Consider the following 72,089-nt stretch of genomic DNA (forward strand, 5'->3'; position numbering starts at 1 on the left):
CATACACATGCACATGCCTTTACAAAAATTGATGTTTTTGATTGGTCAGGAAAAGATTAAAATCCTCATTCATGTTATCAAAACTTTTAATTTCAATATATAATTTAAAGGCTTTTATTTATGTAGAGATCTATAACTAACATCTTTAAACTCACAATTATCAATTAACAATAAAATAGGAAACCTTTATTTAAAAAATATTTATTACTTATTTGATGACAGTTGTCATTACTAGGATCTCAGCATATTCTAAATTATTCTAAATTGCCCTATATGATTTAAAATGAGATTTTTCAATAGGGTTTTGTTTATGTGTTTTATAAAGCAAAGGCTTACATAAATTGGCAAAGGGATCTGAATTAAAATGGTGACTCTAAGTTGACCTACTGCTTTGAAAATAGAGGCATTAAGTTCATTGTATCTGATGATATTCCCTCTGCTCTTTCTCTTAGATACAGGCACCAGCAACTGTAATATCATCCATTAAGCTTCATGACAGAATATAATACTTTATACGGCTTATTCAAACCTGAATGGAACAGGTATTTATAAAAAAAAATAAATATTTTTTACAACAGCCTTGGTTAGGATTTCTTTTTTCATTTCAAAGCATTTGGACTTGTAGCAATCATTGAACAACCTATGTTAACACTGTTGCAAAAGCACTTTAGTGACAATCTACACAATGAATGGAAGTTAAGAATCATGGTTTCTATTTTAAATTGAAAGTCTTCAATTTTTTATTTTCTACTTCTATTCAAATCAAGCAACTTGTCAGCTCTGCTTAAAGATTTGGGGAAGAAAGATTTGGGGTTTACAGGGAAGCAAACCTCTACATGTCTATCACTCATATTTGATACAGAAAGTAGAAAAGAACAGGTCTTACATGAAGTCATGTATATATATATCATTGCAAGACATAAGGGAGTTGACACACTTATACTTAATGCACAGAGAGATACACAGCTTCTATTTCCTCTCTATCCAAACATAATAGAGATCACAGAGGTCTGACTCCATCTTATTTCATTATCTGTGATACCAATAACTGCAACCCAACTGCAGTGCCTAGTGTTAGGAAGTGCTCAACAATAATAGCTCCTCTCTTTTCCTGTCCCCTCTTATAATATCTTCATTTTTTATCCAAGATATTGGGATCTTTGTCTGAGCTATCATTTGTTTCCTGCATTCTGAATGCGGAAGTTAAATTAGAAATGTTTGAACCAAAAACAACAATACTATCTAATATGTCTCAACTTCATTCTCTTGCATAAGAGCTCCTCGAAAATCATTCTAAGGCATTCATGACATGAGAGTTGGCTGGAAATACTGAATTCCTATGACTGGTATCCTTGTTCCTCTATAGTCCCTAAGACAATGGCAGAGTAAGGTGTTTGAGTACCTAAGAGAGTGTTTCCAAATTAGTGTGGTGAAGCTACAGATACATTGTGATCATGGCCCATCAGAGTCTGCAGCCCTGTGGATGACAGCCAATTAAATGTCAGCAAGCAGAACTGAGCAAATTTGGTACTGGTCATAAAACATTGTTATGACAACTGATAGGCACAAAAACACTTTGAGGGTTTGGTAAATTAGCGTTTTGGTCATATAAATTCTGCCAAATATTATCAAGGCTATCCTGTGTTCTAGTTAACAAGATAACAAGATGCATAAAAGTTTTTTCTGTTGAAAAGGCTATAACCTAAGCCAATCCTAGTAAAACTGAAGCCCCCAATAACACAACTTCCTATTGAAGAATTCAGGCTGATTTGGACCCTAAAGTGCCCCTTTCCAGGGTTTAGCATGAGAAATACCAGAAGACCTGGTAGCATTCATAGACTTATTCCACTTTTTTTGTTTTTAAATTTAGAAGGCAATACTTAAAAATTGTTAGAATAGATTTGATAATTAGTCAATTGTCTCACTATTAGACCTGCACAAATTCCTAAATAGTGATCAGTTCTTTGCCTCTTAGAGTAATTGAGGAAATATATGGTGAAACAGTTTTTTTTTTAAAGAACAAATGTGAAGTTTGAAAATAATTTTGTTCTATTGAAAATATGGATTCAAATATAGCTTTATATAAGAAGTGTGTCAGGTAAGGTCAGGAAGAGGCTGCACTGAGCAGAAAGGAGAAGGGACTTTTGAGAAAGACACAGACCTTTCTTCAGCAAAGGTGGGTGGCGCCATATGATGACTTACCCTTTTTCTGAAAAGACTTGACTTTTCTTTGTAAAAACCGGATAGAATGGAGAATCTACAGACTGGGGACCTTGCAGCATTTTTCAGTTACACAAAGCATCACAGGAGGTACCTAAGTATGATTGGTTTGGTCAGCAATTCAATTAATCCTTTGCCTAATTGAACTGACTTGTGTTTCTCATTCATATGGCTGTTTTTGAAAAGACTATCATTTTCTATTTATTCTCTTATCTGAAATCATCAATTATTTGAATAAAACATCTTACATTGTTATAAATGTGCAAAAAATATTTCCCCTTCCCATCCTTATAGTTCTGCTTTTGCATACTCAGTTGGATGTTGAAGTTGTATCACATAGAAAGTCAGAACTAAAATTGTCTAGTTTTACCATTAACTCAACTGAACAAATATTTCAAATATTTTTAAAGTCTTTTTTTTTTTTAAATATTAAGAATAAGCATGGCTATCCTGGGACCCAAGAAAGAAGTTGCATATCTCTTTCTAAGGTCTGTCATAAGACAAATTTGTTCAGGTCAGTGCCCTGAAATGAAAGAATGGTCCCTGAATCTGGAGAGCTGAATTCTCATCTTGGTTCTCCAATTAATTGGCCTGTGATTTTTATTTTTATTTGTTTTACTTTGTTGGTACTGAGGATGGCCTCAGTAACCAGGGGGCCTCTACAAATAAGCTACATTCCTAGACCTTTTTATTTATTTATTTATTTTTATTTTGAGATAGAGTCTTGCTAAATTGCCCAGGCTATCCTTGAACTTGTACTCTTCCTGTCTCAGCTTCCCATGTAGTTGGATTATAGACATGCAACACTATGCCCCGTTTGGCCTGTGAGTTTTAGACAAGTAAATTATCTTCGGGTATTAATTTTCTTACCAAAATTATTGAAAATAATATGATTTTTAAGATTTCGTTTAGTATGCATAAGTACTGGTATATTATGATGAGAATTTTATTTTGATCAAAAAATAGTTAATTTTCCCCCAAACTTGCAATTGTTATCATTGGGTCCACATTGAGAGCTTTGCTGTTTTGATCAGGGAGGAAAACTCCAGGGCAATTTTTTCTTTTCCTTCCTTTTTCATTATGTTTTCTTAACTTTATTTCTACTTTGAAGTTTTTTAGAGTACATTTTTAACATACTTCATCCCACTGGTTAAATCTAAAATAGCATTTTATTATTTCATATAAAATTAATATTTTTTTTTCAATACACTGTTTCTGCTTTGTTTTAACTCTTCTCACTTTGCCCCCAAATTAGAGTATCTTCAGCAACCAAATATATTTTGGTTACTACTATTTTTCTTTGCTTTTTAAAAATTAATATCCACACAAATCCAGGAAGTTACTGGTATGACCAGTTATTTAAAAGTGCAGTTTTAAAAGCACAAAATGAGCTGAAACAATTTCTACGCTCAGAATTAAATATTTTTATAAAGACCCCTTCTTTTTTACTATGACTCAGACTGAGAATAAAACAGTATGCAATAATCTAGATCAAAACCCAGCTATTAGGTGGGGTCATCAATAGTTGATCAGTACTGTTTTAAATTACTAGGTAAAAATGCATGTATAGAAATTTCAACAGAATTGTAACCCTATGTGCATCTGATATTTTTTCTAGCCATAAGAACTCATGCAGTTTGTGTTTGATGAAAAAAATGACAAATAAAGGACCAGGTTGTCTGTGGGTTTAAAGACAGTCATTGTGAATATCATTGTGCTCCCCCGTGTCTGTTATCATTTCTGGTTACCTGTGAGATTACACCAGGGAAACCTGCAGAATGAGTTCCCGCACAGGGCAGGAAGTAGGCAATACCAAAGGCCACCCTGGGCTGAAGGACTCCAGTCCACCAGGACTCCAGTCTACCCAAATGGTGGACTGTTTCCCTGAGTTATCTTTTGGTACTCTAAATATTGTGATTTTAAAAAATCTTCCATTCCATTGAAACTTTAAACTACCACTGAAAAATAGAGTCACTGAGTTCACTGTTACTTTCACAGTTATCTAATGGGTTGACTAGGCAAAACCTCAGTTCCTCTTCATTCTTCATAGTACTTTTCAAATTTCCACTTTTGATGTGGTTTGGTTGGGTCACAAGTAGCTACTTTAAGCATCTTCTGTGGAAAATTTCCTTCCAAGCACAACAACTGATGATAGTTTTCAAAAACAATGTGATTTACCTGGAAAGAAAGAAGATCTGGGAATGAGCCACAGACTGAACTTGACAATAAAGATATATACATATATATATATGTAAATCCTAACATGTCTCCAAAAAGATGAGCAACTACATTTTTGATTTCTAAGGATTTCTCCTAAACTAAATAACATAAACATGGGTTTAGAAGTATTAGTTTGTTTTGTGTCTCAAACTAAGTTTCGTTTTCTCCAAGCTGTGAGATTATTAATTTGGGGGTAGCAAAAGATGAATTTTCTAATGATATGGCTGATAACTATAGGATTTAAAGCATAAAAAAATTCAGATGTCACTGGGCACAGTGGTGCACCCCTGTAATCCCAGTGGCTCAGGAAGCTGAGGCAGGAAAACAGTGAGTTCAAAGCCAGCCTGAGCAAAAGCAAGGCACTAAGCAACTCAGTGAGACCCTGTCTCTAAATAAAATACAGAAATAGGGCTGGAGATGTAGCTCAGTGGTCGAGTGCCCCTGAGTTCAATCCCCGGTACCCACCCTCCCAATCCAGATGTCATTTAATGTATTTGACAGATGATGAATACCTCATTGGTGTTGGTAATTAAAAAAACAAACAAACACATGCCATGACAGAGAATGAGTTTATTCATTTCTTAATTAAATTCATGTTTAAAACATATATATTCTAAATTATATATATATTATATATATATATTATAATATATATGTATAAAATCTGTATTACAGAATGCCAGAAATGATGTATTTTATTTATGATCTCCTAACCATAAATAAAATACATAGTGCCTGATGTCTAGAATCCACTGCAGTATTTTAAAAGTAGGAAGCTTGAAAATGCCCAAGGTTTGTAAAACAGTTGGCCTTGAAGAAAATCATTATAGATTGTTTACAGCATTCATCCAGTAACTAAGTCACTTGCTCCCAGCCTAAAGTCACTCAATAGAAACCAGTGGTGGAAAAGCACTCCATGCCCAAGTCTTCCACTTATGACACTAATTCTTTTAGGATGGTTGAAATCCAGAGCATTTGAGGAGGGCTGACCTGGGAATTACCTTTTAAATGTAGATTCAGACATATCTAATTTTAATAATCCATTGTTGTCTGGAGTCAAACTCACTCTACACTTCCTTCCTCCATTAGGAGGTGCTGGAATCTTTGAGAGGTGGGGCCCAGTGGAGCTCCATAAATCATTCTGGGCATGTCCCCCAAGAGGACTATGGGATCCTGCCTCTTCCTGCTTCTTTTTTTTTTTTTTTTTCCTCCACCACACACTCCTGCTACTGTGTGTAGCCCTGCAACTGGGCCAAAGCAACAACAGGGTTGACTGATCATGGACTATCATCTCCAAAAATGTGAGAAACAAACCTTTCTCTTTATACTTTGATTATCTAAGCAATTTTGCTATACTGGTGGACAGCTGGCTAACACAGGTGGACAGCTGGCTAACTTAGGAGGTATAATATGAAAACTACCAAAAAAAAAAAACCTGAAAAAAGAGGAAAGACCATGACCAGATATTGATCTCCATGAACATCTAGTAACATCAAAAGAGACACAAGACAGCAAGCAGCTATGTAGAATGTCACAAAGTCACAGGTACAAACAAGTTTGGGAGGCAGTTTTCTAGGTATTTTTGTTTGTTTGTTTGTACCAGGAATTGAACCCTGGGGGGATTTTACCACTGTGCTACATTCCCCAACCTTTTTTAAAAAATATATATATTTATTTTGAGACAGTGTCTCACTAAGTTGGTTAGAGTCTCGCTAAATTGCAGAGGCTGGCTTTGAACTTGTGATCCTCTGGCCTCAGTCTCCTGAGTCACTGGGATTATGAGCTTTCTAGTTTTGGGTATCTAGATTAAATTATCTTCTTTACCAAATCAACTATTTAGGAAACCTTACCACTAAGTACGTTCTTACAGATATCTATTCCAACATTGAATTCTGGAGATGAAATATGTATTGTGCTTCTTATTGTCTTACTCTTTCTTTCTCTTTCTCTACCTTCCTTATTTTCTTCCTCTCTCCTTTACCACAGGGTTAAAGAAGGAGAAGGTAAAGTATAATTTATTCAATAGATATTTATGGATTTCTTAAACTGTATGCAAGACAAAATTAGCAGCTTATACACTAGCAATTCCTAATTTCCTGAAAAAATTGATAATAATTATCATTAAAGAGAAAAAAAATGTTCAGAAGGAATTGATATATAGTAGAGAACACTTTGGGGGCAGCTCTGGGAAGAATAATAGTTTTCATGTAACCAACGCATACAGTGGATTTGGTGACTATCTGCAAGTGAAATGGTAGAAAATTTGAGAAGGCAATGCTGAGATTATTCCTGCTATTTCAAGATCCTACATGACTTTGTATCCTGTTAAAATACAATTGGGAAAAACTGAGCAGACTCTGGGAATGAATACAGTAGAACAGGCACATTTTGATACATATTGACAATTAGACCTCTTGAAAAATATTCCCTGATCCAGTAGCATCTATCTGCTAATTTCTATGGTGTAAAGACTGTCTTTATGGCTATTTTCAAGCTATCAGTGTGATATCACTGAGCACAGAGATGGTAAAAGATGCACACAATGGGCTTCTATGTCAGGGTGAGAGCTGGTTCCAGCACTCCTCAGGGGGCCCAGGTCTCTGGGAACCACAGGGACTGAGAAAACATCTCCTTGTATGGAAAGAGGGCAGGACAAGTAACTAGAATCATTCTGAACAGCAGGGTATACAGTAAGCACATAGCTTCTTGCTTTTTCCTTATACTCTCCCTGTATGCTTTTCTGACAACCAATTTTTGGGTTACAGCCCTTGCTTTGGCATTGTTGACTGAATGAAGCAATAGAAAGATGTAGCAATATAACCAAGAACCCAGTGACTTTTATTTAAAAATTATTCATTTAAAATAAATTTTGAAAAAGAAAAAAAAAAAAGACAATAATTTACAAAAAATATCTATTTCTTTTCTCTGAGTAGAATGGAGATTAATATCTGCCTCCATAGACACAAACACATTTAAAGCTTCCAAATGAGTTTACTGACAATGAGGGTTTTATGTCCCATTGATTGAAAGTTAAATTTCTGGCAAAGAAGAGGTACATATATTTTGCTTACCAGTTCTGGATGAAAGACGGAGGTGGATTTATGCAGCCATTTTAGCCCTTTGTTTTTGTTATCACAGGGGTGCAGCATCAGGGATCCCTCATCAGGGATGGGGGCCAAACACCATCCTTTATGTTTAATTAGTCTTAACCAGGTGTAATTAAATTGTTGAAGCTGGAGAGTAAATGAATATAGAGAAGGTCACTTCAGGCAGCAAACATAGGTAGTGGTTTTGTCAAACATTTTTGTTAGTAATAGCTAAGAATATAGGTAATCTGATCTGATGATTTACATTCAAATCCCAGTGCTACCACTTTCAATTCTGATAGCATGGGCACATTATTTACTCAGTCTAATCTCATTTTTGTAACTTTTTAACTTGGATAGCAAATGCATCTATGCCAGAGGGTTAGAGTAATGACCATTGAGTTTCTAGCATACAATAAGTCTGCAATAAATGTTAATTATAACTTAAAAACTGATGAGTACAATTAGTACCTATCCACATATGAATGTTGTTTCAGGTGTTGTGAATCCCAGACAACGCTAGGGCTTGAAGAATGATTAAGTTTCCAAGCCATAGGTAGTTTGAGGGAGATCCTAGTCACAGCCTTCAGTTTCTTTGGTGGAAATTATTATGCTTTCTTGATTCAGACTATCTAGACAATTGGACTTCTAGAGGCTTCATTCTGCTGTAGGAAAGGTTTAGATCTTTCTCAGCTGATAGTACAAGGAAACATCAGGTTGCTGTTATGTTAGCATGCCCCAGTTCATAGAAACTGCTTTCGGAGAAATTTAGTTTTGGAGAGTTGACATTGTGTAAAATAAATACTGATTCAGGCAATGGAACCATGTTTTCAGTCCTCAAAAACATTTTCTACAGTTGTTTAAAATCTAATATTATCTGATTGGTCATTTTGCTCTAAGGCTGTGGCTCTGTGGGAAATTTACTATTTGAACTAATCCAAAAATATTTGGAAAAAAAAATAAAACTTCTGGTAAAATCTATCTAATTGCTTTTACCTAATAAATCATTTTCAGTGTAACCGAGATTTAATTCAGATTATCAGGTTAAATTAAAGCCAATGTGTTGAATCTTATGACTCAATTTGTATTCCCTAGACAAACATTAGCATCATCTGGAGTTAGTTGGAAATGATGGATCTCAGCCCCACCATGGACCCACTGAATCCAGATCTGCATGCATAAACTTCCCTCATAATTTATGTGGACATTAAAATTGGGAAGAGTATGGAAAAACCACATCACCAAAGGAGGTTATATGAATACTAAGATAAGTATATTACCTAAAAAAGGAACATCTTAACTGGTTTAGAAGTTAAAACTAAGGAGACTTTTTAGGTAAGGTAAGGATAGGGTTAAATACCCCCATCTGAGGAATTTATTCCTTTTGAGCTCTTTTGATGACTTCTATAGTCATGGCTTGGTATTAAGCTTTATTCTTTCTGATAAATTATAACTTGCTCTATGTTCCTGTCCCTTTTATTAGTTTAGCAAACCATAAGAGGGAGAAGCTAAAAATGAACAACCAGATGAAAAGGAAGTTGGGGTTTATGGGAGGTGACATAATTAATACTTTGATCTTCTAGTTTGCCTTGTAGAGACTCAATGTTTTCAAGAACAGAAGCTGGTAGTGGTAGAACACTTGTATAGAATGCACAGGGCCTGGTTTCAATTCCCAGTAACCACAAAAGAACAGATATTGGGTTTTCAAATGAAATAATGGTTACTCAAGCACAATAAATACAATAAGCACCTACAATGATGAGTCTTGAAGAAGTCATTATTCAATATTCTTATATGATGTAGACTAATTGTGGTTTTTTTTTTGTTTTACAATTTATGATATTGTTTTTCTTCCTCTAATTTTTAATAAGCAAAATTTATTTCTTTCGACTGATTCTTTTTGACACCTTCCATTTCCCTCTGACTTCTCTTTCCTAATTAAGAAACACTTCTCTTGGTTTTGTATCTACAAATTATAAGTGAATTAGAGCAGCAGAGATACGTTTTCTTCTATTAACAGCTTTGAATTAAGAGGTAGAGATGGGATGTACTTGAAAATGTAAGCAATGTCTCAAAGTCAAAGTAAAGAAGCAAGATTTAGTAAACCAAGACTATCACTGCAAAATATTTTTTTTTTCAGCAAAGAGTGATTTGCAAATTGGGGGGCTGATTTCTACTCATGAATCTGTTCCTGTGAGTCCTATTTGGCATCCAAACCAGATAACTACTCCCACAGAAGGTAGAACTGTGAGGGAACATATGTTGGAGAGGGAGGTGTGATCTCTCAGATCACCTCCAACACGGCAGGAGCCATCCCTGTTCTATTTCCCCTGGTCCTGCTCCCTCTCCTAAGCATTCTGCTCTGAGTTTGTGGGAGTTTGGCTGCAGGGTTTCCATCATGGATTGTAGATTGTGTGAAATCCATGATAAAATGCTGGAATGATTACTTAAAATTATGTACTCTATTTTCTTTATTATTTTATCCTCATATGCTTTGTAATCTAAAAAATATCTTTTGCTCTTATTATTGTTGAAAAATTAACAGAGCACTAGCATTAGTTACTGTATATTTCCTGTGTGTTACCTAATTCCAGTCTCACCCCCAGAAGCAAGGACTGTTTTCCCAAAGGTTAAAGAACATGTGCAGGTGAACCCATTCTTGCAAGGGAAGGACCCAGGAGCCAGTCCGTGGACTTTAGTACCCACTCCTTCACTTCCTCAGTCACTGACTTTGCATTTAGGGGTGGACTATCTTATAAAGGCCTTAGGATTATAGAGAAATTTAGAGACTGGTTATGGATTTCTATTGGTTGAAGTTACATTTCTCAAGTTTGCAATGAGTATGTCAAACATGGTACCTATCCGCTATCATGAGATAGAAACCCCCAGCTAGGCATACCTGGCTGCTCCCATCACAGTCTTCCAGGATGGCTGTGGTGTTTTCAATGGAAACACATTTACCCAAGGCCAGGTTAATAAGCTAGGAAGGAAAATATAAAATATGAATTAAGGAAAAATATTTCAAAGTAGAACACAGCACTCAGACATGTTTAGAAAACACGGAATATAAAACTATAATAAGGTTAAAAGATAGTTAAATTAATAGCTTAGTATTACTTAGCACTATATGATTTTATTGGTGGCTAGCTCTAACAGAGACATAATGTAATCTTGCTTCAATCTGTCAATTTAGGCCCGCAATTCAGTCACAGAGCCAGCAAACAGAAGCTTTTAATTAACCCTTTCTTGGAATGACAAATGACAAATGAAGAAAAGGTGGCACAGAAAATAGTTATTTTCTTGTCTCGAGTTTATCTGATGCATATATTAAAAGTCAATGCACATACTTGCAATTTAATCAAATCAAGAGTCGTGGGCTATGTTCCTTGGCTGACCCTCCAAGCTATCTGGCTGCTTAGGCACTGAATCATAGATAAATTGAGTCCTTCAAAGAACAGCAGATTCCAGCTGATTCCCTGTCAGAATCTGTCTAATGACTCAAGCAAGCTACAATTCATTATAGGAAAAGTCACGAAAGCTAATATAGAGCCAAGCATAAAGGCACTTTCTGGCAGGCCCCCAGGTTTTTAATGGATTTGCAGGGTCAAATATGGAGGTAGCTTTCTATCAGTCACCATTTAATGCAGAAAAATGTTGATTCCCTTACCCTCTTTGACATCCTGGGCAGAGCTAACGAGAAGGTAGGTTAATAATGCAATTTAGGCCTTTCAGATTTCTGGAAGAGCAGCATAGAGCTGAATCTATATTATATGAAACAGGAAAGCCTCCTGAGCTGGGAGGTGGTAAGGGCTTTGTTGCTGATGACACTGTTTTTGCACCCTCCTGTTTTATGGAGCTCCAACTCTGCTGCTTCATTGAAGCAGGTGGCATAGCTCATCCGATTGCCAGACTTCCTAACTAGGGGCCCCCCGGGGATTGGTCCCACTTTTGCATGCATAGATTAGCTTGCAGAAAAGAGTCAGCCTCAGGAAATGAAGAATAAAATAGAAGCAGGAGGGAACTGCAAACTTGGTGTGTCAGGAACATGCCCCCTCATAAAGTAATGAGAATAACTTGGGCATGCAGAAGCCCAGATTGGAATGAGGTCTTCCAGAGAAAGTTGGAAAACGAAGGACCCTCAATGAGAATGGTGTAGGAGGAAAAACAATTTCCCCATTGGTACTGAAATCTAAGTTCTCCCTGGAAATCTGAAACCATACACTGACCTTTGTTTTGTTTTGTTAGAGAATTTGTACCATTTTCATTGAATAGAAAGGAAAACCTTACATACTTTCAAGGCATAGAAACAAACAATAAGAAATAGTAACAGGTTGGTAACTTCTGAGGTGTCTGGCAAATAAAAATACAAATCAACTCCAGAGGATGAGTCTCCATCAAATATCCTCAAGGAAAGCTCTATCCGCAATTTAAAATGACCAGAATGGGGATAGAAAGTCCACCATTAGCAAATGAGAGCAGCCACAGCACACAGAAAGATCCAACTTCTGGAGGATGGTCAGTAGACGTATGTGAACGAAGAATAATCCTGGAGTTTAAAGAGGGCCAATCATGCCCAGGATCTGGGCAGAGATGTAAGAGCCTATATTTGTGGATCAGGAAGCAAATATTCCACATTCCAACAGTTTTGGGAATCTGGTTTCAGCACAGCTGAACCTTCTCCAGAACTTTTCAGAACCTTCTAGGTGTTGGTGCTCAGCTTGCTGCTCAGAATGTAATGAGTGCTCCTCAGATTTACTGGACCGGGGAGCCTGTTCCAGCCCAGCTGTCACTTCTGGGAATGCTGTTTGAGAACCCTGGCTTAACTGAGTCCTTTGTGTTTATTTCATACAATTCCTTCCTTCAGGCACAGAAAGGCAATGGAGGGAAAGGGAAATCTGCTCTGTGCCTTATGTCTTGCTTCTTTTCTTTATCTGAATTTCTCTTTCTTTCCCTTCTAATCAGAAATTCCTGGGGAAACGAATTTTCTTCTTAGAGAAATGGCCTATGAAGTGCTAAGGAATGGTTATTCTTCACTTCCTTATGAAACGTTTAATGTTTTGGTTTTTTTTTAATTTTAAAGTAGTTTATCCAAAATCAGGTCGTGCATAGATTTTAAACTTTCCGTGTAGAATAATTTTATTTTCTAGTTCAGGAGGTAGGAATTCCCCAGTTTATTACAGAATTGTTAAACTTTAGGCTATAGGCAGTTTGCTACAATGTAATCCTGTGGAAAAAAACATAATGCTGGTGAGGTTCTTGTGTTAGTTTCAGATATTTTTAGTTCAAAAAGAAATTATTTGTTTTTATTTTTTAAAAAATCCAAAAGAAATTTCACTGGATTTAAATTCCCAAGTGTGTAGGTTAAAAGACAGGAAAACACGGAGTAAGTAACAAAAACATGTGGTGAAGTTGACTTTTTTTTTTTTTTAAGTTTTTAAGATTGTTTATCCCAAATAAAGGTCAAGTTGATCTTATTTTGAATTTCCCGGAAAAAGGTCCTAATTTTTTTGTGGATTATGATAATACTCCCTCCTGGTTTCTTCAGAAGGTAGCAAATGTTATCTTTACTAAAATTTATCTAAGAAAAACAACAAACAAATAAGGAAATAGCAGGAAAACTCTGTTAAAATATTTTTTAGAGTATTGCAGCATTTTATGGAGTACATTTATCAGCAGAGGCAATTATTTAGGGGAGATTTTCAAAAATTTGGTAGGAATGCTTTTAAAAGTTAGTGTCACAGCTGAGCCAAAAGGTAGTTTTATAGCCCCCTCTGGTGGCTAAAGTTGAGTAATGATATTGCAGAGATTCTGTTAGGAAAAGAAAAATTCTCTATGGTGAGAATTCTAATTTTTTTCCTGTTTTAGGTATTAAATTTAAAATATAAATTTTATTGAATGTATATATTTGACATGTTATATTTTTTAGTTACCTAGGGTAAAATATCAGGTTGAGACACCTGAGGTAGCTGCTATTCTATTTTGACCTGAAAAAAGGAGACTTTAGAGTATGATATGTTATATATAAACTGGTCATATATATTTATTTATTAGTTGAATTTATAAATCAGAATGAATTTGCAAACTAGTTTCTGTCTTTAACATTCTTCCCGAAGTTTCCTAAAATGGTTAATGAAATGTCTTAAGTTCTTGTTATCAGATTTGCCAGGTGGGGAGAGTGGTTGGTTTGTAATAATCTTCTTTCTGGCAAGAAATGGAAAAACATGGCCTGAAAGAGTGGGCTTACTCATGATTTAGTTTGAGAACTTCTTGAATGGAAAAAAAAGACACTCTGAAAGAACACTAAAAAATGCTGGATGTATTTATAAGTAAATAAGAAATAAAACAAAAGTGATCACAAATAAACCTGACACAGGAAGAGCTCTATCTAGGCGGCAGTTTGACCAACCATCTTTATGCCCATTCTGTTAGATGGCCCTGTGTCCTACCATTCCCAGAACAGGTTTGGAATGGTCCTCCCAGGGTCTCCTCCTACTTGACCCTCTTAGTGTTGCACTCTGTTCAACCTATATGATTTTCTTTCCTTTTTGTACCTCTCCTTATGTCCTGAAATTTTGTTATTTTCTGACAAATCCCTTTTTGAAACTTAAAAAAAAATCCCAATGAAATTTTATCTCTTTGTTTAACTCTGCTCAACAAATTCCTGTTATGTTTTTGGAGAGATAGAAATAGAGAAATAGGGATAGAGAGGAAGATAGGGAGGGAAGAAAAGGAAATCCTAACTCTCCCTGCAAGGACCTGTGTGATCTAATCTCTCTGCACCTTCTTCTGGTACCATTCCCTCCTTCACACCCTGACAACAACAGTCTTTTTTCCAGTTCTCAAGTGCCCTCAGTTTTCACCTGCCTTAGAGTTTTGCATGAGCGGCACCCTCTTCCTAGCCCTCTTTTTTAGATCTTGGCTGATGCTTTGTGTTTCAGGCCTTGGTTTCAAAGTCTTTTCCTCAGAAATGATTTCTTGGCCACAGTAACTTAGAATTCATCACCTATACCCTAAATGAGAGTTATGTTTTGTGTTGAACTTACTGTTTATTATCTTTTTTTCCTATTCAACATTTCAACTTTAAGGGTTTTATTTGAGGTAGGGAGTACTGGGAATAGAATTCAGGGCACTCACCCACTGATCCACATCCCCAGCCCTGTTTTGTATTTTATTTAGAGACAGGGTCTCACTGAGTTGCTTAGCACCTCTCTTTTGCTGAGGCTGGCTTTGAACTCGAGATCCTCCTGCCTCAGCCTCCAGAGCCACTGGGATTAGAGGTGTGTGCCACTGCGCCTGGCTCAACTTTAATTTTTAAAGGAAGAAATGGAGTCTACTTTGTTTATTATCCAGTTCTAAAATGCTGCCTGGTCTCCTGACACACAACAGAAATCTGTTGAATCAATCATTGCACATGGCTTCCTTCCTCAAGTTCAGCCACGTTTAATTCTCGGCTATGCCTTGTCTTATGGCAATTCATAGTGTGTGTTTATGTATAGTGTAACACGATAAATCATTTTTTCCTACGCATTTTTGAAGCATTTTTGTACCACTTTTGCAGAGTTAAGAATTTAAATTGTCATGTGAACTTACCACACCACTAGCTCTCACAATGGGAGCCTTTAAATCTGGAAAGACATTCTCCAAGTACCATTTGAAACTTTTACATTTCAGTTTCTTTCGAAGCTCCCTCTGCTGGGTGAGGTTGCCCACCTCAAGCTCTTGGTCTATGAGGTGATCCCCGTGGCCATAGAACAACTCCTTGTACTCATCAAGCCAGACCTCAGCCACCCGCACCAAGTTCCGCTCCACGGTCTTCATGCGGTCTTTGGGGAAGGAATATGGATTGTCATTTCTGAAGATGTGGCCCACACGGGAGCAGGGAATGATCTCAATTTCTCCACCACACATCCACACCTGGAACAATTTAAAGATAGGCTTCAATTATGAAGAGATTGTTTAAAATCATGGGCAATTAATGACAAGGAGCCACCTGGAGGTTTTGTTTCTCCCAGCTTGAAGTCAAGAAAACACTCTGGTGTTTTCTGAAACTCAGCAGGGTTTATTTAGTTTTATATATTGTGATGTGGACCATTTGATGATTACTAAGATAAAATTTTTTCTTAACCTGCAATGTAAACTTCTTTTCCTAAAAAAAAAAAAAAAAATGCTTCACAGAATGCCAATGTATAAAACATGTACAATATGACTATAAATATCAAATGTATAAAATGTGAGCTCCTGTTTTGGTCGAATCATGGAGATGTAAATGGATGTCCATTTGTTCACCTTCCCCTTGTTTTTTTTTTAAATTTTTATCTTTTCTCTACATTTTTTATTGGTGCATTATAGTTGTACATAATGGTGTGATTGTTGTTACCTATTCGTATGTGCACCCAACACAACAATAGAATTTGGTCAACATCCCTCCCCAATATTCCCCACCCCTCCACCCACCCTCTAGTCCATTTCCCCTATTGTACTGATCTCTCTTTGCTTTTCATGCCATCACCCCCACCTTTCTCTTCCTTTTTCATCTCTAGCTTTAACATACTCTCCTTCTCTTATCCTATGGAGATCCTGGGTCACAATTCAACACTATTCTTGATCAGGAGCTCCAAAGTCCCACCCCTTTTGCAATAAATCACCAACCCAACAGAAAAGCAGCTGCATTTTCGACACTTTACAATTGCTGTTGTAAGGCTTTCTTGGGTGTTAATTTTGCAACAGTGATTGATTTTTTCCAAATTCAATCTGAGATATGAGAAAATTAATCCAACGATCCTGAAATTTCTGTGAAATTTCCTCCTAGTGTGTTGCATATTTAATCATATTAATAAAATGAAAACATGTAAAATGATAAGCTCTTAATTGTAAAGAAAATTTAATTAACAAATTTGATAATAAACTTTAATAAATAAATTTGATAATACCTTAAATGAGAGCTCCATATTTTCTCCACCCCAAACATCAAGTCCCGGGTCATAGGTTCCAAGTTCAAAAAAGTAATTTTTATCAATAGAAAATAATCCACCTGCCATGACAGGGCACCTATAAAAATGAAAAGATTGCTTTTCAGAGTTGGTCCTCTGTATGTTTGCATTAGAGTTAGAAGCATTTCTAAGCAGCCACCAAGTATAGGGAGATCTCAGGATGGAGTTACAAATAGTGCTTGGGAGATGAGTTCTCTGATTCATGGTGCAAGGCTTGATTAGTTCAGCAAAGATGTAGCCTGGAAGTAGGATTCTTCTTTGTTATTTAAACTGTGACATAAACTCTCCAGGGATATAATTTTTAACATTTACTTAGGGTTAAACTAGTACCAGGCACTATTGTATTATCTGTGTATTAACTTAAAATTCCCCCAAATCCTGCAAGTTTATACCATTATTAAGAAACCACAATGCAGAGAAGGTAAGAAACTTTCCCAAGGATGAGAGACAAGTATGATGTACATCTCAGGTGCACACTTAGGCAGTATGGCTGCATGCTGTGCTCTGTGACTGCACGGTACTGCCTCTCAACCATGTGTGAAGCTGATTGACAGCTTGTTCTGTGGCAAGCACTGCTTAATGAAGTTTATATATACACACATATGTATATAATCAGATTAATTTTCAAAATGATATAAGCAGTAGGCACTTCTATTAATCTTCACATAGAAACAAGGAAACAGATTCAAAGTGGTTAAGTGAGCTAAAAAAAGTTCATACCACTAGTAAGTGGTAGAGATGAAATTCAAACCCAAACAGTCAGACTCCAGAGCCCTCAGTCAGACTCCAGAGCCTTGGGGGACAGAAATGATATTTTAGTCAGCAGGTAGACAAGGCAGTTACCACATCCCATGGTGGTTGCCACTGAGCAAGCTGAAAGTGAGAGAAGACACAGGAAGCCTTCATTTGGCTTCAGGCCTAAGCTCTGTTTTCAATCCAGCTTCTTAGTAATAAAGTCCGAATTTTAATTCATACTGGGCTTCTGAGTCTATTTCTTAATTTATTAACAGAATTTGGCAACTGTTTCATGGAGGAAGTAGGATTAGACTATGAAAAAATCTTACTATAGCTATTATAGTGATATCTCTATGACTATTATTTATTTTTTTTAAATTTTTACTCACACTTACTTTAATATTATGTGTGTTATGCAGCATATTCCATGAGTTTGTGTTTCTCACATTGTAATCCAAGGAAACAGGAATAGTATCAAATAGACTTCTCTAGGCTTATGGCTGGGATAGGGTACAGTTAAACATGTAAAAAGGAGTTTTAATACTCGAAAACTAATTTCTCAGGAAAATCTGTTTGCTTTGGTAATGTATTGTACAGACCTGAAGTTCTTGAGTTTTTATAGAAAAAATAGATTACAGTTATTTTGTAAAATTTTTTTACATACCTTATCAAAAAGACATATGTCTGCTTCTTGGTCTTAAATTTCACACACTTACCGTATTATATCAGTTTCTTTGATTTTATTTTTTGCAACAACATCTGGAGGAATTGTTTTCCAACCGAAGTTCATGGGCCATACAAAGATACCTCTTTGAAAGTTGTCCACCGTCATATAACTAATCCAGGAAAACAAAAACAAAACCAAAAATGTGTGACCTGAGATTAGATGCAGCCTATAATTCATCAACTTGGCTCCAAGACTTATTCAGGTATGAAACAGGTGCTTCTGCAGGTCATTTTAGATCTTTATCTTTTAGTAACAATTCAAGAAAATTTACAATTTGTACTGATGATAAATTAACCAGATTGCTTGCATTTAAATTTTATTTTACTTTTAATAATGCCCTAGTCATTTTGGAAGGAGAAACAACAACTTATATACACATATATGTTTCCTGCAAAAGGAAGGATTAAACTTGAGGAAAATATTTTGGAGTTCAGCTGAATTTAAAGGGGGAATCTATTAAATAATGAGTAATAGGATTTATTGGTATTTAGGGTATTATGATATAAGGTTTATAAATGAGGTGTCCCCCCAAATGACTCATGTGTAAGACAATGCAAGAAGGTTTAGAGGCAAAATGTTCAGTTATGAGAGATTTAAACCAATTGGTGCTTTACCCTGATAGGGATTACCTGAGTGGTAACTGAAGGTGGGTAGGGTGTGACTAGAGGAGGTAGGTCATTGGGGATGTGCCTTTGGGATATATATTTTGTATCTGTTAAGTGCAAACTCTCTTTCTCTGTCTCCTCCTCCTCCTCCTCCTCCTCTTCTTCTTCTTCTTCTTCTTTCTCTCTCTCTCTCTCTCTCTCTCCCTCTCCCTCTCCCTCTCCCTCTCTCTCCCTCTCCCTCTCCCTCTCCCTCTCCCTCTCCCTCTCCCTCTCCCTCTCCCTCTCCTTCCTGATTGTCATTTCCAGAGCTGCTTCTCTCTGCCACACTCTTCTGCCATGGAGTTGTGTCTCATCTCTAGACTTGAGGAATGGAGCTCACCAACTATGAACTGAGACCTCTGAAACTACGAGCTCCCAAATACAGTTTTCCTCCGAAAAATTATTCTTGTTTTGTCTTTTAGTCACAGCAGCAAAAAAAAAAAAAAAAAAGGTAACTAAAACAGGGTTAACTTAAACTTGTTAGATTTACCAGAGATTATTGGATTGACTGGTTCTGATCCTAAGATACTATCATATATTCTCATTTATTTGAATAGATAAACTGTGTATTTCTTAGATTTTCAAAAATGCATATTTAAGACCAGAACTTTCTACTGCTGTGGGCAAAGATGCACTTGGACATATATATGGCAAAATTACCTCATATCCTTGTCATTGATGACTTCAATTACTGGACAGGCCACTTTCTTTCTACTTAAATAAACCCTTTCCAGAAGAGGTTCCAACCAGCCAACATTACATTCCACATGAGAATCTAGGAACGTCAACACATCACCTAGAGAGTAAAAATACAAAATTTAATACATATATATATATATATATATATATATTTAATACATATATATATACATACATATATATATATAATACATATATATATATGTATTATATATATAATACATATATATATATATATATATAAATTTAATACATATATATATATATATATATATATATTCATATATATAAAATTTGAAAATATGATCTACTAAGTGCATATAGGTCAGAGGTGCTGAGGACTTTTCCAGAAATGTAGATGTGAGATGTAGTCTTTTATTCTCCCTGAATGCCTTGTCCCTGTAATTTCTTTTCATAACGATATGAAAGAACTTTGCTCATAAGAGTTTTGTGGGCCAAGCATTATCTGCCTTTGGAAAAAAATCAAAAGCCACTTAAAATGAGCAGCAAGTCTCCAAAGAGAACACTCAGCATTAAGGATGGCTGCTAAAGTACCTTCTACGAAAGTTAGGTACCATTACTTCTTGGGGTGGTGGTTGTTAGAGTTTGCTTTTCAGAAGACGAGAAAGATTTTGACATGATAGGTTTGGCCATAGGAATGATGGAGAAAAATCACCCCACATAATAGAGGTGAAAAGAAACTAAAGTGGAGGATCCAGCAAGACTGGGAAGTACTTTTAAATGAATTGCTGGAAAGGGGAGCAGGGAGTAGGGAGTTGTTGTTTAAGGGTATGGAGTTTTGCTTTTGCACCATGAAAAGGGTTCATGTTCATGCAGATGAGTGAGTATACATAAACTACTGAACTGTACACTGAAAAATGGTTAAGATGATATATTTTATATCATGTATATTTTATCACAAGTAAAAAAAAAGAGTTTTAAGAGAAAAAAAAGAAAGAAAAAACTTGAAAGATGAAAGTATTTGTAAGAATTCTTTATTTTCCTACAGTTGGTTGTATGAAGTGATACTCTCCCTCCAACAATATCTGAGTAGCATGTACAATGCTTTAAATGATTTTATGTAAGTTTGCTATATGCATGTGTGTGAATGTAGGGTCGACCAGAATATGAGGCCCCAATCTCTTATGTAATCTCCCAGGCCCAATCACAGGTAAATAATGAAAGCTTTACCTGGCAGGCATTGGGAGGGCAACTTGCCCTCCCATCAAGACATGGCACCCAGCCAATGCACTGCAGTCTCTAACTGGAATTGGGCTTCCCTACCTCCTGCTGGACTTGCTCTTATGTGTATTTGTTCTTGCATCCAGAGGTCTTTCTCATGCCAAAGCCCCTATGAAGAGTGCCTTATGGGAGGTGGATTGGGTCTTGAATACATTTTTCTCTACTCTTACTCAGATTTCTGTGCTCCCGGGTTTCTTGCCATTCCTATCTCTCACCATGGCCCCAAAAGCTTTAGAACAGGAGGAGCATTTTGTTTTGGGCTCTGCTCTGATCCAACATCCAACACCAACGCTAGAGCAAAAATGCAGGATTGCAGAGACCAACTCTTTCTCCTGTTTAGCATTTAACTGATACTGTTGTAGTAAATGATTGAAGCTTGACTGTTCTTTTCATTTTGGCTTATTATTTTCATGGACCACTCTAATGATCAGCTGCTGAGCTAACATTGATTACCATCTATAAGTGCTTATTGTCTGTCAGACTCTGTTCTAAGCATATGGGTTTGATTTTTATTCCCATTTAAAAGAAAAAGAAAAAGAAATTGAGGAACCAAGGACTTAGGTAACTTTTCCAAGGTTGCCTAGCCAATTAATGCTAATGTGATATTAGAAAATTGGTAGCTCATTTCATAGCTTGTGTTCCTTAAAAAACAAACAAACAAGTAAACAAAGCCAGAAAGAGGCAGAACTTTGAATGAATATGGGAAGGCTTAATGAATAAAGTAAGAATAGTTACTAATGGTAGATTATTATTATTATCTACAAACTATCAATCAATGACATTCAGTAACATATTGTGATGGTTTAGATATAAAATGTCCCCCAAAACTCATTTGTAAGACAATACAAAAACATTTACAGGTTAGATGATCGAGTTGTAAGAGCTTCAATTCAAATAGTGCATTAATCCACTATAGGGATTAAATGGATGGTAACTGTAGGTAGTTAGAATGTGGCAGGAGGAGACAGGTCACTGGGTTGTGCCTTTGGAGTTTATATTTTTCCCCTAGTGAACAGAGCTCTCTCTCTGCTTCCGTGCCCTGAGTGCTTTTCTTCTTCACACTATTCTGTCATAAAGTTTTGTCTTACCTCAAACTCAGAGCAACAGAATCAGTCATCTAAAGACTTAAACCTCTGAAACCATGAGCACCAAACAAACTTTTCCTCTTTTAAAATTGTTCTTATCAGGTCTTTTGGTCGCAGCAAGAAAAAAAAATCTGACCAAACACATATTAATCACTTGGTCACCAGTGGATTTTTGCATGAAGGTAAAGTGATCAATTTTATCCCACTATTACAGGCAGAAGCCTCCCTGATATCTGCCTGCTCCTGAATATGGCAGTTACATTTCCCAATCATGCTCTATGAGTCTTGTTTTAGGGCATTTCAGCTTATTTGATAATGGAAGATTATTGCTCCTGCTCTGGTCTGAATGTATTTCAACTCCCAAATTCATATGTTAAAATCAACTTTAATGCCAAGTTCTGGCATTTAAGGGCGGGGGGCTTAGAAAGTCATGATGGGACCCTCTGGAATGGGATTTTATAAGTGCCCTTATAAAAGTTGTCCATGGGAGTTAGTCTCCTTTGCCTTTCCAGCATGTGAGGACACAGCAACTTTGAAGCAGAGAATGAGACTCTCTAGACACTGAATCTGTTGGCAACTTGATCCTGGACTTTTCAGCTTCTGGACCTAAAAGGAATAAATGTGTGCTGCTTACAAAATTACACTGTTTAAGGTATTCTGCTATTCCAGTCAGAATACATCCCCTAACCATGTCCTCTTGTACAGCCTTCTCCCCTGTGGGGAAAGGCTCACAGTGTTTTCTACATGCACAGGGCACTCATGCACAGCTTGTGAAGACCCACTTGGCTAATGGTGTAGAATCTGACAACCATAGTCTCCTTTCTCTCTACCCCTATTCATGATCAGTTCAGAACCAGAGTTTAAAGAACATCGCTAGTACACCATCTGTCCCCATCCCCATCACAGGCTTACAGGGTCAAAGGAGCTTAGATTGACTTTTTTAGTGCCCAGGGGCAGCAGGATGGGTCCCAAAATCTTCATTCACTTCCCACCTGGCCCAGCTCATCACAAAGATTCTCATTTACCTGTTACTAGAATCTGAGGGAAGCACAAAATAGTCTGGAATTTTATATTCTTTTATTTGGGGAAAGAGGAGAATCCTCCTATCAGGAATGCCTTTGCTCCACTTTCAGACATTTCATTTTAAAATAACATCTCAGGTTTGTGTTAGATAAGAAAATAAAGAGCTCTCTGTGCAGGATGTTTAATTGTGGTGGATAGTGGGTGTGGACATTGTGCACAGTGTTACTGATCCTAAAGGACATAAAACCAAAGTTTTTAATTGCTTTTATCTCCATTTCTGCTCTTCCCAACCACACTGGATAAATCACTTAATTTCTTTGAGCTTTCATTATGGGGATGTTTTCTAGGATCTACCAAACACCCAAATTCTTAATAACTGTCTAGTATTCTCCTTTTTTTTTCAATGAATGTTCAAACTCAGGCTTAGAATAACTCTTCTAATCTTGATTATAACCTGGCAGGATTTTCTGTTTCCTAAGACTAGGTCTGAGTAATGCTAAATTGTTTGCAGAAGAGTTTCATTGTAACTTAAAAAGGAATTTTCCTTTTCCTATCTAAAGTTGCTCAATGTGCCAAACAGTTTTGGCTCCTTGTTGAGCACAGACCCCACTACTCTCCCTAAACTTATATTTAGTCGACCAGCATGGCAAGTTGCTGCCAGCACTAATTAGTGCTAGAGTGTTATGTTTAGGGTTTCTTAAGAGATACTGGCTTGGCTTACCATTTCATTTTACATAATGACCTAAAAGTGATACTAAGAAACCACCTGTTTAACCTGTATCAGAAACAGGTTTGCAGAAGGAGGTCCACTGGTACCTTTCTGGAAATCATGGAGTTGCCAGGAGTTACATGTCACTTGTGCAGTCACTGAAAGTTAGTAACCGTCATTGGAATGTTCACAGCAATGTCAAGAATTTTGCTAAATGAATTGTCATGAAGGAAATGAGAATCCAATCTTTACTTTGACTCTCACTGATAAGCTCCCCAATTGCACTCCTTCACATGGTGAAAGATTCTTAGAGATCATTGCCTCTGGCAGGCCAGTCACATTTTGAAATCCTGCTTGGGCCTTTGACCTCCTCATTTGCCTCATGCTAGTGATTGGACCTATTTTTTTTTTTTTTTTTTTGCCTGAGTTAGACTCAAATAAAGAGCCCAACAGACCTTGAAGCCTGAAGGTATAGTGAAGCCTGAATACATTATAAGAGAGATTACTGTTAGTTCACTGATTATTTCCCAGATGACTCTTTCAGACTTTCAGAGGGACAGATAATACCCTTATGCCAAAACAGGCTGCTTGCCTTCTGTTTCAGGCAGCATCCCCTTGGATTTCTGATTTCAGCCTTCCTGTTGCTTCCCTTGTCTTTGAATCTTAACAGGTAAATTTAAAAAAAAATTGTTTAATTGTAGATTGTCACAATGTCTTTTATGTGGTGCTGAGATTCAAACCCAGGGCCTCATGCATTTGAGGCAAGTGCTCTACCTCTGAGCTACAACCCCAGCCCTTAACAGGTAAATTTTTAGGGAAGAACAGCTATCAAGGCCTTTCAGATTCTTGACTCTTCCTATGTAGGAATGCCTTTGCTCCACTTTCACACATTTCATTTTAAAATAAAACTCAGTTCATATTTTCTCTCTGTTTGGCTAAGGTATTCCAGAGAGTATTTCTGCCTGGTATCCTAGCTGATCTCTGGTTTGCATGGATTCTTCAGGCCCTGAGCAGTCTCTGGGTCATCTCTGGGTCATCTCTGGGTCATCTCTACCTATGAGGGCTGGGAAGCACTCGGGGAGCTTGAGAGGTCTCCATAGACCAGCCAGCCCTGTTGAAGCCTGTCCCTAAATCACATCTTCAGCTAAAGCTGGAACAGGATCCAGAAGCACCTTGAGTCCCCATAGGGGTCAGCATACCTCAGGGAGGTTGGATGCGTTCTCAGGCGAGGCTGTTACTAGCCCCATCACCCCTCACCTTTCCGCTTTTGTCCAAACTTTTAAGCATTTCCCTCCACTAATGCTGCTCAAAGTGGGGGTCACAGACCCTGCTATCTACAGGAGATGGGAACAGAAATTGAGAACAAATGGTCTGCAACTTTAAGCAATGTGACAGGGGAATTTATTAATTTACTGTTATACATATATAAAATATATGTATCTATATATATCTATATCTATATCTATATATATCAACATTTATGTATATAATTTAGTATCCACTGGAACTGGTTTCAGAATCCTCTGCAGATACCAAAATTCTCAGGTGCTCAACTTGCTTATATAAAATGACATAGCATTTGCATAAAATGTACACAAATCCTTGTACTTTTAAGATTATCTCTAGATTACTTATGATACCTAACACAATACAAATTAATAAATAGCTGCTATTATTGTATTATTTAGGAATAATGACAAGAAAAATGTCTGTACATGTTCTGTTCATATGAATTTTTTTTAAAAAAGTTTTTGACCCATAGTTATTTGAATCCATGCACACAAAACCCATAAGTATGGAGGAATGGCTATATATGTATGTGTGTGTATATATATGTATATATAGGTGTATATTTATATATGTTTATATTTCCAAACATGTTGTATGTATGAAAAATGGTCTGTATACATCTATTTTTTTTCTTTTAAAGTAATTTATTTTTACTATAATTTACAAAGAGATATTTTGAGATATTTTGGTATCTTTCAACTAGGTTGTGGCAAAGCAATTAAGATATATCTTAGCTGTTTTATTTTCTTTACAGACAGAGATTAGTGACCCCTTAGTGAATCATTAAATCAATTTAGTATGATTGTCCAGAATCTAAAAAACCAAATAATATTAAAAAGAAAATGTTAGAATCCATTGCCTATGTCATTTGATGAAACATCTACCATAGATACACATGTAATTGTATCTATACAACACAAATCATTGTCAAAATAGTTTGAAAATTACTGCACTGAAATTGAGCTAATGCTTTCAATGAATGTATGAGAAACAAACTTATATTTTTACATTTGAGTTTGCTAAACTCAATGAAATTATTTTATGCATTATAATTATAACCAACTATAATTTCTTTTCATCAGGCTCATCTCATCTGGAGAGTGCCTCTCATTGTTTGACATTTTGGACTATTCTGGAGGTCATCATTAGCGTACTTTGTGCTCCATGTAGGTAGAGAAAAATCCTCTGTATCAGCAGCACATTTTTGGCCCTATGTTTACCAACTTTTTCCATATGGATGTCTAATCTTCATTTTAAACCTTCATGGACAAAATCAGAATCCAACTACATTCACCAAGTTGTTCAAGGATTTTTTGATTCCTCCCTTTCTCACTCTTTTCACTTTTTTTTCCCAATGGTAAGTCCTACAGGCTCAATGTCTGTAATACATTATGATCTTTCCACAATCACAATGTATTATGAATCTGACTGCTTCCTCCAGCTTCCAAGGGACCTTTATGGTTCTATACAAGTGAAAGAGCATTCTAACTGATCTATTTCTTTTCTCATCTCTCTACTATCCATTCTGTACCTGGTGGCCTGAGTGAGCTTTTAAAATAAAATCAGAAAATTAAACCCTTATATTTAATATCCTTCATGGTTTCATTTAATTTTGAAACTAATGTCTATACTCCTTAACTGATGCACAAAAGTTTGCTTTTGCCTTGCAGTCCTGCTTAATCTTTTACCACTCTCTCCCAGTCAGCTCCTGTCAGGCCTAGAGGACTTCTCTCTTTTCCTTGAATATACTGAGCTTATTTCTGCATTAGTACATTTGTACTTATTGTTCTATTATCCTGGGAATGTTCTTCAGCTTCAAAGCTATATACTAAAAGTATTTCTTTACTATTTTTTTTACCATTCATAGATAATTACATTCTGAAAGAAATTAAACATGGAATCCCATTTAATTTTTCCAAATGTAGGCTCTCCTTAAGAATCTTAGTTGTCACTGCAATGCCAATTTTGGTGTGATGTATTTGTTGCTTGCTTAAATTTTCTACTGAAATGGGAAGAAGTTTGTTAGTAAATAAATGGGAGAAGAGGAGCTCTAAATTTAGGATCTAGTTGCAAGGAAGTAAAACTCCAGAAGGAGATCATTGACCATGAGAACACTCTTGACTTCAAGTTGGAGGAGTTTAGCAGAAGGCCCCAAGTGGTGGCTAGATGCTGGGAGGCAGCAGAGAGTGGTAAATAAGAGCTCCAACTCTGGAGCCAGGGTGTTTGGTGCCCACACTGGCTTTACCATGATGAGCTGAGAGAACTTGGGTCAGTTGTAACTCTGCCATACCTCCATTCCCATCTTTAAAGAGAGGAAATGATTGTGCCTCCCTTCCAGTTATTGGAAGGGTCAAATCAGTTAATATAGTAAGTATTTTTAGAATGGTACCTGGAATAGAAGATCAACTGTTATTACAGGGTGCAGATACCTCCATAGAAAGATATAAAATTGAACCCAAATGTTTGTTGTTATTTCTAGAATTCATTGACAGACAAAATTTACTCTGACATGAATTCCCCCAAATCCACACACTAAAAAGAGGACAGACAGGAAAAGAGAATATATTGCATTTTGGGAAAACATAAAGAGCTATAGAAAGAACAGAGATAGATCAGAGAAGATCTTTAATTTAAGAATTAAAGATTCTGGCTGGCTGGCATGCAGTAATCCCAGCGGCTTGGCAAGATGAGGCAGGAAGATATAAAGTTGAAAGCCAGCCTCAGCAATTTAGCAAGACCCTAAGCAACTTAGTAAGACAATGTCTTATAATAAAATACTAAAAAAAGGGCTGAGGGTGTAGCTCAGTGTTAAAGTGCCTCTGGGTTAAATGACTAGAAACCCCTGGCCCCAAAATAAAGATACTGAAGGATGAGATCAGGTCAAAAAGGCTCAGGCTTATAGTGGCTCAAATCTAAGTCAAGCTGAACAAAAAAAAAAAAAAAGGAATTAAGTGCAATAGGTGCAAAATATACATTGAATTTTTAAAAGCCACAAATTCATAGTGTAGTGATGGAGGATATATTAGGAGGAGAGAAGATAGGAGAGAGGGTTGGAGACAAATAAGGAGGAAGAGATAAAAAGGGAGGGACAGGGAGAGGGCCAGAACAGAGACGTAATTCTTTATACAAATACTGGCAGGTAAAACAAGAGGAAGAAATTATAGAAAATGACGTTGCAGCTCAGTATAATTGCTTCAAGCAAGGATCATCAGTGTATCCTGAACCATTGTGTGAAACCTCAAAGAAATCAGCACATTCTCATGGATCAAAGTATTAACCCCCAAGCAACTTTTTACCCCCAAGGGAAATATCAAGTTGTCAACTTCTTAACTGTTTTCAAAATTAGTATCAGTGACAGTGGGACAATCTGACATTATGTGCCTTTTTATATGAAGCAGTAAGAAATACACAATTCTTATCACCTAATAGTAGAATTCTATATATTACTCATATAAAAACATTTAGCCTGTAACATTTAACCTTCTGCACTCTGTAGGTAATATGAGGAAATAGAAAATTTCAGAACACAGAAAATAGTATAAAAAAATACTCTGGACTATTTTTTAAAAAATACTATTTTTAGCACAAAAGATGGCACTGAGTATTCTAGATTGATAGACTAAGGAGACCAAATAATACAGTGTATGAAAATTAGATCCTGAATTAAGAAAAAAATGTTTGAGAGCAATGAGAAAATTCAAAAAGAGCATTTACAAGTATTAGGCATTATTTAGGTATAAAAGTTATACTTATTTAAGAGAATATTCCTATTCTTCAGCAATGCCCATTGAAATACTTAGTGGTACAGTATCATGTTGTCTGTAAATTTCTTTATAAAGTTTCAAAAAAGTTGTGTGTGTGTGTGTGTGTGTGTGTGTGTGTGTGTGTGTGTGTGTGTTCATGCTTGTGTGCATCTTTCTGGGTCTTTGTCTGTTTAGTGCATAATGCACATATTCCAAAAGGTTAAACATTGGTAGAATTGAGTGATGGATATGTGAATGTTGAATGTATTATTCTTCTGAATTTCCTGTATGCTTGAAAATATTTTAAATTAAAGCAAAAATATAATAAAAACCAAATAAATAAATAAATAGAGTAGCTTCTTACCTGTTGCATTCTGTGCTCCTGCCAGCCTGGCTCGTATTAAGCCATGTCTCTCCTTGAGGTGAAGAATCCGAACTTTTGGAAACTGAGACATGTATTTATCCAAATTTTCTTTTAGGTAGTCTACATAAGAGTAAGAACAGACAAGGAGAAACTTTAACTTTGTAACTGGGTCTGCACCCAGATTGCCTCTGTAATGTCAAATTCCAAAAACTGAGATTATTATGGTCACTAAATTTTACTGTTTGGGTTAAAGTTTTATTTTCTGACATAATTTTCTTGCAAAGTTTTATTTTCTGATATCATTTTCTTGTTCAATATTATAAGCCTCTGGATTTCTCCATCAGCAGGAGAGAATTTAAGCAATGCGTGCAAACTGGAAATTTTGCAAAAGAATCTGGTGGGGCTACGGTCATTTGCCACCATTGCCCTTCCCTGCACGAATATTCCCTCAGTCAGGCATTTCTTTCTCTTTTTAGATATTCATTGGGGGATCCAGCTAAAGGAACATTTTTGGATATTTTAAAGATATGTGGTTTGCAGTCACTTCTGGGTACAATGAAGCTATTGACAGCTGTACCAAGCAAGAATGCCTTCCAGGAATATTTTGCAGATCATTTTCCTAAGAATTTTGTATTATTTTTCTGAAGGAGGACCCTGAGAACTATGTAAATTCCAGGTCCCACAAAATCTGAACCTACCTTTCAGAAAGGAACTTTTTACTCCTTATTATCTAGATACCATTTTCTGTTTATGTTTCAAGGCCACTTCTTAAAGTTTCAATCAGTTTTCCTGGGGCATCACATTGCTTTTTGAGCTTGGTGTGATTAAGGCTAAACTGTTCTAGAAACACTGTCATCTCTTTGCTATTTTCTAAAATTTAATGAAATGGGCTGTGTTTTTGGAATTTATAATGTAGCAATAATTGAACTATGAGACCACTCATATACACAAATTGTTTGAAAACCCCAAGAGTGAAATTCTTCATTATAATAAACAACAACAAATGTAAAGATGGCAGTGGACTCTGTTTTTTGAACTCTGTTGAAACCACATCTCTCTGGTTACACTGGGAATGAATTTGTGGCACCTTTAACTTGACACATAATCTGCCCTGAGGAAGAAGAACAGGATCTCCATTTCTTTGTTTTCCATAGAACTTAATTCTAGTTAACACCAATAGGAAAGTTATTCTATTAACATGGGACTTTTGCTTATTAGATTCTATGAAGAAAGTCTTGTACAATTGTAGGGAACATTTCTGGACTCTGATATTCAAAGTGTGCATCTTCAGAGAGGTGTAGTTGTAAAATCACTTCTATGTGTGTAGGGGAGTCACGGGTGAGGAGAGCCTGAGGTAGGTAGCTGAACAAAGTTCCAGATGAGTTCAGGTCCTATAGATACTTAAACTCATGCCTCTAAGTCTCCATATGAAACAATGATTTAGAATTTTATGAATTTTATCAAATTAAGTGTAATTTTGCTATCCAACCTACTATTGCCTCCCACCAAATGTTGACATTTCAGAAGAAAGCTTGAGTAGTTTCATACCTTTGGTGCTAAAGTCATCAACCAGCACAATCTCCTTGATGAGGTGCGGAGGAGAGCGGTTAAGGACACTGTGAACGGATCTCAGCAGAGTGGACCACACCTCATCCACGAAGCACATGATCACACTGGTAGTTGGGAGGTTATCATGAACTAGTTGTTCTGCACACCTGGGTGAGAATAGAAGCAAAATATAGAGATGAGATCCATAAGATGGTTTCAGAATAATAGATTATTACCACAACACAAAATTATCACGCACACACGCACAATCATCTATTTATACACATATATATTTACATATAAATAAACAATAATTTTAGCAAGTGTCTTTTCTTGGGGAAGGGGTACATGCAAAGTAAGAGCAGCAGCAAAATAACCAGTAACTAATAACAGTAGTTGCTGTAAAGAACTAGAAATGAAAGCCAGGAGTGCTTCTTATGAAGGCAAGAGGCAGAGAGCACAGGAGCCATTCATATCCTCCTTAAGCTTTTGTGCCTCCATTTCCTCATCTGCAAAGTGAGATAATGGTCATTCAAAGTTTCATAAACTAGTGATGATGGTTCAGAGCTAGCATAGTTCCTGGCACAGGAATTCACTAAATCTAGTGTTGTGATCATTATTAAATTTATATACCAGAATAGAGCATTTCAAGGTTTTTGATGTTGCTAAGTAGTTTATGATTGTCCTTGTAACCGGCCATCTGCCAAGTGCCAAAAGGAATGTTCTTTCTTCTACTCAACATGTAAATGCACTTATGGTATGATATTTATGTACCAAATAATTATGATGTTCCAGCTTCCCTCTGTATCTGGAGAGTCCTTGCTCAGACTCTGCTACAGAGTAGACGTAGTTGAAATTACATTGTTGGCATAGAAATGAGAGCAGGCTGGATAGGAAATGGTGGTTTGCCACTGGTCTCAGGTCTTTTCCACGCTCTGCAGTTTATCCTGCCCCATTGCTGGCATTCGTCTAGGTCCCACCCGTTACTTCTTACAAGAAGGCGCCCAGTGGAGCCTCACAAAGAGCATTTGCCATCCCCCACACAATTGCTCTTAGTAATATAATAATTAATGATGGTCATACATGAATATTATAAACACTGTGCCTCATTTTGATTTAAACCTCTAGCTACTGTCATCTCTTCCCCATTTTACACATGAATGACTGAAATCATGGATAAACTAGTTTATGATGACACCAGTCAGTAAATGGCAGAGCTGGGACTGAAACTCTGGTCCAGTCTGGCTCCAGAAGTAACCATTCAGAAAGTCTTAAGTCTACAATAAAAGCAGCTGCTTATAGATGTGACATTTTTGAGAACTGATGCCTCTATTGAATAACATAATTATACTTTGTTTATTTGATAAATGACAAATAGGTAAGAGTAAAAATCATAATAGAACAAACCACATTGGCATGATACTTTGATAGCTAATAAAATACTATTATGTGCATGTAAATTATTAGTTAATTATGTGTGACAGTTGCTTGAGATAAATATTATTCAATACTTCTTCAAATAGAAAAAAAATGAAGAGTGAGAAGTTAAATGACTTACCTGGTATCATTCATCTAGAATGCATATGGCAATGTGAATAAATGGTTCTCATTCTACTGCTCTATGCTGGTTTTTCTGTAGTAAGTGTATGGGTTTGGGAATTAGATGAATATGTACTCAAATATCAGTTCTCCCTAATTATTGGCTTTATGAAGTCACATAATTTCTTTAAATCTTAGTTTTCCAACTATGAAGCATAGATTTAAAATCTGCTTGCTGTAAGATTAAATACATGTATTGTGTAAAACTCCTCTGGTATATATCTGACTCACAGCATGTGCTCAAGAGATGGGTGGCAAATCCAGCTATGTCCTGTAATATCAATAGCTGGGTATCATAATAACCAACAAAGCCTTAGGAAAATGTACCTATCCAGTCCACAACCTCAGAAAACCAATTCAGAATGTTTGCATAGTGTCTGACAATCTGTGTCTTAAAAAACAATAAACAAAACTACATGAAAAATAACAAGGAACAGAATAAGAACTCAAAAGGCATTGATAGGCCAATTGGGGCACTTACGTTCTAATCTAAAAATTGATTTATTCTCTGTATTGTTTATGACTGATCTTAAAGTTAAATGGAGGGTTTAACACTGGTGCTAAATTTTCAAGTGGTGTAAAATCAAAATAACATTTTAATCAGGTATCTTGATATAATAATCAAGTATCTAGTGTCAACATAAAATAGCAGACTGTCTAAACTAATCTTTACCTTATTCTATACAAAATATCTATGAATTGGCAATCTGAATAATATAAGATATCCCTGACCTCACTTAAGTGCCATATTAGTTTCTTGTGGCTGCTGTATATAGCAAATTAATAAGAATTCTGCTCAACACTTCCTTCCTCAATTCATCTCTTTCCTCCCACATTTTACTATGGACAGAAAAAAAGACACAGGTCATACCTTGAACACTTTGCTTGGTACTCTCCTTAGCTAAAATATTTATCACTTGCAAGTTCTGCTAATTTTCACAGGATAGGCACAATTTATTCAGGCTTGCTGTCACTACTTAACACACCTTGTCTTTCCTCCAGTTCCCAATAATTTGTTCCATATTTCTTTTTGAACCATAGCAAGAAGCACTTACAGTGCTCATAGTTCATATTCACAAAGATAATAGAAACTTCCTTATTTCCTTCTGAGCCCACAAGAGTAGCATATTTAGCATCCATTTTCCTACCAACAATATCTTCAGAATAATCTATACTTTTTCTTACATGATACTAAAATTCTTCTAGTTTCTGTTTATCTAATACTCAACTATATTTCTTTGGCACAAATGATCATATCCAGTCTTTTACTACATCAGGTAATATTAACAGGTCCTGGAAATAAGAAGTAAATATATCTTTTTGGGGGGGGGCATTTTTATCAGTCTGCCTCAAGGATTTAATACAGTATAGAATATGGAATGTATCTATTATTTCTTTTAATATGTGGGTGCCCCCCCTTATCCCTCAAACAAAGGTAAGTTTACATAGGTTTTACAGAATTGTTAAAGTAGTACTTCTCCTCCTCCTCCTCCTCCTCCTCCTTCTTCTTCTACTACTACTACTGGAAAAAACTACCTTTGGAGCTTCTGTGAAACTTATGAATTTATAAAATGAAACCCATGAAAGGGTTAATTGACAAGTACCAAATTATGAATCATAATATTAACACTTAATTTTATAAAAGAACAAAAATTTAAAAAGAAAAGAATATGAATTAAATGATTGCAAGTTTTTTAAATAAAAAATGTGCTTGGTTGCATAATTAACAACAAATGGGGGGTAATTTTGGAACTAGAAAAGCTTTAGATTCTGAAATTTTTTTTACAATTAAAAAAAAAATCTCTACTGTAAGAGATCTCTCTGGCAGTGACCATCAAAGGCCAGAGCCATGTGACTGCAGTTTCACAGGTAGGGAAGGGGCAGGGCTATAGCACAACGAAAAAGAGCCAACAGTGTATGTAGGAATGGAGAATATTCTGAAGACTATTTTCTGGGAAACCTAGAAAGGAAAGAAGTTGAAGGGTGGGATTCAGGGCAAATCTGTCACCTGTGTTCCTTTCCCTCTCCTCAATGGGAGGAACAGAATCCTACTTATGGGCTCCAGGGAAGGGGCAGAGAGAGTTGAGAGCTGACACCATGCACCACCACCCCCCCACCCAAAAAAAAATAAAGAAAAAAGAAATCAGTAATTGGTAAGATCATTACTTTTCTCAAACTTACAGCAGCAGTTTATGCAATTAACCAGCTTGATCTCCCTCATTCACTCTTCCTACCACCACCCTGCTTTTTATTTTCTGTTCCCAAGAGACAAGACATGACACTTTCTGAATTTTCACCCATTATTGGCTTTTTCTTTTCAATTCCTTAGTTTTTCTCTCTTCGTAATTTCTGATAAGAGATTCTCAGAGCTGGGTCCTGGGCTGTTTTCTTCTGTGTATGATGTCACTGGATGAGCCCCTCTGGGCCCACAGTTTTCAGTATGATAATGTCTCAAATTTATATATTTAGATGAGATTTCACCTCTGACTCCAGACTCATGTGTTCAACAAACTGCTTAACATCTTCTCTGCGTGTCTCCCAGGCATCTTACACACAAAGTATCTTTAACAGGAATTTTGATTTCTCCCCACCCAGAGTAGCAGGTTATCTGCACTTTCCCCTCTCACTACCCACCATGCTGTTGTCATGTAGATTCCTTTCTAGACATGACACTCCTCCTGGCTGCAAACAAAAGGCATCTATCAACTCTGTCCCTAGTTTTGCCAGAATACATCTCAATTCCAACTTCTTTAAACTTCCATATCACCCCCACCCCATTCTTGAGTTTTCTCCATCTTTCTCTAGGATTCTGCTAAAGTCTCCTGAGAGTATTTTCTCTCTTTGCTATACCCTTGCCACTTTCCTTCTTAAATCCTTCAGTTAATCCCTATTGGACAAAGCAATATATATATATATATATATATATATATATATATATATATATATATATATATATATATATCTCCTTCATTATAGCTTGAGGTTGCTCTGTTCATCTTCCAACTGGCTGTCATTCCACTTCCTCTCATATACTTTACCTAGCTATCTTGGTCCTCTTTAAGGTCTTTCATGATGTTAAATTTCTAACTCTTGCTATTTTCTTATCTTGGGGCCATTTTCCTAGCCTCTTCATGCCTTCGTGGCTGACTTCTTCTCTTTATTTAGCATTAGCTTGAATATAACCCCCACGGAGAAGCTTTCTCTTGCTGCCCTATCGAAAGTGCATTCTTCTGTTATTCTCTCTCTTTTTTTAATATTTATTTTTTAGTTGTAGTTGGACACAATCTTTATTTTATTTTTATGTGGTGCTGAAGATTGAACCTAGGGCCTCACCCATGCTAGGTGAGTGCTCTACCACTGAGCCACAATCCCAGCCCCTCTTCTATTATTCTCTGTTATAGTCACTTTTGCTTCTGCCATAATATTGACTTATCAATTTTCTTTCCATTTCATCTACATCCAGATTTTAGTGAGTAGAGGTCAAATCTGCCTTCTTTTCACATTACCACAAGCTTCTAGCATGGTTGCACATGACAAATATTTGATAAACATGTACTGAATGGATGAGAAGGAATGAAACTTAAATTTAAAGCTTAAATAGGGGAAGATTAGATATTTCTCTCTGAGATAGAAAAAAAAATGGTGGTAATGTAAGCAGATAGACTTATGTGCAAAGGATGAGAAGCTAAAATGCTTTCCAGCTCATATTGGAAGGAGGTTCTTTGCTAATGAAATAGGGTAGCGGTTGAGGAGAATGGAGACTATTGGGACAGTCAATGTGAACAATGGGAAAAAAGTGTTAGCCAGGGATTTTTGAGGGCCACTGGGCACTTTCATAAACTTGGGGATGCAAAATTTTTGTCAGAATACCTGACAGCCTGAGTACAGGATGAGATGAACGAAACTGTTGGATTAATCCAAATGTAGATGTTATCATAGCAGTGAGACAGAAAGAAAAGGTTGGCAGAGGATTTTGAGGGGACTGGTATATGGTGGTTAAGTATTCCACTGTGGCTCTGGGTGCACAAAGAGGAAGTAAAGCTAAGAGGAGTTTAACAGCTGGGTGAAGGGAGGGAATAGAAGAGAGCAGTGTCTTCCTATGATTTCACATCTCTGATTTTATAATGTAATTAATAACACACATTTCACACTCACATGTTTTTTGAACATTTGTCTCTGAAAAAGAAAATCAGTTCTAAGAAGCAAAGCCCAGCTTCACAAATTCTGTGTGAATCAACAAGACTAGCTATGAAGTTTTGAGTGTTGCTTTATAGTTAAATTTTGGTTGGTTTAGATCCAGTGACAAATCAAAATACATTAAGAATTAAATAAGTAGATCTCCAATTACCAAATGTCTAAACTTTCTTTATTCCCACTGTCTCATGGTACCTCAATTTCATCATTAGAAATCCATATGGGAGATCATGGATCTCTATTAGATGATACTAATGGATTTCCATTAGATGATACTATACTATCCCAACTAAGAGACTGTTTGCCAATGGTGACAAACAAGTATTTTGGATGTGTTTGAGGAATTATGTTGCCAAAGGCCTTGGGGGAGATGATGGGGTTCAGAACATGCTGGTGGCTGGTAAGAGGCAGGTTTAAAGGATGGTGAGGAGGGATGTGAAGGAAATGCTGGAGGTCTCATCTACAAAAGTTCATCTTGTACCTCAGTTTGGGTGACTGAGATAAGAGCCTGATTTCCTACATTCCAAGCACGTTAATCATGTTTTCAGGTGTCTTGGGGAAAGAAAAAAAAAAGTGTGTTTTTTCTTTTCCTTTTTGTAAACAGGCATAATGGGTCAGACCAGAAAGTTCAGATTATTAACTGTTGGTATCAGGCATCAAGTTTCGTCTAGTTTCCATGGGTTTTAAAAACCATTTCAAGTTTTCCTGCATTGACTCAAATGAAGTAAACTGTCTCTGTGCCTGTTTTCCCATTGTAAACTTTGACTTCTGTTACATTATGGTAAAGAAATTGTAGCTCAAGTGAAATCTATTTTAAATGCAAGATATTTCTAGATGTGTAAACTTTGTTGAGGTTAAAAAACCATATTTTTATTTCACATGCACACTTATTACACAAATTAGGCATGTAGAGTCTATGGGTGCTGTGCTCTATTTAAAAAATTAACCCAAACTGCTTTGTTAGGAGGAAGTCCAGGTTTTAATTACTACAGCCAATCCAATTACTCCAAACAAATGAGGACTCTAATGTGGAGAATTCCACCATCCCAAACACAGCAGATATGTGATTACGATAGGACAGAAAGGTTTTGGACTTGAGGAAGAAGGCAAGGGACTGAACTTTGAGTCCTTTTTGACACTAGCCAGATGGTCATGGTCAAGTCACTCACTAGCCTCCCCAGTAGTACATTTACCTCACTTTTAAAATGAAGTTTATAATGCTGATATCACAGAATAAGAATGAAGATTTGAAGAGATAATGGATAAAAAATATCTTGTAAGCTTCAGGGTGAAAAGCCCACGTGAGACTCATGATTCCCCACAGTGTGAATATGCACATTTTGACTGGGCACCAGGCTCTTTTCCAGTGTAGTTCTTTAATCTGAATCTATCAGGTACTCAATAATTTATGAGGAAACTCAGACAGGACGTGCTTTACCCTTTCAGCTTCTGTGTGCTAAATGTTCAGCCACTAACCTGATTTGAATGCACCCTATCCAATAAAGAAGGATTTAAATAAGAAGATTGAGGGAGCAATAGCATTCTCTTATTTCTATAAATTTTTCATTTTATTCCAACAGAGCCAAAAGATATATCAGGGGTCAAGTCTCAGTTTCCTCGGGTATGAACCAGAAGGCTGGGAGAATAATTTCTTAACTTCATTTGGCAATTCAAATGCAACCTTGATGGGTGTGTTCAGGGTCTTCACTTCTCAAGCTTTGGCATCTTCTGGAGCATCAGGAGAATCAAGCACCCAGCTCTACCTAGAATTTTATATATATATATATATATATATATATATATATATATATATATATATATATATATATTTTTTTTTTTTTTTTTTTTTTTCTCCAAAACTTTAGAGTTACTGGGGCTTCTTTGTGTCTCACTGATAAGAGGGTATAGTGATATAAAAATGTTGCTTTAGTGTTTTGTTCTTTCTGGTGGAGACTGTCCCCGATGCTCAGTCAAAATCCCCTGGCTCCTGAGAACATTAAGTCACACTCAACACCCAACTCCAAAGGCCTTGGCCACTGATATCAAGGTTGCTGAGGTAAGGGTGTATCCATCAGAGGGACTCAACTCAGGCTTAGAAATATAAACCACCATCATCAACATTCAGCACTTTAACAATAGTCTATTTTGAGCAGGCAGCTGTTAGGGTGAAACTGGGATGGGAGGGAGAAGGTCAGGAGGTGGTGACATGTGATGGAAATAGTCCTGGGTAGAAGTGAAGGCACTTTGAGGGTGGTGCTCTCTCTCCTGCTATGTATGACCTAGGGCAAGTCACTTTCCTCCACATACCTTCTCTGTAACACAAGGGACTACTGAGATCACTTCTGAGTCTTTATGTAATGTTAATAGTCGATGACTTTCTGTGCCACATTAGCTGTGTTTGCCTTTACACACCCCTGACTTAGGTATAAGGAAGAGATCTGTCTTAATTTCTCCCAGCGTCATATGATTATAAGTAAACAAAGAAAGGAGGTTTTGTAGGCTGTGGAGAGAGCACTAGAATTAGAAGTTGAGAAATTTTCTTTAGAATCTCAAATCTGCTCTTAGGTTTCTGGGACAGCAGATATATCATTTGCTTTTTTACAGTCTCAGTTTTCTACCAGTAAAACACATGAGACTAAGAGAATTTCTTTCATGGAATTGCTGTAAGGATTGGTAGAATAAAGGCGCACTCACTCACGTGTAAAAGTCCACACACACACACACACACACACACACATTGCTGCCTGGATAAATAAATACACATTTCTTTTGTGTGAGCATTATGATGCAGCAGTTATAGACAAGCGTACCATACTTATTGGCCAAGGGAGGTGCAGGTGATGATAACAGCCGGGTAGGAACGAAATGGGTTATTACTGAGTGAAGAATCCGAAGACTGCTGGTTGGGGTTCAGCCCTGCCACTGTGTGCTGTGAGATCTAGGTCAAGTTACTTTGCCTTTCCGCATGTATTTCCCCTCATCTGTGAGTTTGGCATACTACACATTTTTTTTTTTCAAAGTACTCTGAAAAGCTCCTTTCATTTTTAAAAGCAAACAACAAGACAGAGCAACTAAACATTGCTATTTTCTCTGTGAATTTTAACCCATGTGCAAAAAATGTAATTTTCCTCCCAAGAAGTTCGGTTCTGAATGGGTCAGCCAGAAGAGCCTGACAGGAAGTAGTTTTCTAGGACAAGAGGATCCAGGGCAATATTACATCAAGAATTTGATAAAATTAGGCTGATGGTTAAATTGGGCCCTGGGTTAGATGTGTGAAAAAAGCAGTGTGAATAGGTTGAGAGTCCTACATTTACTAATTACTCTCTCCCAGGAGTATTTCTAGGTCTTTGACAGTATTTAGGTAATTGAGCAATTTGAGTTGCTTTAGCATTTCTCAGTTTTACATTAAATAGGTGCTGTTTAACTGTTTTCTTCATTAATAACAGATTTTTTTTTCTTTTTTACATCTCTCCTCTGATTATCTTTCTGTTGTTCCTCTAGTTGTGGGAAGAATGTAATAAATAAAAGTATCCAAAGGCTTAGTAATGAACTCTTGGCTATATTTAACCTTTGCTATGTTATGGTTTAGCTTTCACCTTTAAACAAAATTTTACTTTGATTTCCTGCTCTCCTGTAATGAACTCTTGGCTATATTTAACCTTTGCTATGTTATGGTTTAGCTTTCACCTTTAAACAAAATTTTACTTTGATTTCAGTGAAACAGAGCACTGAGTTGCCCCAACATACACACACATACTCAGAATTGCATGTGTGTGCGTGTGCACCCCCTCATCATCACACACACACCACTGCATTGCTTTCACCCAAAGGGTGAATGCAGGAAAGAATACTTTTAAATCTATATTGTGAGATTTTTTTTTCCTACCACTCTGATGGATTCTAAGAGAGATGTCACAGCTTCTCTCATTAATTTTAGAAAATGTTCTCGAATCACTATCAATCACAAAAGCAGTCTCATTTCATCAATTAACATTTTCATTCCATGTAAAAAACAACAAAAAATGAATTTCATTTAACTTTTTCTTTCTCCTATTCTGATGGGCTTTTAGAAGCCTGAAGTCTGTTCGCATACATGATCTGTTTATTTTCTTTCTTCCAGCTTCTCCACCTCCTCTAGCAACTCATTAGTTATGTTTTTTGACCCTGGTAGAGTCCAAATTAAGGTTCCAGAAAGTTTTCCTTTCTCCTCAGTAATTTATACTGGTCTGTGGCAAAGGCACAGTGCTATCTTTTGCTTTTCAGACGTGCTGAAAGAAAACTCTCCTTAGCTGGTGTAGGAAGGAATCAAATTATTGGTTGACAGTCCCAGCTTGGACTAAGAGAATAAAGGCCCACTTTAATTGCTTCATTGAGGAGCTTGCCAGAGTTCTGTACGGAATGTGGAGCATTAAGCTAGGCGATCAAGTAGCATTATGATGCAGCAGTTGTAGACCAGCGTACCATACTTATTGTACTTTAAATGTTGGCAGCAAACATTTGTGTGTGTGTGTGTGTGTGTGTGTGTGTATAATTTTTCTCTAAATTCAGAAACAGGAAGTCCACTCTGAAAGTAAGTCCATTTGTGGAATTCCATCTTGACCACCTCTGCAGGCTAGGAGACAAGGTTTTCCAAGTAGAACTACCCCATGTTTTTTTCAGCAAAGTGTGTGTGTGTGTATATATATGTGTGTGTGTGTGTGTGTGTGTGTGTGTGTTTTGATTGTTGCTGATAGAAACAAACTTCAAAAATTAAGAGAAAGAACTTAAAGTCTTATCTTTTTATAAGAAAGAATTTTAAATATGGGACTTACAAATGACTATGAAAGGAATATTTTAAGCATATCTTGAAATAAAATATTCTAGCTGGGCACAGTGACTCATGCTTGTAATCCCAGCGGCTCAGAAGGCAAGAGAATTGTGAGTTCAAAGCCAGCCTCAGCAACAAATGGAGGCCCTAAGCAACTCAGGGAGATCGTGTCTCTAAATAAAATACAGAAATGGGCTGGGGATGTGGCTCAGTGGTTAAGATCTCCTTGGTTCAACCCTGGTACCAAAATAAATAAATAAATAAACAAACAAATAAATAAATATTTTAAGCTACAATGAAGTTGTGCTGTCTTATTGACTTAAAACACTCTTATAAACAAAATAGATTTTTCTCCCTTGAAAATCAAACATTCAGTTTAAAAACCAAAACAATAACAAAATATGAACTAATGAATAAACATGAATTAATAGATCATAGTGTTAAAAAGGATACATTTAACTTACATTAGATACTAATATACTCTATATATTCAAAAAGGAAAATTGGAAAGTCCTTATTATATTATAAAATGACTGATTGTAAGCTTTACTTGAATTTCCACCTTTCATTTATTCTGTTAAAATAGTTATCAATTTTTGATAATTATTTCAGAAAAACATACCTTTTAAATCTATATTGTACAAATCTGAATCTTTGGAGCACACAGCACCACGTTCAGGGATAAGAGAGTACAATATGAAGTTAAGTGTTGAAGTTTAAAATTTTACTAAGAGGGAAATGCTCCAGCCTCTAGTTCATGAAAGGAACCCAACCAAGTGTTTCAGTAACCAGGAGGGCTGCCTACTATGTTAAGCCTCAGTGGAATTTAGAGGTCACAGTCATGTCATGGTCCAGGTGGAGGTAGGTCCCTGATGGACTTTAGGATATTGATGAATTAGCATGTATGGAGAGAAAAGGAGGAGGGCCATTTAAGGAGTGGGAAGGAGGCTGTGGAAAGACAAATTATAAAATTACCGGGGGGCGGGGGAGGCAATGAGCATCATGTGTAGGAAAGGGTCAAGAGGCTGACTTTCCTTGTGCTGAGGGCTCACATTGAAGAAAATGGCATATACCTCATGCAAGAGCCCCATTGCAAGCGAGAGTCAAGGACAACAGTGGAATGGATACTGCGCACAACACTGGCAGTATCTTGTGCTGTGGAAAAGGCTGTGGAAAAGGCTCAACATTTTAGGCCAGTTCTTTGGGACTCAGGAGGGAAAGGAGGAGAGAGCAGGTTTAGAATTGAGAGTCTGATTCTAGAACTAAAAGGGGACATGGTCCTGGCAACCCTGCCTGTCTCCTCTACCTAAAGATAATCTTTGCTCTAATGACTTGGTTACTTTATTCTCAAAATGTTATTAATTTATAACTAGTTATTATCTTTACTTAGGGGAAGTGAGTTTAAATGAATATAGCAAATCTTTGGTTTTTATTCTTTTCCTTCAATCTATACTCAATGAAAACTTATGGTATGCTAGTTACTGTGTTACTTAATCTATAATGGTGGATTTGGGAATAATATAAAAGTCAGCAAGGAAGATATTCCCCCAAAATTCTTGAATTTCAAGGTTTCAGTAGGCTGTTATGGAGCTATTTATAAGGCCCATGTTTTTATAGATTTTTTTTTCTCTCAAACACACACATACAAACACATATTTTTGGACAATTTTCTCCTTATGGTGATGTTTAAAATCTATTATATTAAAAATCATATTGTGTGTTCTGGTAAGACATCTCAAATACATTTTGAGCAAGGCTGAAAACAAATAAAATCAGTTAAAACATTTCACTCCAAATCTTACCTATACAATGAACCCAAAAGTTCTCATTTAGATTTTTCTCCAAAGTTTACCTAAATGAATATATAATATGCATATATTTATAGTCAGAGTGTTTGGGCTAAAGAAAAGAAAAAACAAAATAACAACAACCAGAAAATATCCATTTTAAAGTAAGAATGACACAAAAGGGCTATCAATCCTCTGAGGAGTCCCATTTTAGTCTCCCTCCTGGTTGGCCTATCTCCTCCATCCTGTTGGAGTACAGCATCAGTCAGGTAGCTTGTCCAGAGCTTGAGAGTATTTAGCCAAGGTGGGTTGTGTGCTAAAAGGGAGGGGCCTGGCCATGTGCTCTCTGACTCATCCTCTTAAGCACACCTGTTCATTTCTGCTATGGTTGGGCAACCTTCTGCAGAAGACAGAACCTGACTGTGACTTTTCTGGGCTTCAATGCACCATTTTCAAATTAGAGAAACAAACAAGCATTGGCAGTCATTGAGCCTTCAATAAATCACATGGGTGATAACATCATTATTGCCAGTTTTTGGCCCACACACTGGCCCTTTCTCCAGTTTGGAGCTGGAACTTGGACTTCTATGCTGTCTGATTCTGCCCCAGGCTCCAGAGCAGTCGGTAAGGGCCACTGAGGGCATATTAAAATGAAGCTGCTTTAATGACTACTTCATTCCATGGCATTCTATGTTCAAAACTAGCATATACAACCCTGTGTTATACAGGAATTCAGAGTCAAGTTGGACTAATATAATTTGTAGAATCCTTTTCCTGGTGATTGTAGTCAGGAGGTCAGCAAAAGATGAGAAAGTACAGCATAATTTTGAGCGTGAATTGTAATCATTTCTGTTGAATTACTAGCTTTACCATCACTGACAATGCCACTTCCCAGGGCCTCAGTTTCCTCATCTGTAAATGCTTTTGTGTTCTCCTTAAGGCTGTGTGTATCAGCAGAGTAAGGAATATGAATGGCACAGTCCTTGGTCTTAGGCAGTTAGTATGTGGTTGATAGCTGTTTGCCAATGCCTAGGAGGTTGATAATGACCTCACTATAGCTGATATCACATCAAAGTACTCCTCGTCTATTGGTGATTTGATGCTGCCAATGATGACAGAGTTTTAGGAATTTCTTTGAGGAACTGGTTCAGGTCAGTGCATTGGGCGGCAATAGAGCTGAAAAAGTGGCATAATTTATGAGCATCCTCATCAGTTTATTTGAACTCTAAGACCTGCCCCTCCTTTCCAGGGCTTTCGTGAAGTTCACCCATGTATACATAGGCTCCTCCCATGTGGTAAAACTCTACCGATAAAAGTGATTGCTGTTATTATGTTCTTATAGTTTTGCAGGTGCTTGCTAGTTATGAATGGACTTTTCCCAACACTATTACTCCTGTGTAACTGAACTCCTGAAATGTCTACCATCCTTACTGACAAAGGACATTAAATTTTAGGCAATAAAGTCAAAATTTTTCCATTGCTGTTATGAATATCACTATTCATGAGTAGGCAGAATTCTGCTGGTTGAGATATGACTCTAAGGAAGTTTATAAAATTTCTTATCTATACTCATTTCCCAGATATATTCCAGACAAACTTTCCAATAGTTAAAATTTCCAAAATTGAGATCTTACTCCAATGTCAGTGTTTTAATGGAGTTACACTTCAAGCTCCACCACTCATGTATACTTTATTGTGAGTTGAATCCATCTAGTTATTTTAATAGATTGCCAAGACAGGGAAGGAAATGGATCCTGAGCTAATAGGGGTGAGGGCCAGAGAAGTAAGCTTAGAAACAGAACAAAATGCATGTACTGGTATCAGAAATGTTCACTTTGTGAATGGTGGAATATTTGGCTAGTATCTAATAATTGCTTTTTCTGTAGTTCTGAGTCACCATAATTGACACAAAATTATCTAGAAATAAATGTTTCTGTATACAAGCCCAAATACCTAGGATTGAAGAAAGAAGAGAATGAGCCTTACCCAGCAGGTCTTGTGTCTTCAATGGCTCTGTCCACTGGGATCAGATCACTAAGGTAGACATTGAAGTTTCCTTCCTTCCATCTTCGTTCTGCCTCTTTCTCCTTTCCAGGGGGAACAACCACAGGACGTCCAAACTGACCTGGAGCTTTAGGGTCTCTTGGAGAAAGTGTCACATCTACTCGTAACACTTGGTGCATCCCCTGGTGTTCAGTTAGAGGGGTTTTTGTGTGACTTTGGTTGCGTTCTGCATGCTGTGACTTGGCAGTCGAGTTGATTCTTGCAGTCCCCAGTCCCCCTGCTAAGGCTTTTTTGGTTTGAGACACTGTTGCCCTCTGTAAAGCAAGTGAAGACAAATCTGCCTCGCTCCTGTTTCTGGAAATGTGTTTATCTTGGCTTCCCCCCAACACTTTAGGTAATATAGTTTGGGTTTTAGAGTTGGAAACCTCGTTGGTGTTTGTCTTTAGTTCCTCCTCTTTAGTTATAATCACAACATGGCTTTCAGGGTAGTCGAGTCTTTTCCCCGGAGCCATTTTGACTCCATCATGCTTTGGCATGCCTCCCAACCATGTCTCATTCATAGATGGCTTCTGTAAGTGACTGGAACTGGCAATGAACTTGAAAAAAGGAAGACCCTTATTGACTTTGTGTCTATTTGCATTTAGTTCTTTGCTCTGAGTCACAGTTTGTTTTAAGGCTATGGCTTCCCCAGATTTGGGCACTGATGAGCCACCAGGGTGTGTCCTCTCTTTTGCTACTGCTTGTGATTGCTGCTTTGCTCTAAGAGTGATGGTCATGTTCAGGGCCCTTTCACCTGCTGGTTTTGATGTGTCACTGCTGAGATTATAACTCCTCTGGGCCTCCTGTTTTACACTGACAGGTCCTGTGTGTACAGATATTTTGACTAATGGAGTTCCTTTTGCCACTACAAACGGGGTTTTCCAAGCCCTCTGAGCTGTTGTCTGATTTGATGTCACCCGATGGAAGAAAATTTCAGATTTGCTCTCTCTCCCCTCCATCTTCTGCTTGGTAAGGGTCCCTGTGAGGTTCTGCAGATGTACAGGATACCACAAAGGTACCACTTTGTCCCTTCCCAGGTTGTTTTTCATTTTTCTTTGCCTCTGTGTTGGGTCCAAGTGATCCTGAAACTTGTGCACACTGTCCTCAGTCTTTCTAAAATTGTCTTTGCCCCAAGCCCCCTTCCCATGTCCCCTCTGGGGAGGCCTCATCTCTTTGATGCTGCTGTAAAGGATCTTCATTTGGTCTGGCTGCACTCTGAATCCTATCTGCTCCCTCCTCATGATATCTTCCTTGAGGAGCCGAGTGTTGATCTCACTGAATGAGAGGCGGAGAGCTGCCATGTCAAAGAGCAGCCAGATGACAGAAGCCACAAATATAAATGCCAAGACTCGCCCACTTCCTCGGAAAAACTTTCGGATCTTGTTCATTGTACAAAGGCTTCCCTTGCAGCCTGCCCTCCCTTTGAGTCTGCTTACCTGGAGTGAAGAAAGAGATGAAGTAGCAGCAGCACCAGCAGCAGCGGGAGTTGCCAGAAAGCACCCCCTCCCCTGAACACAGCAGGAAACAGCAGTCCAGGGGGAAAGCTCAGCTCCTACCGCCTGTCAGTCTCTGCCTGCGTGGCATTTCACAGCAGCGCATCTGTGCCTGCTCCACTGGCCCTGGCTAAACCCTGGTAAACACTGACCTCAGGTCACTCCGGGAGCAGACAATTGCAGCCACAGGACAGTTCAACATATCACTTGTCTTGTCTCCGGGAGCCCATGTCCACCTTTCTACCAGCCCAAGAAAAGGAGGGGGCCGGGTTGGGGCTGCTGTTTCTCTCCTCCCAGTTCTCCGCTGCTCGCTGTAACTCAACACCACTTCTCATAAGGAAAACATTTCAAGCCATTACCCAGAAAACTTCATTCAGCTTTCACCTTCCTTGTTACGTGAGAGTGTGTGTGTGTGTGTTTTAAGGGCAATTAAACAGAGAGCAAGCTATCTAACTTGGAGGGCATGTGTTCCTGGTTTGTAACCCCACCTACCCCACTCCTGCTCTTTAACCCTGTGGTTCCCAGGTGCTCTAACAGTAATGTTTCATCTCAAAGAGGTTAATAACTTCAAGAAGGGGCCCATCAAATACTCACTGTTGGAGGTGGATGTTTACTTATTCCGAAGGTTTCCTGGAGGGGCTATAAAAATATTTCTTTGTAAATCAAGCCATTCTTTTCTCACCAGTCCATCTGTTTTTATTACTGAACTTAATAGACACAAACTTAATTTGTCATATTGCTCTAAAAGTTTCTAGGCACTTTTGCTATGGTCTGAATGTTTGTGAGCCCACCAAATCCGTATGTTGAAAACCTCATCACCGATGTGATGGTATTAGAATGTGAAGCCCTCTGAGAATTGATTAGATTATGAGAAGCCCACCTGAATGGAAATAGGGTCCTTAGAGAGGAGACCCCAGAGAGCTGCTTTGCCCTTCTGCCAAATGAAGACGGCAAGAAGTCACCTTTTAGGACAAGGAAAGGGGCCTCACTTGTCACCAAATTTTATGGTTCCTTCATCTTGAACTTCCCAGCCTCCAGAACTCTGAGAAATTAATTGCTACTGATTAAAAGTCACTCAGGCCATGATATTTTGTTACAGCAGTTTGAATGACATTATCTATTTCAATTATTATCTTGTTATGGACCAGTCACAGTTTGAGGATTGTATCAGGACTTGGACTAGAACCTGAGTGACCCTGGTAAACTGATAGGACAATGGTTACCACACAGACTTTACATTAGAATCACTTGGAAGGAATTCCTCCAATCTCTGATTAATAAGGAAGATGTAGAAAGGAAGTCTAGTAGAGTAGACGAAGAGGGAGCAGGGGATGGGAGGGAAAGAGGGGATCATGAACTGAAATCAATTTTCATGCATGTGTGTGTTTGTTGGGATGAACTCAACCTACGGTATGTAACCCTAAAAGTCTAAGTTAAAAAAAAAAATGATAGTTGATCTGTACATTTTTTGGGTTTTTTTTTTTTTTTTTTTTTTTTTGGTACTTGTGATTGAACCCAGGGGCGCCTAACCACTGAGCAACATCCCCAGCCCTTATTTTATATTTTATTTAGAAACAAGGTATTGTTGAGTTGCTTAGGCCCTTGCTAAGTTGCTGAGGCTGGCTTTGAACTCTTGATATTCCTGCCTCAGTCTCCAAGGTGCTGGGATTACAGGTGTATGCCACTGTGTCTAGTTCATTTTTTATTTTGTTTTGGTTTTGAACAATGTCCAGGCAATGTATAATTTTGCATGTCCCCTTGATTGCACTACTAAGCTGGTAGCGCCTTATTTCTTTACTGTGGGGGTGTTGCTGGATGAGATTTGTATTTGAACCGGTGGAGGGAGAAAGAAGAAACTTCTTCACCCAATGTGGGCAGGCCACACAGCATCCAATTGGTTGAGGGCTCAAATAGAATTAAACAAACAAACAAACAAACAAACAAACAAAACAGGAAAGGCAAATTTGCTCTCTCTTTGAGATGGAATGTTCAGTTTTTCTTGCTTGAATATCAGAACTCCAAGTGCTCTGGCTTTTGGACTCTGGAACTTATACCAGTGGTCCCCTAGCTTCTCAGGCCTCTGGCTAGACTGAGAATTACACTGTTGGCTCTTTTTGTTTGGAGGCATTTGGATTTGGACTGAGCCATGTTACCAACTTCCCTGGTTCTGCAGCTTATAGACTGTATATTGTGGAACTTCTCAGCCTCCATAATTGCGTAAGCCAATTACCTTTATGTATCTCCTCTTGTCTATCTATCTATTCATCTTATTGTTTCTCTTTCTCTGGAGAATATTGACTATTACAGCCCACAATATATTTTTCCTCTCTCTCTGGTTTGTCCTAATATATCAAAACACAAATTACTTGCTACTGGAAAGAAACATGTTAAAAGAATTAAAGGGGAGTCTTTCTGTATATCTGTAGATAGGCTTAGTCTTCAGCCGCTTTGACATACAATTTAGAAGGACATATGAAGACTATGTAAGGGAAAAGAAAGATTGACCAAGTCCCAAAGAATGGAGGAGTGGACTGATAGACCTATTCTAAAGTATGACTTGGCTCTGAGTAGCCATATAACTGTGGATATGTCATACGTGAGAGAGCTCCTGTAAGAGTCTCTTCACAGTCTTTTCCCTTGCTGAGTCTATAGGAATCTGTGAGAATGGAAAAAGTTATTTATAAGCAATATTACACACTCAACATTGTGGGTCTTCAGGGATCCAATGGTAATTTCTGATGGTCCTGGCTGGTCATACATCTCTTCTTACTCATCTTTTTTTCTGGAAATATTTGATGTTTTATATTTCAGATCAAGTAAAGGTAATATAAACAAGACATCAGAAGGTATTCTACCTTTAATAGAAGTCTGTATACTCGTTGCCAAAGAGATGCTCTTCCGTTGGATTAATTTCCATGTGAGTAGCAGAAAACTAAATAGGTAAGGCAGTTGATTATTTGAAGTATTTTGCAGTTGGAGAACCTGGCTGTCCTCCCAAACCATGGAATTCAGGGAGATTTTCTGGTTAAATTCTCAAGAATAAGTATATATTTTGTTGGAATGGAGAACAGTATGGAAATCTGGAGGTATAAAATAATTCTGGAGAGGCTTTTGTCTGGATTATTCCAATTACCAATCTGACTCCATATTCATAGTAAAAAATTAAAAATATATTTCTGTTTCTTCTGTAAAATATAAAAATAGGGGGGTCTGTCCTCTATTCTACATGCTGGCTATGAGGATAATAACATAAATAGCAACTATTTATTGAGAATTTACTGAGCACCTGCCACTAGACTAATTACTTAACATTAATTATCTCATTTAACTTGACATTTAATTTCCACAGACTAGATCATAAAGTTTCACGCATACCTTCAGCACCATAACTGTAGTCATCATGCTATACATTAGCTTTCCAGAATTTATTAATCGGATGTAACTAAAACTTTGTACTCTGTTTGTGTCTCCGTTGTTCTGACCTCCAGCCTCTGGCAAACACCATCCTACTGTCTATCTCTATGAGTTTGACTTTTAGATGAAACCCATGAGACTATGCAGTATTTGTTTTCCTGGACCTACCTTATTTCACTTAGCACAGCATCCTCCAAATTTATCATATTGTTGCAAATGACATGTTTTCCTCATTTTCAGAGGCTGAATAATATTTCAGTACTATATTTTCCTTATCTAGTCATGTATTGATGGACTTAGATTGATTCCACGTCATGCTATGGCGAATACTAATTGTAGTGAACATGGAAGTACAGGCATCTTTTTTTCTGACGATTAGTGTGGTGGAAAATTTTTTGGACACCTGTTGGTCATCTAAAGATCTTCTTTTCATATCTATTCAGGTCTTTTACCCCTTTTTCAATTGGGATATTTGTTTACTTGTTATTGAGTTTTTCAGTTCTTTGTTAAAACATAGCCATGTATTTTGGATAACTCCTTATCAGGTGTGGTTTGCAAGTATTTTCTCCCCTTCCACAGGTTGTCTTGTCAGTCTGTGGACTGCTTTCCTTTGCTGTGCATCAGCTTTTGTAGTTTGCTGCAATACTATTTGTTTATTTTTTCATTTGTTACCTGTGCTCCTGGAGTTAATGTCTGGAAAATCATTGCCTAGATCAATGTCAAGAAGCTTTGCCCCATTTATTTTTTTTCAGTAGTTTTAAAGTTTCAGGTATCATACTTAAGGCTTTAAACAATTTTGAGTTGATTTCATCCCCAAAATAAATTTAGCAACTAATCATGTTAACAATAACATAAAAAATATTTAAGGAATAAGTTAAACCTAGGAGGGATAAGATTTGTATACTGAAAAATATAAAATATTGATGAAAAAAATTGAAGACAAACAAATGGAAAGACATCCTGTGTGCATGGATTAGAAGAATTAATATTGTTAAGATGTCCATACTACTCAAAGTGATCTATAGATCTGATGCAATCCCTATCAAAATTCCAGTGGCATTTTTCATAGAAATAGAAAAAAGTCATCAAATTAATGTGTAAACCCAGGAGAATCTAAATAGCCAAAGCAATCATGAGAAAGAAAACAAAGATAGAGGCAATTTACTACCTGATGTAGTAGTGATAAAGCAAAGCTATCAAGACAGTGCAGTACTGTTTTAAAAACAGATGTATAGACCAATGGACTAGAATAGAGAGTCCATAATTAAAGTCACATATTTACAGTCAACTGATGTTTGAGAAAGTTGCCAAGAACACACAAGGGGGAAAGGATAGTCTCTTCAATATATGGTATTCAGAATTCTGGGCCTCCATACACAGAATAAATTTCAATTTAGATTTAAATTGGGACACTATAGTCCAAGGCAATATAGTATGATGGTAATATTAATTTTGAAAATTTGGTAAAACCAAGTACATATTAAAATATCTTTAGTTTCTCTTATGCAATCCCTATCAAAATTCTAGTGCCATTTTTCATGGAAATAGAACAAAATCATCAAATTAATGTGTAAACACAGAAGAACCTAAATAGTCAAAGCAATCATGAGAAAGAAAATGTAGAAGCATCTGATGTAGTAAGTACTTTTTTTTTTCATTCAACATTATCTCTCTTTTATAGAAGAAGAAACAAATTATCATCAGCAGGGTAGCACTTCTTTGTGAAAAAACTGTACATGAAAAGGAGTAAAGCTTGAAACCCGTAATCCTAAAGGCTAGAGTTATCTAAACTGTGGGTAGCATAAAGATACAAATGGAAAGAATATTTCATTTTAACCAGTTATTCCAAAGAAGGTGGGTGAATGGTACTTCTGTTAGCCATTTAAACACTGGTATGTGTCTGCTTTTTAGAAGATTTGGACATTAATAAAAAAATAAATAAACTTACTTCCTAAGACCCAGAGAATGAGAACAGCTGTTATTCAATGACATTTGCCGTTGAGAAGGCCTCCCCCCACCCCATATGAGTGGTATGTCGTATTCAGTGGAGACTAAGCTTAAAGAAAACAAGTCCTTTTACTTTGGAAAGACAATCTATTGTGCTAGACCTCAGTGTTCACTGATTTTGAGTGAGGCCAAGCCAATTTTTAAAAGTTCATACATCCCTACCAAATTTTCATTTTTAATATTTTAGATTAATTAGAAACAATATTATTAATTTAACAATAAAACATTGAATGTCTTCTCGGACAAAGAAATGTGCCAATTATTACAATGAAGGACGAGTGAAGATACCTAGAGGGCAAGTTGTCAAGGAGCCCAAGACTAGTGACTGTGGGTTTTGGAATAAAAAGAAAACAGTTTAGAGTGACTCTGAAAACAAAGCAGCTGAAGCCCATAGGTTAATGTAGTTCTCTCTCTCTCTCTCTCTCTCTCTCTCTCTCTCTCTCTCGTGCATCATAAATTTCATATGAAAGTCTCTTAAAGTATAGATTCCTCTGTTGTACCCTGAGACGTTCTAAAGTTGGGTGCATGAGGCCCAGGAATCTGGATTTCTAACTAGAGCATAGAATGATTCTGACAGACTTTGACCAGCATTCACATGTTGAGGCTCACTGGTTCAGTGGCAGTGATTAATGCACTAATATCGCCTTGGGAAAAGTGAAACTACTCCTTTGGGGAGATGTTTGAGAAGGCCTTCGTGTGGTGTTGATGACCTTACAAATCACAAGCAGGAAGCTTAGGAAGAACAGTCCAGGCTGAGGAAAGGACAGTCACAGAGCACTGAGGTAGGAAGACATAGAAGTGTCAAGGGTGAGCTGCTGCTGTTTGCTTGATATGGCAGGATTTCCCAGTGGACTGGCAGGCAAAGAGGCACAGATGGTTGGCTGGGCCTGGGTGGACAGGCCCATGGATTGAGATTTTACATTTTCATCCTTCAAAGATAGGAGCTTTGTAATCAGGGGTATTCTTAGGTTTTTGGATAGAGCGCAGGTGGCTGAATACAGAGTAAATTGATGGTAGGCATACTCCAGGGCAGGAGACCAGTCAGGACAAATGCTACCTACTCTCTGCTCTGCTTTCGATCAGTCTAATAACATGTGGAATGAACCTAAAATTTAATTGTAGGAGTCATTCCATTTAGGAGCCATTTTTCTAAATGAAAGGGGAAGACACTGGAAACAGGACCATTTTCTACTTTAAAAAAAGGGGGGCGGCATTTATTAAAAACAGTTTCTGAGAATATATATATAAAGCACAAATATAAATACCACTAACCCTCTTTATATTCCCCCAATGGTTTTCCACCTTTAGTATGTACCAGAATCACATGGAGTACTTCCGGGTTACACTCCCAAAAGATTCTAATTGAGAAGATCTAAAACGAAGACCCCAAAGTCTAATTTATAAGTTCCCTCATCAGGCTCATTCATAGTTGCTAGTAATAGGAACTCAGACACAAGTGGACCAACTGACACTCTCCCCTAGTCATAGGGGTGGCACCCCAGTGCTCTATTCAGTCAAGTTGGTGGTGTCTGTGTCACAGACCACTCATAGGAGCCTCCGTTCACAGATCCACAGTTACAGATAGCCACCAAGCTTTATGCCACTTTTAAAGAAGTCCCTGTGGAGCGAAGTGGGCATACAGCAACCCACAGCAGTCAGCTAAGGTACTGAGCCCCGCATCTTGTGCCCCGACACCTAACAGAAATAGCCAGCAACATAAAACCTTCAATGCACTCAAACTCGGGCCTCTGGACTGACCAACAAACACGAGATGGCAAGAAAACCATAGCAACCAGGGGAGTATTTCCTGTGCTCCAGCACCTGTAAGAGGTTCCACAGCTGTGAGTCCTGGAGTTGCAGTTAACTCAATTCTCATTTTCATGCATGGAATCCCAGAAAGCAATTATTGTGGGTAACTCCAAGCAGCAAGCAGAGAACCTTGCACATACACACTGGCAGGATACCCTACAAAGGGGCTTATAGAGGAGCACTCCATAGGTACCAGCTACCACGCAGTGTGATCAGATGCAAGCACCTGACCTGCAACCTGTGTATTCCAGAGGATACAGCAACCCTATACCCCATATGAGCCATCTAGCACCACATCAAAGTTACTTCAATATCTCCACTATAGACCACCATACCCGGCACAGTCTGAAATATACATGGGGTAGCCCACACTAGATCTGATAGCACTAGACACAGAGAACTTTTCTTTAGAAGAAATACAAGACTGTATACCCTATCAGGGAATAACCTGGCTGTTAAGTCACAGATAATTACGGACCAAATTCCCTGACCCAACAGAAAACTAGTAGGTACCTAGATACACCAAAAATTGTTGGGGGCCTCCTAGAATTTTATCAGAGGTGAGTTGATGTGATCACCACCTCCACACTCAGAGAAACTTAGAGGTAAAGCCAAGGAGAGGTGGGCATCTTCTAAAAACCTGATGAAATACAAATCAGGAAGACTCAGTAAGAAATCCCCTCACCTTGGCATGGATTATCATAAATAGTTCTAATGTCAATATTGACCTTACAGATACTATTTTTCATATTGAATCAATAGATGTTCTTCTATTATTCACTATTAGAGCCCTCAACTCATTCGATTGTTTTAAAACATTAACTGGAATCACTCTTTCTTTGTTTTTATATCTCAGGTTTTCACATGCTTCTGTTTGTATCTCCTTTCGCATTCTCTGCTTCTGCCTCAAATCTCCTCCATCCATTTTCTTCTTCTTTTTATCTTGGTATATATTATTCTTTTCTATTTTTTCATTTTTTTATTTCTTTGCCTAATTTTTCTCTCTTCCCTTTTTCAACCCTTATATAGTGCAATGGCAATTTTATTATATTTAATAAATATTTTATTAAGCTATTCCAGAACATCACTATAGTTTTATAACTGCATTAGAGGAACTGTGGAGAATATTTTTTAATTATTTCCTCCCCTGGGGTTTATTTATTAGTACATGTTTTTTCTCTGAATAGATTGCAGTAATAGGTTTTAGAATCTTCTCTCAAAGTGATATCGATACTGAGAACAACAGAGAATACACATTGAATGGGAGTATCAATACTTGGATATTTTCCCAGCCTGGGGCACGTAAAAGAAGAAGCTCACTAAATTGTCTCTTGCATAAAAGTGAAATCAATAATTATCACAGGAGATGGATAGACATACAAACAATATGAACAAAGCAAGGGACAAATCACCTCAAATAGCCCATGAAACTTCAACAATATTGTAACCACAGTGGAGGAAATATAGGAGAAATAATTTACCAAATTCATAGTTAAAATGTTGGATGAGAAGACATAAGTAATGAACAGCAAGTGGAAGATCATTTCAATAAAGAGAGATTCTGAGAAAGAAACAAATAGAAATCTTGGAATTGGAAGACTTAATAAATCAAGCTAAAAATTTAGTTTGAAACATCATTAGATTAGGCCATATAGAGGACAGATTCTTGATCCCTGAAGACAAAGTATACAATGTTGAAAATAAAGGTGACAATAAAAAAAGAATGTTCAAAGACCATAACAATAATATACAAGAAATCTGGGTTGGGTGTAGTGGTGCATGCCATAATCTCAACAACTCTGGAGGCTGAAGTAGAAGGATTTCAAGTTCAAGGTCAGCCTCCACAACTTAGTAAGAGCCTATCTCAAAATTAAAATAAAATTAAAAAGTGCTGTGAAATGTGGCTCAATGGTTAAGCATCCCTGGGTTCAATCTCCACTTCCAAAATAAATAAATAAATAAATAAATTTGAGATCACATTAAGGGACCAAATCACTGTCTTAGAAGAATGTATTGTAATACAAGCTAAAGGAATATAAAATTTTTCAAAGAAGTAATATCAGTAAAATTTCCAAACCTTAGAAATGTGATGGAAATCCAAAATCCAAATACAAGAGGCATTTAAACCCACAAATAGTCATGATAAAAAGATCTTCTCAAAGGCACATTATAATTAAAATGGTTAATATACAGAACAGGGATAGAATTTTTAAAGTTGTAAGAGAAAAAATGGTAGGTCACATTTAGAAGGAAACCAACTTGTATTTCAACTGATTTCTCAACTGAAACCCTAAAAGCTAAGAGAGCTTGAAATAATACATGTCTCACCCTGAAAGATAGTGGGTGCCAACCAAGATTAGTATAGCTATCAAAATAGCAAAACTATACTTAATAATTGAAGATGAAATAAAAATATTTCACAATAAGCAGAAACTAAAATAATGCATAACCACTAAGACAGTACTATAAATCATACCCAGTGAAACATTTTATGCAAAAGAAATGAAAAAAGAATATCACAGTCAATGTATGGATAAATCTTACTAGAAAAAAATAGTTAAAGGAGAATCAAGTCTGAATTAGGCATTAAAAGATAAAAATGGCAGAAAATAAAAAGCATCTTTCTATAATAACACTCAATATAAATGGTCTAATATCTCCAATCAAAAGACATAGATTGGCAGAATGAATTTAAAAACAAGATAAACAATCATGTGTTGTTTGAAAAAGACTCATACTATAGACAGACATTCACAGGATGAAGATGAAATGATGGAAAAAGATATATCATGCAAATGAACACTAAAAACAAACAGAAATAGTGCTCTCATATCCAAAGTAGACTTCAAGCCAAATGAATCAAAAAAAAAAAAAAGGCAAAAAGGTCATCTCATATTGGTGAAGAAAATCATCTAATAACAAGTTATAATATTTATATATAATTATGCCCCAAACATTGGTGCACTTACATACATACAACAAATTCCAATCAATATGAAGAATCAAGTAGACCATATTACAATAACACTGAGTGAGTTCAACACAGCTCTTTCACAAATAGAAAGTTATTCAGACATAAACTAAGTAAATACTCGTTAGATTTAAAAAATACTTTTAAACAAATGTAACAGAAATCTAGAAAAAAATTTTATTCATCAATAACTAGATTCACTTCTCAGTGGCACATGAAACCTTATCTAAAATAGATCATATTTTAAAACAAAAAGCAAGTCTTAGCAAATTAAAAAAGAGAGATAATTCCTTGCATTCTATTGGATAATAATGAAATGAAATTAGAGCTCAATAAGAAGAAAAAAACAGAATCACTTTAATGCCTGGAGTTTAAAGAATTCAATTTTAAATGAGGGACAGATCATAGATTATGTCAGGGGAGAAACAAAATATTCTTAGAAACAAATGATAACAGAGATAGAACATATGAAATCTTTGGGACAGTATAAAGGCAGTTCTAAGATGAAAGCTTATAGTATAAGTGCCAAAGTACACAAATAAATAACCTAATATTATACCTCAAAGCTCTAGAAAAAGTAGAAAAAATAATGCCCAACCCAATAGAAGATAGAAAATAATTAAATCAAAGTCAAAATTAACAAAATTAAGAATAAAAAATAAGAGTTAGGGTTAATGCAACAATGATTTGGTTCTTTGAAAATATAAAAAAAAATTGACAAACCCTTAGCCAAACTAACCAAAAGAAATAGAGAGAAGACTCAAATCAACAAAATTAGAGATGAAAAAGAAAATATCACTACAGACATTTCTTAAATCTAGAGGATCTTTAGAAACTGTTCTGAAAATTTGTACTCCAATAAACTGAAAAACAAATTTACAAATTTCTAGACACATAAGTCCTACCCACCTTTAACCATGACAACATAGAAAATCTAAACAGAACAATATTAAGCAATGAGATTGAAGCAGCAATTACGAGCCTTAAACAAAGAAAAGCCCTCGACCAGATGGCATCTCAGTCAAATTTTACCAGATCTTTAAAGAATTAATGATAATCTTTCTCAAATCTTTCCAAGAAATAGAAAGAGAAGGAACACTCCTTAATTCATTCTATGAAGCCAGTATTACCTTGATACCAAAATCAGATAAATACATAAAAGGAAAGAAAACTACAGACCAATATCCCTTATGAACATAGATGCAAAGAGATCATCAAATCACATTTAAAAAAAAAACACTCAAGATAGTACAACATGATCAAGTGGATTTCATCCAAGGCACGCAAAGTTTGTTCAACATACACAAATCAATAAATGTAATTCATCATATAAATAGAATTAAGAGAAGAAATAACAGGATATCTCAAAAGATGCAGAAAAAATAATTTAATAAAATCCAGCACCCATGTATGTTAAAAATGCTGGAGAAACTAAGGATAGAAGGAACTTACCTTAACATTATAAAGGCTGTGTATTACAAACTCTAGGTCTACATTATAGGGAACAGAGAAAAGCTGAAAGCACTTCCTCTAAAGTCAGGAACAAGACAAGAATGTCCACTCTTACCATTCCTATTAACCATGATTCTGAACCAGCCAGGAAAGCAGAGAAAAGAAGGAAATAAAGGAATATACATAAGGAAAAAAGAAATTGAATTTTTCTGCTGTTGATGTGATCTTATATTTACAGATATTAGAAATCTACACCAGCAGACTTCTAGTGTAGATAAACAAATTCTGCAAAGAATCAGGGTATAAGATCAGCATTCATAAATCAATAGCTTTCCTATACTCAAAAAATACATCTACTGAGAATGAAATCAGGATAACTATCCCATTTTCAATAACCTCAAAAATAAAATCAAATATTTAGAATAAATCTAACCCAGGAGGTGAAAACTGTAGAATACTGAAGAAAGAAATTGAAGACCTTTGAAGATGGAAAGATGCCCCATGTTTTTGGATAGGCAGAATTAATATTGGCAGAACAGCCATATTCTAATAAGCACTATACAGATGCATCAAAATACCAATGGTATTCTTCACATACTAGGAAAAAGTCTTAAAATTCATTTGGAAGAATAAAGACCTGAAATAGATGAAGCAATAATAAGCAAGAAAAGTGAAGTAGGAGGCATCACATTAGCTGATCTGAAATTATCCAATAAAGCTATAGTTAAAAAAAAAAAAAAAACAGCATGGCACAAACATCAAAACTGACATGAAGACCAATGGAATAGAATACAAGGCACAGAAAACCCCACATAGATACAGTCATCTGATACTAGACAAAGGTTCCAAAAACATATACTGGAGAAAAGATTGCTTTTTACACAAACAGTTTTGGGAAAACTGGAAATTCATATGTGGGAGAATGATACTGGATCCCTATCTTTCACTCTGCACTAAAGTCAAGTCAAAGTGGATCAAAACCAGAAACGAAACTACAAAGTTTGCAACTGCTAGAAGAAAACAGGCTCAACACTCCAACATACTGGTGTAGGCACCAACTTCCTTAAGAAGACCCCTAACTCTCAAGAAATAAACCCAAGAATTAATAAGTGGGAAAGCATCAAATTTAAAGGCTTCACAATGAAAGAAATGGTTAAGAGTGTGAAGAGACAACCTACAAATTGGGAGAAAATCTTTGCCAACTACTCCCCTGACAGGGGATTAATATCTAGAATATATAAAGAACTTTAAAAAAACTGATACCAAAAAATAAAACAACCCTATCAATACCGGGCAAAAGAATGAAAGATAAACAGACAAATGACAGGCAGACAGACAAATTATAGTGATAAACCATGAGGGAAAGGTGAGCAAGTTGGGAGTACAAAAAATTAGAAGGGAGTCTTTGAAGAAGTAATGTGAGCAGAAACCTGAATTGAGTGAGTGTGAGCCATGGGGAATTTGGGGGGAAGAGATTCCAGATGTGGAGACAGAGTCAAGAGCCTGAACTAGAAATAGGTCTGGTGTTTGGGGAATAGTAGAAATGTGAGCATGGCTAGAGGGAAGCACTTGACAGTGTAGAGGGACAGACATGTGCCAGGTTTTACAGCAAATTCATTCTGTGTATGATTTTAGTTGTTCTAGGAGTTGGCTAACATTTTTAGCTTTACATATATGACCTCATGAGGTATTTTTAAAACATCAACTTTTTGAAATAAGTGCTATTATCTCATTTTTTTTACAGGTAAGGAAACTGAGGCACAGTGAGGTTAATTACCTGCTCAAGAACACAGTCATATCCCAGCAGAACTTGATGTGAATGCAAGTGTTTTGGTTCTACTACACCAACGTTTCTAAGACTCTTTACTATTGGACCCAATGCCTCTGAGGAAAAGTAAATTAATTTAAAGTATTTATAAAGAATGAGGAAGCAGCTCAATTCACAATAGCTAAACTATGGAACCAATCAAGGTGCCCTTCAGCAGATGAATGGATAAAGAAACTATGGTACATATACACAATGGAATATTACTAAGCATTAAAAGATAATAAGATCGTGGCATTTTCAGGTAAATGGATAGAGCTGAAGAATATCATGCTAAACAAATTAAGCCAATCCCAATAAACCAAAGGATGAATGTTTTCTCTGATAAGTGGATGTTAATCCATAATGCGGGGATGGGCATGGGAAGAATGGAAGAATTTTGATGGGGCAAAGGGGAGGGAAGGAGGGAAAGGGGAATGGGGGCAGGACAGATGGTGGAATGAGATGGATATCATTGCCCTAGGTACAAGTATGACTGCAAATATGGTGTGATGCTACATTGTGTACAACCAGATAAATGAAAAGTTGTGCTGCAATTGTGTACAGTGAATCAAAATGCATTCTGCTGTCACATATAGCTAATTAGAATAAATAAATAAATAAATAAATAAGTTTTCAAAAGAGCAAGGGACTAAATACTAAGAAGTATTATGTTGTAGAACAGTGCTAATCTTTGGAGGGACACAAGCAATTGTATGTTTAAAACATTCTTTCCCATCAAACATGGACTTTTGTTGCCTTACGGTGGCATCACCTTACTGAGAAAACCATGTGTATTACACCATAATGACTTTCATCCATGCAGAATTTTATGGCAAAATGTTCCTATAAATAAATCTTTTATCCATAAATTAATAATTTTTGTTATAATTAAATAAAAGGTCTAACATAAAAATTTTTATTACAAAAATTTCTTATAATCAGAGAAATGCAAGGGATAAATCAGCAGCTGAATGAGATTGCCTTATATTTGAGGATGGAGAAGACCTGAATGTTTTTGAAGCATAAGGAACAGATTGAAGATAAAAGTGGGTAAGGCCTTATCAGATATCCAGGGAAGACTAGACACCTTATCTTCTGAAATTGTGTCTCTTTCAGGGAAAATACAGATGAACAGAGATGGAGGGACGGGATGTTCAGGGTTGTTCCTGGTGGCTTATGGCTTTTTAGAGATGTAAAACATGGAGCAATGGCACATGGTGTGTAGTTGGGATGGGTTAGTAGTGTCAACACACAAATGATATCAAATTTAATTAAACAAATAGGATTTTATAAGTGATTCACCAACTGGTACAGCCATTTCTCTGAAAATGTAGAAAAGGTGGTCTGGTGAAAATGCCAGAAGTCTATTAAAAGGTAAACTGCATTAGGTATGGTGGAGCACTCGGAGGCTGGGGCAGGATGACAAGTTCAAGGCCGGTCTTGGTAACTTAGTGAGACCCTTTCTCAAAATAAAAACAAAAATAAAAAGGCTAGGGAAAGAAAAAAAAAAGTTTGAGCAGGTACAAAGAAACAACATAACAATAAAAGCAGGTGGGTTACCACCAGATCACTTCCAGTTGCTATTCTTGTAGGGTTAAAAAAAAGGGGATTCTGTGTCATGCCAGCTAAAACTGACATGTTTAAGGATTTGGCTATTCTGTCTCACTCCTTGTCTCTCAGAGGTCAGATAAAGGACTCAGCTTTGGCTTGGTGGAAATCGGGCAAGTCGTGGAGTGCTTCCTGTAGAAGTCAAATGCCTGCTGGGTCTTCATTGGCAGAGATTCATTCAGGTTAGCGTAAGAAATAGATGCTAGAGTTTTTGTTGCTTGTTTTATTGGTGGAAATAGACATGCTTTAATGATCTCAGGCATGCTAAGTCTTGGCCCTTTGAAAATTTATTGGAAATGATATAAAAACCCTTTCTCTGCCTTTTTTGGCAGAACTGGATTAATTTTCATCAACTCTGATATCACTCACTTAAGTCTCAATGGTGTACATACCAGGCTCAAGTTAAGAGAACTCAGTCTGTTTAGGGGTTGGCCTGAGCAAGGTTGTCATGTAGACTGAAATAAGTGCTTGGTCCCCACAGCCTTTGGCCTTGACCCAAGGAGCTCTGCCTGCTTACTTTACTGTCCCTTCTGTGGCACCCCGGGGGCTGTTCCCTGAATGTCCTCATGACTGGCTCTGCTGCCCAGTCCTGACACTTCTTCCTTTTCTCATCTGTCATTCCCTGGAACCCTAATATTTTCTCATGACCTCATTTTTGAGCAAAGCCAAGAGAAGAAACATAAGAGAATGAGTAGAAAAAGAAGTGTGGTTGGTGGAGCCGCCAGCAGATTCTATGCAGGGCATTTGGGGGCACCTTTCTTGTGCTGTGAAGTAGGATGAAACGAAAGCCTTTCAAAGAGAGCTGGATCCTGTGATGCTGTTCCCTATCTACCCTCTGCCCTGTCAACCACCACCTCAATTCCTGCCCTGGGGAGAAAGTTCAAAATAACTTTGTGATGACAGAATGACAATGACTTTGGATCCAATTATGTGATCATAACCTGGAAACAACCCTTCCATTTGAGGCTTGCCAAAATACTGAACTGTGAAACTCAGATTTCAATGAGAGATATGAAAGAGACTTGAACTCAGGGCCCTTTGGACATTTCCTTCAATATCAAAGAAAGATTTTTTTTTCCCTCCTCTCTGAAAATAGGATAGGAAATGGCAACTGATTAACTCAGTGAGAGACAGTAGAAACAATAATCATGAAACTAAGGGAAAAAATGGATGCAGGTTAATGTCAAGCTTGCAGTTATCACAGGCTCTGATTTTTGTTGACATTTTACATATTTTAAGAGTTATTCCACTCTTCTGCTGTAGAGTCCTGAGTGCTGAAGATTAAATACTCAGGGCTTTGCACACAGGAAATGGAAGCATGCAAATGTCTACTTTGGTTGAACTAACAACTATAAACACAGCCCTAAAGCACCATATTATTTCTAGGAGGATGAAATAACTTGGAGGTAGATGAACTCTTGCCATGTCTGGTGCTGGAAGGAAAGAACACTTGTGAGAGAAAGAAGGATAAGCAACATTCATCTTTCATGTGTGTGTCTATATTTACACACAAATACACAAAATCCGTGCAGGGGTTATGGTTGTGTGTACATATTCATATTTATACACATATGTACATGTACAGTTCATAGAGCACACTCACATGAATACATACCAGACATGACTTTGAGCTTACTGAAAAAAAAAAAAATACTACTGAGGAGGAAATGAAATGGGGCTTTTGAGGACATTGGCCATACCACATACCACCAAGCACATTGCTTTTTGTAGGGCAGATCATATGTTTTGCATATGTTTATTTTGGGTAAGAGAGGACTTAGGGGTAACATAACTGCTTCAAAATTTTGGAGGGAAACCACATGGGGGAAGAATTTAACTCATTCCATATGGTTCCAGAGGGTAGAACTGAGACTGAGATGTAGCATATTTCTGTTCTAAATGAGAACGCCTTTCTAACAATTCGTACAAAACAAAAGAGATGTAGATTTTTTTTTTTTTCTAAAAGTAGTTAATGATTTGCCTGCTTTGGGAAATGACATGTGGCAGGGGATAAAAGGCCATCTGTCACCAGAGTAGTAGGGGGTATTCTGAAATTCTGTAGGGATTTGGACTAGTACACAAAATATATGGAAGAACACCTCCACTTCCATTCTGAAATTCAACAATTCTCTAAGCTACATAAACAGGATTTGAGGCAAGACATGCCAGATAGTGGCTTTGGTTTTCTGATTATCTTTAAAAAAAAATCAATGAATTATAAACAGCTAACTCCCATCTAAGTCCAATAGATGAGTATTTTCTCTGTCTTCTATTTAATTTGGGTTTTCTTCTTCCTTACCTCATTTTTTGTGTGTTTTATGTTTTCTTTTCTTCATCCTGCCAGTTTACTCTATATTTAAGGAATGACGTGTAAGCAATGTGTGTCAAGAAAATAAGACGAAGAAAAAGGGGGAAGAAAATGTTTACCTCTCAGCTTGCCTGAATATGTGAATGTGCACTGTTTACATACACAGGTCTGTGTATGTATGTGCATATGGGTAGACCCTCAGCCGTGGTGGTGCCTAGAAAAGAGCAACTGGAGTATTTTTAGCTAGGACAATTCTACTCTCAAGCAGATGTTTGCAAATTGTGGTGGTTGGGAACCACTTTTGGTTGTCTGAGTGCCTGGGAGCTGCTACTGGCATTAGATGGGGGGAGGGAAGGAATGCTCAGTGTCCTGCAGTATCCTGGCCAGTACCATCCCATACTGTATCATGCCACCCCAGTATTCCTAACCTACAGTATACTGTATTCCTAACCCTAGTTAGGAATACCAGATGAAAGCTATGGAGATAGACTATCTGGGTTTGAATCCTGGTTTGGCCATTTCTAGATCTGTGATGTTGAATAAGTACTTTAAACATTTTTGGGTTTTTGTTTCCTCATCTATAATAGAGAGGGTGATGAGTATTCAGCTCACAACATTACAAAGATAAATGTCTTCATATTAGTCAAGTGTTCAGAAGAGTATAGTCATAAAACATTTAACAAACATAAGCTACAAATTTGATTTTTCTGAATTGACTGAGAATGGACTATTTGGATTCATCTTTGATGCAAGTATATGAGACTTTCTGTATGCTTTAATTGGTGTCTAGGAAACTAGAACACAATGAACCGTACTTGCAAAAATGTGGCTGATGAATACTAGTAGTTGTAAAGTTACTATGGTATCACCATGGACACAAATGTACACTGAGCATTGATAAGATTAAATTTAATGGTCTTTCATCTCTCACATGCAAATATATAGTCAACCAACTTCTTAATCCCCCTATTCCTGACAAAAATGCACACATAGATACACACACAGAGATGCAGTTGTAATTAATACAATTTGTGTTTAAGGAATTTTGCCACTGTGTATTTACTTAAAAAGTATATACAACAAATGCATCTAAAACATGTGGAGAATATGGGATTTCAAAAAAGGTTTTTAAAATTTCTTATGCTTGAGAAAGTTGAGATTAATGTTAACAGACACTTAATCCTACACTGATGGGGACCGTTATTTTATCTTTTTACAGATTGACTCAGAAGATATTTCAAGATTTTGCCATATCCCAAAGTCATAATCACAGACTTTGATGATCATTCTGTCCTAAATTCTAGAAAGTGCATTTGATTAAGTGTAATCTGTTAAAATATTGTAAGGCCATTGAAATTGTTTCTAGAGAAAATTTTCCCAACATTAGCTTGTGTACTTTTCATTTTTAATTTATTTTATGAAAACAGAGTCAAGCTTCTTCATAATAATGTGTGTTTTGGTATGATGAACAGTATTTCCAATTGGTTTTGTCCCATCTGTTTAAATAATTTTCCTTTCCCATTTGACCAGCTCATTTGGAAGGAAACACAAGTACATATGCAATATGTGGACTGAACCATATGATTTCCCCAGGATGATTATTATATTTTTCTATGAATATACATTCTATGAATATTTTATATAAACACATAAATCTTTTCCTATCTTTCATGGGTGTATTTTTGATCAGTCACTGGCACATATAACTTGCATAAGCTGGATGCCAAGAATTCCATAGATAACAAGGATAAATCTTCTAATTCGTTAAAATATGTTTTCCTAGTTGTTCTGAGCACTAAATGACTTCATACAAGTCAAGTGCTTTGAAAAATATAAACATGCAAAACATTCAGGAGATATCAGCTGTGATTGTGATCTTTCTGAAGTGACTGGCAATGGGATGCTTGGATTCATCTAGATTGTTGAGTACATGAGAGTTTCTATATGCTTTAAGTAATGTTTAGGAAGCTGGTATTTAGTTTCATGGAGAGGATGGGGACATCTTGTAATTTATTAAAATATGAATACTAGATATACAACTCTGGTACAGTATATTGATAATCAAGGAGGCTGTGTGTGTTTGGGGCAAGAAATATTTGAGAACTCTGTTTTATACTGAATTTTAAGCTCAGTTTATACTCTAAAATTGTTCTAAAAATGAAAGCTATTACATGCTCAGAGAAATACTATTGAGAGTAAGATAAGGTTGTAAAAAAATAACAATAGTATTTGAGTAATTTGGGATCTATAAAATGAAAACTTTAAATTACATCATTTTCCTTATGTATACACACACCCTTAACTCCAAATGATGGTGCCTGTAAGGAATAAGTTTACTGATTTGTATTTGTCTGCCTTTGAGGTAGCTCAGCCAAGAGAAGAAAGCTAATGGTCATCTCTGTGGCAGTCAGGTTAACCTCTCAGGGTGTTATTGGCTTGCTCTAAGCCCTCCTGGTTCAATAGTTTATGTTGTAATTATGTGGAATCTTTTGAATCATTTTCTTTTATCTTCATTGTTCTGTTTATGTTTTGTGCATTCAAGATGGCATGACATAAAAATATAATTCCCCATTTTTTCATATTTTTAGCAAAGAAACGTGTACAAAACTAACTTTTTAGGGAGACAAACCAGCATTAAAAAAATAGTGATTAGGCCACCAGGTCTTAAATTCAGCCTCATTGTTTTCTTGATATGTGACAAAGGAACCCCAGTATCTGCAGTGATCTTCCATTTCCTCATATGCAAGGTATGAGTCTTGCTACCTATTTGTTAGTGTTGTTGTGAGAACTAGAGATGAGGAAGTTAAACTCCCCTGGCTCTGTGTCTGAAATCTTGTAGATGCTTATTAAATGCTAGGTATCAATTCATGGAAGTTCCTAGTATTATCTGTTTAAATTTTTGATACATGAATTTTGTTAGAGTGTTGTCATTTGTTTTTACTTTTGGTGACTGCAGCAGTAACAAAAACAAAAACAAAATAAGAAGATTGAGAATTAAGTAAAATAATTTCCTTAATCTATAGAGAGAAGCCTACTATCCCCAGATAATATTGGCTACAGACTTCAGGGCCAAAATACATGAATACTACCCATGTAACTGAAGGTAGACCAAACTGCTTTGTATGCATGGGCTTAGTGAGAACTTTAAAGTTTCCTGTGAGTAACCTATGTTGGTTCGTGATTTGGCTATAGAGAACCAAGGAGCTTTAGGTATGAGTGAGTGAATTTTAATGTACTACTAGAAAGAGTCAGATTAAAAATTACTGAAACAGTAATTTTTATTATTAAAGCATAACAAAATAAGTTGTAGAACAGAACAGTCCAAATCTACTGATTCCTCAAATGTCATTTGTCAGGTACTGTGCTATGTGATGGGATGGGAATGCGGAAATTTATCAGACATAATTCTTAAAAGCAAGTTTCTTAGACCAATAAATCAGCATTACAACATAAGTAAGTGATAAATGTCATGAAGAGTTTTATGTGGTAGCTAATAGGTGTACACAGAAGGACATCTGCTTAACTTAAAAAAGGTGAATAGGGATGAGTAATAAAGGTTGAATAGCAGCTATCCAGAAAGTTAAGGGATAGGTTCATTGCAGTTAGGAGAAAGGATGTGTGTAAAACAGTACAGACAACTGAGACTTAAGAGGATGCAGTCCATGGACAGGTCAGGTGGTTCAGGAAATAAGCCTGGAAGGGCATACGGGAACAGACCATGGCATTGATTATATAGGATGCTAAGAAGCAAAAGGAGAGGCTTTTGCAGTTAGTAGTAGCAAGAAGTTATCTGTTGCCCTGGTAGGCCATCTCTCACCTGGGTTTGACCAGAGCCATTCTTATAGGTTCTTGCTTCCTTCTTGCTTTTGCTATCTAGTTTGCTTCTCCCAATTGTTACATTTGTTTCAGGAATTAAGAGCCCTTTTGATGTGCCTCCTGTGTCTCAATTCTCTACCCCCTGTGACTTCTCATTTGCAATTTCTGGGATTGGGTCCCACATGCTGGGTTTTCCCTGTCTTCCTTGGTCTTCTGTGACAACTCCCAGCTGAAATTGGCATATTTTCATGGCTACTTAGATGATTTCACTGATTAATTTGCTCTTAGATATTAATATATTATTAAAGCTCTATAGCTTGACCTTCCCCAAGAATACATTATTGTATCTGATGTCTTCGTTATTAGATTCCCATTGTATCTCCTCTCTTGATTGTACCCAATTTACGCTCTTCTGCAATATTTCAGGTATATTTGTGAATTTTTTTTTCACCATTTTCCTTTTCTTTTTGAAACAAGGCCATTAAAGTAAAGGGCAAAAAGCAATACCTCTACTGTCAAGGGAATCTTTAATGTTGGAACTGAAGATAGGTCTACTTGGATGGATGGATAACTAAGCCGACTTGTCTCTGGCCTCTCCTTAAATTACACAGCCCAAGCCTATCACTCATTTTGTTACATCAAGACATTTCTTTGCTTACATTCAATCACTCTCATTATAATTTTAGAGGTTGCTAGAAATGTGGGTGTTCTTCTTTAGGGAGTTATAAGAGCCACAGTAGCATCAGACAGATCAGCAATTGCTACTGTATAATGCTCTAATGTGCCTAAACTGCAACTGTGATTATTGAACTCTTGACTCTGTCATCATTCCAAAGATTTTTAATTTCACTTATGATCTTGACCATGATTGCATATATCCTCACCATGCAAAGTTACTAGAGGATCTACACTGTGTGACCCCAGCAGACATCATTCTTTTATTTGTTGAAAACGGTGCCTCTGGAGTTGCTTTGCTCATGTGTAAGCACACAGTGTCTGTTTTGACTTTTACTCCATGCCTTCCGAGCCTGTACTTCCCTAAGTCCTCATGGTGATGTTCATTGTAATGTCTATCTGTCAAGCCAGAATAACCTTGTCTACACTAACTGGAATAAAATGAGATCTTCTTGTTCTTGGCTTATGACCAGTCTCAGCTGAGGCTTAGAGGGTGGAGCAGGGTGGGTGGGGAGTGCAGTGACTTCTTATACTTTATAACTGTGTCTTGACTTCATGCTCTTACTTGTAACCAAAGCAATTTTGACATTTGATTAAAAGCTACCTACATTAGTTTATAATCTTTTAGACTCTGTGGCCCTCTTTGCTATCAGACAGCTTATACTCTTCATCATCAGGATAGCCACTGAAGGTCATAACTCCTTGTATTGAAAAACCTAGTCAATTTCTCCTCTTCTTTTTGTGTTATATAAAATACTGATTGATTTCCTCTCAATCATTAGCAATAGGAGCTTCTTGGACACACAGAAAAATTTGTCTTGTTCTAATTTGTCACTATTTTCAAGAGCATCTCAACACAAATCAGAAACTCTTCCTTTTTAAGTGTTGAAAATAAATATGGCCCTTTGTGGTGTTATAAAGCTGGAGTGATATGGACTTAACTAATCAACTTGACCATACAAAGGTCCCTTCTCAAAGGAGGAAATTCTGTTCAAATAGTCAGGAATATGTGTATTTGTAGAGAGACTCAGTCTATAGGATTTACAGTGGGAATATTTGGCCAGCCTAATAGCAATAATTTTCAGGGTTCAGGCTGAGAGTGCAAAGTTTATGAGTTGTCATGAGAGCTCCTGTGAGAAGTCAGACATGGAGAGCTATCCAAAGGAGCACTGTAAACTATTCAACTCAATCACATTATTTTTTAAAAGTTTCTTCCACTTTTATCTCTTCTGAAAATAATCTTTAATAAAGACAGTGACTTAATAATTAAATGCAATTGGAAATTTTATATAGAGACCTTTATGATTGGCAGTAGTGTGAATTTTTCTTTCCTTAAGTGCCTCATCTCATCCTAATATAGAAAAGGCTACCTTATTTGATATCATGATATTCCAGATAGACTGAAGCTAGCTTTAAGCTTCTAGTCCTGTGTATCTCGCTACTCAGAAGAGAAGAATTGTACAATAGAAAATTCATTCATGATCCTTGAATATCTGGACAATTTTCCTCTTTTCCTTTTCATTCATCTATCTACATGCCTGGCAATGTGCTAATATTTGAGATATCAAAATGGAGGAAAAAAAATGTTTGTCTGGGTTGTCCAGAAGTTCTCTATTCTTTGACCAAGGCTTCCCTTTTCATCCTTGACCTCAAGTTGTCCACAGGTTTTCACTTTACTCTTTTTCCAAGTGTTCTGCCCTGGTTTTATAAATTCTGGCTTCCAATACATCATCCTGTGTTGTGTACCTACTGTCCAAAGTTTAGACATTTTCACAGGGAATACAGTCATCTAGTTATCACTTGCTAATCAGTTAAGCAAAGATAGAGCAGACTGAAGTTATGAATTTAATTATAAAAAGAAACACATAATGCTAGTTCTAGTATCATATGATTTGAATTTGAATCCTATGGGCAAATTGTTATTTTTATTTATTTTTTTTTTTGTGAAGAAGAAATAAGATAATGGATGGTAAGGATATGGTGCCTTGTTAGTTATATGGTAAATAATAACATTGCTTGCTTCTGCTATTTCCTGACTGGCACCTTCATAATCAATCTCCTGCTGTTAGGAGTATCTTGCTCAGGGTGGACTTAAGGGACAACATAGATGGTTTGATGTGGAGGACAATTGAAGAAACACCACAAATATCCTCCCACAAGTCGACAATATCTTGAAATTCTAATGACTGTGTTAAAGCTTGGATCTGAAATGTTCCTCAAGCAGGTGTGTTGAAGGCTTGGTTGAAAGCTATGGGGATGTGGTGAAAACCTTAGGAGATGGGATCTAGCAGGAGGAAGTATTTCACTGGGGGCCTGTCCTGGAAGGGTATATCTTGCCCCTGGCCTGTTTCTTTCTCCCTCTCTCATTATTTTTTATGTTTTTGATGTAGATACTCATTTCTGTAAACTTCCTTCTCATACTGCTTTTGCTATATCCCATAGGTTTGGGTATGTTGTATTTCTAATTTTCTTAATTTCAACAAATTTTTTAATTCCTTCCTTCCTTCCTTCCTTCCTTCCTTCCTTCCTTCCTTCCTTCCTTCCTAACTTACTCTTCTTTCTTTCTTTCTTTCTTTCTTTCTTTCTTTCTTTCTTTCTTTCTTTCTTTCTTTCTTTCTTTCTTCTCTCTGCTTCCAGCCACCATGAGGCACATAGTTTTGCTCCATCATGCACTCTGCACCATGATGTTCTGCCTCGTCACAGGTCTAAAGCAATGGCACCAGCTGACCATGAACTGAAACCTCTGATATCATGAGCTGAAGTAAACCTTTTCATCTTTTAATGTGTTTATCTCAGATATTTTGTCACAGTGACAGAAATATGACTAACATATTGAGTTTTAATAAATTATCAATTCCAAATTAAAACTTTCCTTATTTGGTATTCTAGTCATTAATGTCCATATGTGCTGAGGGAAAAGAAGACCGGCTTTTAAAGCAAGAAATCTTCTCTACCTTCCTCTGGCATAATTGACAAAATCACTGTGGGCCTCAGAGAAAAAAACTCCAAAAGGCACTGAAGGCAAACCACTTTTTTCACAAACTTATGAAAAACTGAGTATTTTTTCCTCTGCTTCTTCATATTGTAAGCATGAAGTCCAACCCAGAAAACCCAAAACATCAACTAAAACACACCAATAAGATATATTTTTATTTCCCCAATGTGGATGAAACTTGATGCCTGTCTTTCACCTGGATCAAAGACTCTAGTTTAAAATCTGAAACACTGACACTACAAGAGAAAGGTAGGGAAAAACCTGTCAAGATATTACTTTCTATAGAGAACTCCAAAGGCAGGGAAACAAAAGGAAAAATTGACATATGGAGTTGTATCAAGCTTAAAAAGTGAAGATACAGGTATAGAATGGAAGAAAATATTTACCAGTTATTTATATGACATAGGGTTAATTTCCAGAACATAGAAAGAACTAAAACACTAATTAAATTAATAATAAATTTTAATTGCCAATTAAAAATGGGCAAGTGATCTGAATAAACACTTCCCAAAAGAAGGAATGCAAATGGCAAAAAAAAAAAAATACATGAAAATGCTCAATATCACTAGTCATCAGGAAAGTGCTACACAGTATCACAAATAGATACCATCTCATACTAGTAGAAAGGCTATAATCAAATTAAAAAATTAAAATATTGACAAGAGTGTGAGGAGAAAAGAATTCTCATATGCTACTGGTGAGAACATAAATTACTACAGCCACCATGAGAAACAGTATGGAGGTTCCTCAAATATCTAGAAATAGAACTGTCACATTATCTAGCCATCCTACTCCTGGGCATATATCCGGAAGAAATGAAATCAGCATACAAAAGAGATACCTGCATACTTGTGTTATTGAAAGGCTGTTGATAGCAGCTGTTATTAAATCAGCCTAGGTGTCTATCAATAGATGAATGGATAAAGAAAATATAATAATAAATAATGGATATTATTAACATTCCATTATCAGTAATAAA

General features: G+C 36.7%; 1 protein-coding gene across 1 annotated transcript; it reads right to left on the reverse strand.

The window, feature by feature from the left end:
- Nucleotides 1-4,257: 4,257 nt before the first annotated feature.
- Galnt5 (polypeptide N-acetylgalactosaminyltransferase 5) lies at nucleotides 4,258-46,143 on the reverse strand. The gene is made up of 10 exons (XM_076866847.2): nucleotides 44,699-46,143; nucleotides 30,326-30,492; nucleotides 28,778-28,897; nucleotides 19,283-19,418; nucleotides 17,968-18,087; nucleotides 16,457-16,574; nucleotides 15,117-15,440; nucleotides 10,426-10,506; nucleotides 7,512-7,673; nucleotides 4,258-4,398 (listed from the first exon to the last, which is right to left on the reverse strand). The coding sequence occupies exons 1-10, from the start codon at nucleotides 46,141-46,143 to the stop codon at nucleotides 4,258-4,260; spliced, it is 2,814 nt and encodes a 937-aa protein (XP_076722962.2).
- Nucleotides 46,144-72,089: the final 25,946 nt, after the last annotated feature.

This window comes from Callospermophilus lateralis, chromosome 9 (genome assembly GCF_048772815.1).
Source record: "Callospermophilus lateralis isolate mCalLat2 chromosome 9, mCalLat2.hap1, whole genome shotgun sequence".
NCBI lineage: Eukaryota > Metazoa > Chordata > Mammalia > Rodentia > Sciuridae > Callospermophilus > Callospermophilus lateralis.

Coding starts and splice junctions, on each gene's coding strand:
- Galnt5 (XM_076866847.2), bottom strand. CDS start 46,143: ATGAACAAGATCCGAAAGTTTTTCCGAGGAAGTGGGCGAGTCTTGGCA. Junction 19,419..28,777: donor AGGAGCACAGAATGCAACAG/GTAAGAAGCTAC, acceptor TTTACTCTCTAG/GTGATGTGTTGACGTTCCTA. Junction 15,441..16,456: donor ATATGGAGCTCTCATTTAAG/GTATTATCAAAT, acceptor AAATTGTTCCAG/GTGTGGATGTGTGGTGGAGA.